Source organism: Lactuca sativa, chromosome 1 (assembly GCF_002870075.4).
Source record: "Lactuca sativa cultivar Salinas chromosome 1, Lsat_Salinas_v11, whole genome shotgun sequence".
In the NCBI taxonomy this organism is placed as follows: domain Eukaryota; kingdom Viridiplantae; phylum Streptophyta; class Magnoliopsida; order Asterales; family Asteraceae; genus Lactuca; species Lactuca sativa.
This window is the reverse complement of record NC_056623.2, coordinates 73575801-73647889: the sequence shown is the minus strand read 5'-3', so window position 1 is coordinate 73647889 and position 72089 is coordinate 73575801. Positions and strand designations below refer to the sequence as shown.

The window sequence follows — 72089 nt, the reverse complement described above, 5'->3', positions numbered from 1 at the left end:
ATATTGGCATAACAATTGAAAAGATAATACAAAAAAGTCATTGGCCCCAATGCTTGTAACCTAACTTATAGTAACATAATAAAATGCATACCTTCGGTACTCAGAGTAAGATAACACATAGTCACATTCAAAATAAAAAACATTCATTAAAAATATAAAACATTAAACAAAATTAACATTAATAATTTCATATATTGATAATTGATATTAACATTAAAATAAAGCCAAATATTCATACACGTCCAATGCGATTAAATCAAAAACTATAAAATAAAATAGGCAAACATTCATATTATGTGTTATCTGGATAAAGAAAATCCAATCACTCATATACATTCATTGTGATTAAGTCAAAAGCAGTAAATAAAAAAATCTGAAATTTTTTTAAAAAAATACATTCTTAATATTTCACAAAGTCAAGAAGAACCAAAAACTTAACGTATCTAGAAGTCTTGATTATAAAGTCAAAAAATCCTCCGAACAGGACTATAAAGTCAAAATAATCTTCGCTTAGGATCAACGATTTGAGAAGCCTCCGATTAGGATTATGAGTGTGAAGATTAAACTAATTGTAAATAATGTTTACAAATTGTAGAATTAATCAATTAGAAATTACAACATTAATCAATAATATAACTGAATGCATGATTGGAAGATTGTGTTTGTTTGCGTGATCAGCCTTTGATGGTTTAATTGCTCGTTCGTCTCCTGATAAGTGAGGATTAATAAATTAGATTTTAAAATTTCAATGGCTCTTAAATAAGTTTGACTATATTATTTTATATATAATCTATAATTTTTATATATTAAAATATAAAGTTAGCGATTCGGTTAATAATGGTTCGGTTAACCTATAAAACCATAACCGAATTGTTAGTTGTCGGTTAACAAAAATTAGAAACCGAACCAACGGTTTTTAAAATGGTTCGGTTATATCAGTTAATTTGGTTTTGGTTCGGTTTTTCGGTTAGTATGCCCACCCCTAGGGAATACGTATAATATATACCAATACATACACGAATGGGCCTAACCTAAATGAATCTCATGGGCTAGCTATGGGCTACCACTACATACATACAATATATACCAATACAATATCTTCCTTGAGTTATCAATTGGAGAATGCATACAATATATAATAATACAAACACGAATGGGCCTAACCTAAATGAATATCATGGGCTACAACTACATACATACACACTAGAGTACATGTACACCACTAACACTGATCATCTTCAACCTCCACAAGATAAGTCTCCTGCTCCTTCGGAAGAATGGACCTGTTTGGATTCCATTATTAAATCTTGGATTTATAGCACACACACTCTCTCTCTCTCTCTCTCTCTCTCTTTCTCTCTCAATCTCTCCTTCACATGATCTTGAAGAAGAAAACTACTGCTTTCGGGGTCCGACAAAGCCTTAAACCATTATTTAGAGACAAACATGGATTCGAAAGGCATATAACTTGATAATGAAATCCATAGCATCTCAATCGGTTACTCCTCTATTATCGATTAATGCACTCGCATCAAGTCTCTTGTGGGTTTACTCGACAACATTGAAAATTCGGTCCCGAAAAAGAATCCCGTTGCTTACACCTTCAACGGTATATCTCTGAAGTTTCATTATATTGCTACAACCATTTATCATCGTCTGCATCTGATTATAATCACTCCTCTTCATCGACGATACTTGCTAACGATGGTTCAACGCAACATCCCACCACCTACGATTTTTTTTAATATATCAGTCGTGGTGGAGGTCGGAATGGTCATTGTGGCCGAGGAGGCAAAACTTGTGGCTGCTTTGGTGGTGGACAACGCTGACACCTTATGGGTGGGTGTTCGATTGGTTCCTCTACCTAGTGTGCAACAACAGCGGTCGGGCCTACTCAAGAGCCCGACTACAAACAACAGGCCAACAATATTTAGCAGCCCATCAACATTGTAGACCTTTTCCAACAGGCCTGCAACAAAATCATTTTTTGGCCCGTCTACCACCTCCAACCCACAACAACAAGCCTATATAAGCACACCTCAAGCCCAATAGACACCATTGATCAATCCATCAGCGCATAATGTGGCCCAACAGCCCACTACTATTCCGCAAGTGTTTCACACAAATGGAATCGTCGTCGTTGACGTCTCTGGTAATGGAGGAGTAGCTAACGCTAACGTTGAAACTGAGCGGCAAGGAATACACCATCAGAATGTGCGCCGACGACTCCGTTGGTGAACTAAAACAACGCAAATGCCAACTGACCAACGTACTCCCCAAACGTTAAAAACTTCTTTAACTTAAAATTTTATCTGAACTCGCAGATGATTCAACCCTTCTCTCCGGTCTACCTATCAAATCTTCTCCCAAAATGACAATGATCGGTACTGTTAAAGATCATATAATCGTGGATCAAGCTGATGCTCCAAAGATTGTTGCTGATTTTGAAATCGGAGACATTAAAGACAAAGAGGTCAACAAGCAGAAACTAACACCCCGCTCCCAAGTTCAACTTAAGGAGAGAAAAGAAAGGAAATGGGTGGAAATGAGAGTAAAGGAAGAGAGATTGATGCTCCTGAGTTTCATTATTAAAGGAAGGAAGTGGAAGGAAATGGAAGGATCACTTTCCCTCCTAACTTTCCTTCTGATTTGGGAGGATTTGAAAAGAAAGAATAAAATGTTTAACTTTGCTTCCATTTCTCTCCAACTCGGGAGCACAAAAGACAAATTTGTTTTCCTTTCTTTTCTCTTCTTTTCTCTCCTTACCTTCTTTTCTCTTCTCTTCTTTATTTGCTTCTAACTTAGAGCGGGGTGTAAGGCGACGTGTTGATCAATATAAGATTGAATTCCAAAATCCAAACCCGCTTGAGCTCATGAGCCCTTGTCTTCTTGAGTTCTTATCATTCGTTTATGCAGAGTATGACAGCATCATATAGTCTTCAACAAGCATGAAATGGGTTGAATTGAAAATGGGACGGCTGGGAGTACCGTTTTGATGAAATCGTATAATTTTCCCCTGGGCTATACCTTTCATTAATACATAGATAATAACACGTTAACATTCAAGAGGTTCCTAAAAATTCCGGAATTTAGGAAAGTTGTAGAGGCCAAAGAGGAAACACACACACACACACAAAAAGTCAAATCATAGAGGATAAAAGTAATGAGTGTTATTTTGTAGAATAGGTGGTGGAGAATCATGCAAGTGACATGAGAAAGTGGAGGATTTGAGTAAAGGTTAGGAAAATGGAAAGGCTGAAGAAGGTTATTGTTTTTGGATGAGAAACATACATACAAGCCATTCGATGAAATGCCTGAGGCAATTAAGGTATTCTCATTCCATCTTACTTTACCTGAATTATGAGTTGATTATATGGAATACTTGAACATCTAATCTATTTTCTTTAGGCTTGCTTAACAGGATCACCATTTTGAACTTATGAGACACAAGCTGACTTTGCTTTACCACTCAGTTATTGGCAAATGAATGTGGTATCCAACTATCCATCGTAACCATAAAAACTTCCAACTAAATTTGCCCTTATTTTGAAGTATAGCATTCAATGTGACCCCTTTAATAAAGTTTATTTCTTGGAATGTTTTGAATCATGTTTATGCAAAAATTGCAGATTTTAGAGGCATTGCTTCCAAAGGGTATAATAGTCCCTTCATCTTTTGAGACTTTGGGCCATATCAATTATCATCCACTTAAACTTGAGGGATCAACATCTTCCATAGAAGAATCTTACAACAAAAATTGTTTTGGACAAAAACAAGCCAAAAATACAAACAGTTGTCAACATGATTGATTCTATCTATAATGACTTTAGAACCATGCCACTAGAATTTTTGGCTGGAAATCATTCTCTTGGGACAAGATTAGTATAAATTGGACTTCATTTTCATGTTCATTTGAAAACACTATAAGTTTTCTTTCTGAAAACTGATCAATAAACAATTGAATCGTTAAATTTAACCACTCAACTTTAAAAATTTTAAATGACTATTTTACCTTTGGAATGAAACTTGGAAAAGCAATATACCATAGAGATCAATTTTACAAATTTATCTTATCTTTTAATCAAAGGTTATAACTTTAGTGTAAATATACAAGATGATCCCTGTTCTTTTTTATTTTTACTCAAAGGTTATAACTTAATGAACTAACAGATAATTAAAATCATAGTTGAATTACATACATTGTCAAACTGGAGGAGTTTGATTGATTGAGAATTGAGATCAGGTGATGGGGTTTTAAATATTTCATGAATTTTTTATTATTATTAATTGTTAACCAAGTAATGTACCCAAGTTTATAACCTAGTCCCTATTCTAATAATTGAATAGGTTTAATTTCCTATTGACAAGTATCATACTATTAGAATTCCTCATTAATATCATATGTACCTATCATGCCACTTATCAACTTATTAATATCAATTTTAAATTTCTCACTCTAATTACATTAAATTAATAATTGATTCTCAATTTTTGAATTTAAAATTTAAAATTTTCACTTTAACTATATTAAATTAATAACATTAGATTAAAAAAATAAAATAAAATTAATACAGATTATAAGGTGATATACCTTCATTCATTTATTTAAATCAATGATTATAGTTTTATATAACTAAAAAAATATCTCTTCAGTAATAACTTATTTACAATAATTGATTAATAATTTTGAGTTTTTAATATAAAAATTTAAATAATTTTATAACCATAGTTCTCACGGGTTATAAACTACTATATAATATACATGACTTTCATACTATATATCACAACCCCAAATCTAAGGTTGTTACTAGTTACCAATAGCTTACATCATAAGAGTCTATGATCATGCCTTCATAAATGGAAAACCTTAACAAACGAACTGTTACTAAGTAATAAATCAAAAATATTACACTGAAAGTCTACTCAAACAGAATCTTATACGTACTATACACATACTACATGGTAAAACATACAGAAATCCCATTAAGGTCTCCAACAAGTTCTCCATATCCTTTGAATTTTAAGCCATGATACCTCCTGAGACACATGTTAAGTTAAGTTCATTGCTAGGAAGTTCACAGTTTTCTATCTATAGAAAATATTTCATCAAACAATAGTAATATGAGCATCTCAAAAACCGTGGTTATATTATTGATTACATACAACCTACTTTAAGCATGTAGTATCTCAAATAACATTTTTCTCGTAGATAATATTAATGAACTTGTTATAAACAATAACCATGCTTAAACATAGACTGGTATCACATAATTAACTACTGGACTCGACACATAACTTATCCTGGATACAATTGAAAGATGTATTCATTAATATTTTTAAATTGACTATGTTAATAAGACTTTATTTGCTAAAATGCATATTTGACTTAACATATACCTTAACTGAAGTTGATGAATGACAAAAAAAAACAGCAAGTAATTGTTGATAATACAAAGTTGAGATGTATGCCAGTTAGTCTCACAAATATATTGTTACGATTACTTTAATTTAATTAAGAAATATATAGAAGCATTGTATTGTTTTGGATGACATGCCGAAAACATTTTCTATTTGGTTGATACCACATGCACATAACAAACTATTATCTTGAAAAATAGCTTCAAGTAATTTAACGAATTATTATACCTTGGTTTCTCCTAGTGTTACGAAGAGGCCTTACCCATGTGTCCTTCCTCTTTGTGATCTGATGACTATACCTTGTATGAAGATTGTTCCCGATAGCAATCCCAACAACCAACCCACTTCCAACTCCACAAAATACGATGATCCAATCAATTGTTTCGGTTGGGAAGAGAGATTCAGACACACTGCTTGTTGGTGGAAGTCTTGACACATTTGGATGATCCTGACATTCCTTGGATAAAGGTCGTCCACACAATCGGGGATTCCCGATGTAGGAGTTGTTATCAAATGTATCAAACTGTTTTCCTTGTGGTATGCGCCCCTGTAGACGGTTGAATGACACATTGAAGATGGAAAGGAAACCGAGTTGCACCAACTGTTGAGGAATTTCCCCAGATAGGTGGTTTCGAGAGAGATCCAAAGCTTCAAGATTCTTTAGGTGCCCCAAAGATGGCAGGACACGTCCAGTAAAATGATTGTTGGAAAGATTGAGTGATTGAAGGCCTCGAAGATGTTGGAGTGATTGTGGGATTTCTCCTTCAAAATGGTTACAAGAGAGATCAATGGACATATCTATGGTTAAAATTAGATCGTAGTCTATTCTGACACCTTTGTGTGTTAATGTCATTGAGTATGCCCAATCTAATTTGACATGTTTGGAGGATATATTTGTTTCCATAACAGATGATATGCCAAGATTTCCAGAGCTCATGGCATGCAATGTTTGAAAGTAATTTTGGTCCAACTGACCACTGAAACGGTTGTTAGAGAGGTCTATGATCCGCAACATAGGGAACCGTGAGGAAGCAGCAGTGGAACCGTCAATTGGACCATGTAGTTTGTTGGACCGCAAAACCAGAACTTGCAGTCTGGGAAGAGTTCCCAACCAAGAAGGAAAGACATCATGAAAAGAGTTATCTTCAAGAGAGAGAAACTCTAAGTGTGTACAATTCATCAGTGATCTTGGCAGTTGACCGATGAATCTATTTTCGCTCAAATCAAGGTGGTTCAACAGGCTTCCGGACATAAAAGCATTCATCATTTTTCCATGGAAGTTGTTTCGTTTCAGATACAAAGCAATCAACGAATTGCTTAAGATACCTAAACATGAAGGAAGTGTTCCACTCATGTTGTTAAATGACAAATCTAACAGTTGAAGATATTTCAATTCACATATCGATGCTAGTATTTCTCCTGTGAGGTTATTATGTAAGACAGAATACATAACTGTGGTTTTTGGTGGAATTGGTAGTTGTCCTCGTAACTGATTATCATTGATAAAAATTACTTCTAAATTTGTCCATGGGAGAAAATGAGGATGCTGATCAAAGCCAGTGATGGAGTTGTGTGCAAGTTCAAGAAACTCTAATGTTTCCCGGCTATTGTTCCAGATCTACACCGGTACCAGCCCATCAATTTTGTTGCGCTCAAGAAGTAAGGTATCCATTTTATTTTGGAAGCGTAAAAAGGCAGGAAATTCCTTCAAGTTTCATGATGATAGTCCTAACTTATGGAATTCTGGTAAAGTGGTATTGGTGTAGTTGTTGGTGACTACTAATGATATCATGTTATAACCTAAGGCTAATGCTTGAAGTTTGTTGAGTCCTAGGAACATGTCGAGTTCTACCCTACCACTGAAATTGTTTCCACCTAGGTTAAGATACTCAAGATTTTTGAAGTTGGAAAATGTGTTTGGAATTGGTCCTTGCAATTGATTCATCTGAAGATTTAAATATGTTAGTTGGGTGAGGTTGAACAACCAGGTTGGTATACCACCAGCAAGAGAATTTCTTGGCATTCCTACCTCACTAAGTTTGGTTAGGTTGGATAGAAAGAGTGGGATTTCTCCGTTTATGTTCATATCAGACAGATAGAGTTCACTAAGTTTAGTCAGCTTTCCTAGCCAATTGGGAAAGCGTCCTTTCTGAAATCTGTTACCATTAAGTTCTAAAAGATCGAGCTTCAAAAGACTTGCCAATGAAGGAACTGAGCCTGTGAAGTGATTTTCACCAAGACCCAAGTAAGTGAGTTGCGTCATGTTAGAGAGTGAACGAGGTATACGCCCCGAGAAAGAGCATCCGGTAAGGGACAAGACAGTCAGATGGTTAAGGTGGCTTAGGGATTCTGGTACAATCCCAATGAAACCTGTGAAATCTAGTATCACTTCTTCAAGTAAGCTGATGTTATGAAATATAGGAAAGGAACCTGTGAGGTCGGTATTGTCTGCCAAATTAACAACTTGCAACTTTGGCAGCTGAAGTATGGCTGCAGGGAATTCATTCCTAACCGAACAATCTCTTAGTACGCCTTGCCACAGTCTCCTGAAGAACCTGAAAAACATTAAACCACAACTATAAGCCCGAAAGCTTAGTGAGATACCCTCAAAATACCAACCACGTATACGCCCTTCCAGGCTGCGACCTTCCGGTCCAAAACATATAAAACATACATAACATAACAGAACATAGAACAGCCATGCATATCGGGTCTACTGTGTGACTGGTCCGCCGTATCGAGCCTTCAGTCCATCGGATCCATCCTCCAGGTCTAGTCGTGTCCTTTGAGTCTACAGTGGGGTTCGTCCGCCCGCATCGGGCCTTCAACCCACCTGGTCCACTCTCTGAGTCTACAGTGTGACTGGTCCGCCCGCATCGGGCCTTCAGTCGGCCTGGTCCACTCTCCGAGCCTCGGCACGTCTGGTCCGCCCTCGTGGGGCCTACAGCCTATCCGGACCGCTCGCTGGGCCTTCGGAACAACCGGTCCGCCCTGGGTAACTTGGCCTACAGCACAAAGCAGGACCCGCCTCAACCCATCTCCAGTCCAAACAACCATGTGCACAAAACATAAAATCATATAACAGTCATATCCAACAAACCGAACAAACAGATCACATAGCATATCATTACCCTACCCAGGTTACCGACCTAACCGGTCACTAGCATAGCATCACTTTATATATATATATATATATATATATATATATATATATATATATATATATATATATATATATATATATATATATATCGGGGAACTGACGTTAACAAGGTCTCCTAGCATGTACCATCCTAGCTACCAGGATGCAGACACATCAAACAATAGCATAATAACCATATCTGAATCTCAATCCAATAAAGGGCCGGCCTTGGTGCCTTAGACCTTGTTGATATAGTGAGGATAACTCACCTCGAAACTGTCGGCTGAAAAGATAAGATCCCGCTGCTCCGAACTCTGACACGAACTCCTCCACTGAACATCAAAACATACAACTCAATAAATACCCTTAATTACCAAAATACCCCTGGAAGACAACTGGTCAACCATGGACAAGTCAAAGTGAACCCCTGACTGACCCTACTCGCCGAGTCAACCCGATGACTCGCCGAGTCCATATGCTCAGAACTTCCTTCAATCAGCGACCCAACTCGCCGAGTCACCCCAAGACTCGTCGAGTCCAACAACTCTGAGTCCACTCACACCAAACTCACCGAGTCATCCCTTGACTCACCGATTCATCGACTCAACCAGAAATATTGGGACTTCCTCGACAAGACTCGTCGAGTCCAAATGGACTCGTCGAGTCCAAGGCCATCTTCAACCTACTCGCCGAGTTGTTCTTCCAACCCGTCGAGTTCTAGGCCATCTTCAAGCAACTCGTCGAGTCCACCCATGTGACTCGTCGAGTACCACCGGTCTGAATCCATACATAAGCATCTCAGGCCATGCAATTGATCCAAAACATAGATCCAACCTCCTACAATCCATCCATCACGTAAAGTGGCAAACTTTACGTGAATCTAACGAGATCTAAGCCATATTCACCTTAAAACCAAGGTTTGGGACATGGTAGCTTCATTAACAACACAAGAATAGGGGCTTTAATGCTCTTAAGGTCTTCTCCACTCCAGATCTGAGGTAGCAACCTCAGATCCATCCTCCAACATCAAAATGCCACACAACCAAGCACCCCACACAACCCCAAAATGAGAAACTAGGAAGATACAGCCCAAGAACGAAAGTATTGCCTCCAAAAGATGCCTCAATAGCAACCAAACTCGAATCCAAGCAAAGCCCTTTGATCCAAGCCACTTCTCCTTCAAGATTTCTTCAATCAACACCTCTCCAAGCTCTAATTTGCTCCACAATTGGACTCTCCACGAATTTAGGGTTTCTAGAACTCAAGGGGGAATAAGGGAGGCTGTGGAGGGGTATAATGCTCTTTATATAGGGCTCAACCCCGAAAATTAGGGTTTTCTCCATACAGCACCTACTCGCCGAGTCCATCCTTGGGACTCGCCGAGTAGGCCACTTGACACGCGACCATGACCGCGACCTGACTCGCCGAGTCTATCCATGGACTCGCCGAGTCATCCTCTAAAACTTACACTTTTAGCCCTTCAACTCTACTCTTGCGATTCCGGGATGTTACAATTCTCCCCCACTTAGATTAGGCTTCGTCCTCGAAGCCTACGGCATCTCATCTTCAAATTACTTCCCACGACGCGCCACCTGACCTTGACCGAACCAAGTCCCTCAAGGTACAATCATAGAAACCAGAAGCTCACTTTCTCCTTCAATACGGTGTCCCCACCACCTACTCAAACCGGGCACCAACTGTACCCTCCGATAACCACACTCAACAACCGAGAATTACCCATGATGCCTTACTGCTCCAATTCTCATCTTTCACTTGACTCATATGGCTATAAAGCCACGGACCATCGGATCCCCGATCCGAATTCCACTCTACCCATCCCATGACAACCGAAAGACCCATTCTTCCATTCCGGAGCAACTCCCCCGAGTTCTCCTCTCGCAGTCACACACACATGTTGATCTCGTTCTAGCACCCTCAGGTTTGGATAACCTGATACACTGATGATATCCTCAAACATCCTTCCAGGATGAACCGCTGATACATACCCAAGATCCTGATCAGAATCTCACTGAGAGTCCAAGACTCTTTCTCTTTATCCCTTCCAAACCCCTCTCCCTGGCTCTACGCCGCGGTATTCCTCCGCGCCCAAAGCAACATATCAAGTCGAATGAGCTTTTATTCAACCGCCACAACACACTACTCAAAGACCATCGACGGACCACTCCAACCATAACTCTACACTGCCGCTTTCACTTCCGTGAATTCGCACTCCCTTTTTGGAATTTCATTCCTCCCTCTTTCCTTACCAAGGAAACCACTTGTCCGCCCAGTCACCATGACAGGCACTATGGTGCTCATCCCACGCTACACTACCTCTTTAAAGCGTACCCGCCATCCATGCATCACCACTACGCTGACTCTAATCGCAGGGACTTTCAAGCCCATGCACTACCTTCACTGCTCAAAATTGCTACCCGGGGCCAGACCTCCCAATGTAATCCCACTGCAACATACGCAACCCATAACCTCGAACCGATCCAACAATACTCGCAGAGTCTTCAGCATGACTGGACCGCCTCCCCAGGCCTTCAGCCAATCTGGACCACTCTCAGGACCTTCAGCCAATCTGACTGGACCGTCCTCCGAGCCTTCGGCCTGACTGGTACACCTACCGGCCTTCAGTCTATCCGGACCGCTCAACTAACATTCATCATTCCGAACTATCCCTTCGGGAAATCCTCCCGTGCATACCGTTCTAGCCCTCTAGGGGTTCCAAACTCTATCTCCATCATACATCCTCGATCCCGGCCCGCTCCCATGCCTTCCACAATCAACTGCTCTAGGTCTGTATTCCGCCCCGTATGCCTGATACTCACCCATACGAGCCTGCTCCCGACTGATAGAATTATCGCTGAATTTCCCCAAGCAGCTAGACAACCTCTCAGACCCAACGATCATCCGGAGAATCTCCAATTCTCCCCCACTTAAGATACTGACAATAAATCACCGGTCGTCATCACCGATCTCCCAAAGTAACCTTGCAGAAAATCCACACTTACACGCAAAATGTTTCTCACCAACGCCAACAACTTTCATAAAAATGATGTTCCCACACTGAACAACCCACTCGAAAGGAATCCAATCTTCAAATATCCATTCCTCAGACTGTAGAATCTACCCGGCCTTCAAACCAACGCCATATCCGCCACTAATCCTCACAAGGATAATCAATGATAGCTCGAAGTACAAATCCATAACCAACCAACGAAACTAGTAGATAACAATACTCTACAACAATCATAAATAATCAAAACAACAGAGAGAAACATACCCGCAGCAGCAAGCTGAAAAACACGACCCTAATCCCTCGGGGGCTCCGCTCCACCCTGACCTCCACCTGTGATCCTCAACGTAGCCGGTGCTGGAGCCTGCACCGGTCCTGCAACAAGCCGTGGACAGTTGACCTTCACATGTCCAACCTGATGACAATGATAACATATCCTCAAATCCCGAACCGGCACTGACTGCCTACAATCCCTCGCATAGTGTCCCTCCTTTCCGCACTTGCGGCATGCTCCACCGGACCGACAAACCCCGGCATGACCCCTTCCATACTTTCCACAGACGTGGCTACCCTGATCTCCCATCCTGGAATCAACGGTCTTAGACCGTTTCGTCGCCGGCTGCGACTGAACCGGAGCTTGCCTCAGCTCACGCATTTGTAACTCAATCTCTAACTCACGCCGCCTGGCGGCCTCCTGCAACTCCAGCAAAGTCTCGCACCTCTGCGCAGACACAAACTGTTTGATATCTCTCTTTAGCATACTCAGATATCGGGACATCTGAGCCTGCTCCGAAGCGAACTCAGGGCAAAACATCGCCCTCTCAGTAAACATCCTGGTGATTTCCGTCACCGACTCCGAATCCTGTTTCAGCTCCAAGAACTCCTGAGCCAGCCTCTCCCTCTCGACCTGCGGAACATAACGAGTGCTGAACATCTCTCTGAACCGATCCCATGAAATCGCGGCTCTCTGCGCATCCGAGTACGACCCCGTGGTCAATCTCCACCAATCCTTTGCCCCGAGCCTTAACAGGTTCAGAGCACACCTCACCCTCTGATCAGCAGGGCATGAACACGTGAAGAAACATCCCTCCACATCTGATAACCATCTCATAGCAACGATCGGATCCTGAACTCCATCAAAAGTGGGAGGCTTCGTATTATCGAAGTCCCGATACTGAAAACCTCTACTAGCTCCTCCCCCTGCCGCTGCTACAGCTGTTGTAGCCGCCGCGGCAGCCGTCTCCGTGAGAGCCGCATAGCGCTCATCAAAATACTCCACCATGGCGGTCTTGATCGACCCAAACAACTCTGCCAGCTCAGCCCGAAACAATGCAGCAACCTCATCATGCAGGATCTCACGAATCCTCGCATCCAACTCGTGCGTACTCATCTGACTGACAACCTCTGGCTGTACAGACCCACCCGGAACTCCCTCTCCTGCTCCTGATCCTGACCCGGATCCACTCCCAGCGTGCCCTGAAATCTCCATACTGAAAATAAAACACCAAATCTCAGACATATCCCACTATCCCGGGAACCAGCTCTCACCCCAACCCTAGAGGTCATGGTTTCCCTGATACGCGTATGAGTCCGTGCTTTTAGTAGTACAGGCCCATACTACCTTCCACACCTACCCATATTTGTATGAAGTACTTCCACAACACCCTAGCGACATACATAACAACGCTCTATCCTCACAACCAGAGGAACACTAGAAATCTCTCACAAGGAACCCTAGGCTAGCAGGCATCATACATCAGGCAACTCATCAAGAAACCCTGAAAATCTCTAGCCTAACTCTAGCATGCTGTTCTATCAATTATCAATAAAACAATTGTCATGTATGGTATTTTGGGGCTACTTACTGGCTCCGGCTGATCGTACCTCCGCGTCCTCCTTTACCTATTTTGAAAACCATTTTTAAATTCTCTTTTGAAAACCCTCCTCGATTTGAGACTGGAGTCACACAAGTGTTCGTCCAATTCACTCAAACCAAGGCTCTGATACCAACTTGTAACATCCGAAAAATACAACCAATTTAAATTTTTCAAAACAACCCGATTTTCATTAAAATGTTTACAAAAAGGTTTTAATTACAAGTCATTAGAGTATTCCCAGAATCACATTGCTACAAAATCATGAGGAGCGGTACGATCGCGCCTTCGCCTTGCCACAGTCTCCTGAAGAACCTGAAAACCATTAAACCACAATTGTAAGCCCGAAAGCTTAGTGAGATACCCCCAAAATACCAACCACGTATACGCCCTTCCAGGCTGCGACCTTCCGGTCCAAAACATATAAAACATACATAGCATAACAGAACATAGAACAACCATGCATATCGGGTCTACTGTGTGACTGGTCCGCCGTATCGGGCCTTTAGTCCATCGGATCCATCCTCCAGGTCTAGTCGTGTCCTTCGAGTCTACAGTGGGGTTGGTCCGCCTGCATCGGGCCTTCAACCCACCTGGTCCACTCTCTGAGTCTACAGTGTGACGGGTCCGCCCGCATCGGGCCTTCAGTCGTCCTGGTCCACTCTCCGAGCCTCGGCACGTCTGGTCCGCCCTCGTGGGGCCTACAGCCTATCCGGACCGCTCGCTGGGCCTTCGGAACAACCGGTCCGCCCTGGGTATCTTGGCCTACAACACAAAGCAGGACCCGCCTCAACCCATCTCCAGTCCAAACAACCATGTGCACAAAACATACAATCATATAACAGTCATATCCAACAAACCGAACAAACAGATCACATAGCATATCATTACCCTACCCAGGTTACCGACCTAACCGATCACTAGCATAGGATCACTTATATATATATATATATATATATATATATATATATATATATATATATATATATATATATATATATATATATATATATATATATATATATATATATCTGGGAACTGACCTTAACAAGGTCTCCTAGCATGTACCATCCTAGCTACCAGGATGCAGACACATCAAACAATAGCATAATAACCATATCCGAATCTCAATCCAATAAAGGGCCGGCCTTGGTGCCTTAGACCCTGTTGATATAGCGAGGATAACTCACCTCGAAACTGTCGGCTGAAAAGATAAGATCCCGCTGCTCCGAACTCTGACACGAACTCCTCCACTGAACATCAAAACATACAACTCAATAAATACCCTTAATTACCAAAATACCCCTGGAAGACAACTGGTCAACCATGGACAAGTCAAAGTGAACCCCTGATTGACCCTACTCGCCGAGTCAACCCGATGACTCGCCGAGTCCATATGCTCAGAACTTCCTTCAATCAGCGACCCAACTCGCCGAGTCACCCCAAGACTCGTCGAGTCCAACAACTCTGAGTCCACTCACACCCAACTCACCGAGTCATCCCTTGACTCACCGATTCATCGACTCAACCAGAAATATTGGGACTTCCTCGACAAGACTCGTCGAGTCCAAATGGACTCGTCGAGTCCAAGGCCATCTTCAACCTACTCGCCGAGTTGTTCTTCCAACCCGTCGAGTTCTAGGCCATCTTCAAGCAACTCGTCGAGTCCACCCATGTGACTCGTCGAGTACCACCGGTCTGAATCCATACAGAAGCATCTCAGGCCATGCAATTGATCCAAAACATAGATCCAACCTCCTACAATCCATCCATCACGTAAAGTGGCAAACTTTACGTGAATCTAACGAGATCTAAGCCATATTCACCTTAAAACCAAGGTTTGGGACATGGTAGCTTCATTAACAACACAAGAATAGGGGCTTTAATGCTCTTAAGGTCTTCTCCACTCCAGATCTGAGGTAGCAACCTCAGATCCATCCTCCAACATCAAAATGCCACACAACCAAGCACCCCACACAACCCCAAAATGAGAAACTAGGAAGATACAGCCCAAGAACGAAAGTATTGCCTCCAAAAGATGCCTCAATAGCAACCAAACTCGAATCCAAGCAAAGCCCTTTGATCCAAGCCACTTCTCCTTCAAGATTTCTTCAATCAACACCTCTCCAAGCTCTAATTTGCTCCACAATTGGACTCTCCACGAATTTAGGGTTTCTAGAACTCAAGGGGGAATAAGGGAGGCTGTGGAGGGGTATAATGCTCTTTATATAGGGCTCAACCCCGAAAATTAGGGTTTTCTCCATACAGCACCTACTCGCCGAGTCCATCCTTGGGACTCGCCGAGTAGGCCACTTGACACGCGACCATGACCGCGACCTGACTCGCCGAGTCTATCCATGGACTCGCCGAGTCATCCTCTAAAACTTACACTTTTAGCCCTTCAACTCTACTCTTGCGATTCCGGGATGTTACAATTCTCCCCCACTTAGATTAGGCTTCGTCCTCGAAGCCTACGGCATCTCATCTTCAAATTACTTCCCACGACGCGCCACCTGACCTTGACCGAACCAAGTCCCTCAAGGTACAATCATAGAAACCAGAAGCTCACTTTCTCCTTCAATACGGTGTCCCCACCACCTACTCAAACCGGGCACCAACTGTACCCTCCGATAACCACACTCAACAACCGAGAATTACCCATGATGCCTTACTGCTCGAATTCTCATCTTTCACTTGACTCATATGGCTATAAAGCCACGGACCATCGGATCCCCGATCCGAATTCCACTCTACCCATCCCATGACAACCGAAAGACCCATTCTTCCATTCCGGAGCAACTCCCCCGAGTTCTCCTCTCGCAGTCACACACACATGTTGATCTCGTTCTAGCACCCTTAGGTTTGGATAACCTGATACACTGATGATATCCTCAAACATCCTTCCAGGATGAACCGCTGATACATACCCAAGATCCTGATCAGAATCTCACTGAGAGTCCAAGACTCTTTCTCTTTATCCCTTCCAAACCCCTCTCCCTGGCTCTACGCCGCGGTATTCCTCCGCGCCCAAAGCAACATATCAAGTCGAATGAGCTTTTATTCAACCGCCACAACACACTACTCAAAGACCATCGACGGACCACTCCAACCATAACTCTACACTGCCGCTTTCACTTCCGTGAATTCGCACTCCCTTTTTGGAATTTCATTCCTCCCTCTTTCCTTACCAAGGAAACCACTTGTCCGCCCAGTCACCATGACAGGCACTATGGTGCTCATCCCACGCTACACTACCTCTTTAAAGCGTACCCGCCATCCATGCATCACCACTACGCTGACTCTAATCGCAGGGACTTTCAAGCCCATGCACTACCTTCACTGCTCAAAATTGCTACCCGGGGCCAGACCTCCCAATGTAATCCCACTGCAACATACGCAACCCATAACCTCGAACCGATCCAACAATACTCGCAGAGTCTTCAGCATGACTGGACCGCCTCCCCAGGCCTTCAGCCAATCTGGACCACTCTCAGGACCTTCAGCCAATCTGACTGGACCGTCCTCCGAGCCTTCGGCCTGACTGGTACACCTACCGGCCTTCAGTCTATCCGGACCGCTCAACTAACATTCATCATTCCGAACTATCCCTTCGGGAAATCCTCCCGTGCATACCGTTCTAGCCCTCTAGGGGTTCCAAACTCTATCTCCATCATACATCCTCGATCCCGGCCCGCTCCCATGCCTTCCACAATCAACTGCTCTAGGTCTGTATTCCGCCCCGTATGCCTGATACTCACCCATACGAGCCTGCTCCCGACTGATAGAATTATCGCTGAATTTCCCCAAGCAGCTAGACAACCTCTCAGACCCAACGATCATCCGGAGAATCTCCAATTCTCCCCCACTTAAGATACTGACAATAAATCACCGGTCGTCATCACCGATCTCCCAAAGTAACCTTGCAGAAAATCCACACTTACACGCAAAATGTTTCTCACCAACGCCAACAACTTTCATAAAAATGATGTTCCCACACTGAACAACCCACTCGAAAGGAATCCAATCTTCAAATATCCATTCCTCAGACTGTAGAATCTACCCGGCCTTCAAACCAACGCCATATCCGCCACTAATCCTCACAAGGATAATCAATGATAGCTCGAAGTACAAATCCATAACCAACCAACGAAACTAGTAGATAACAATACTCTACAACAATCATAAATAATCAAAACAACAGAGAGAAACATACCCGCAGCAGCAAGCTGAAAAACACGACCCTAATCCCTCGGGGGCTCCGCTCCACCCTGACCTCCACCTGTGATCCTCAACGTAGCCGGTGCTGGAGCCTGCACCGGTCCTGCAACAAGCCGTGGACAGTTGACCTTCACATGTCCAACCTGATGACAATGATAACATATCCTCAAATCCCGAACCGGCACTGACTGCCTACAATCCCTCGCATAGTGTCCCTCCTTTCCGCACTTGCGGCATGCTCCACCGGACCGACAAACCCCGGCATGACCCCTTCCATACTTTCCACAGACGTGGCTACCCTGATCTCCCATCCTGGAATCAACGGTCTTAGACCGTTTCGTCGCCGGCTGCGACTGAACCGGAGCTTGCCTCAGCTCACGCATTTGTAACTCAATCTCTAACTCACGCCGCCTGGCGGCCTCCTGCAACTCCAGCAAAGTCTCGCACCTCTGCGCAGACACAAACTGTTTGATATCTCTCTTTAGCATACTCAGATATCGGGACATCTGAGCCTGCTCCGAAGCGAACTCAGGGCAAAACATCGCCCTCTCAGTAAACATCCTGGTGATTTCCGTCACCGACTCCGAATCCTGTTTCAGCTCCAAGAACTCCTGAGCCAGCCTCTCCCTCTCGACCTGCGGAACATAACGAGTGCTGAACATCTCTCTGAACCGATCCCATGAAATCGCGGCTCTCTGCGCATCCGAGTACGACCCCGTGGTCAATCTCCACCAATCCTTTGCCCCGAGCCTTAACAGGTTCAGAGCACACCTCACCCTCTGATCAGCAGGGCATGAACACGTGAAGAAACATCCCTCCACATCTGATAACCATCTCATAGCAACGATCGGATCCTGAACTCCATCAAAAGTGGGAGGCTTCGTATTATCGAAGTCCCGATACTGAAAACCTCTACTAGCTCCTCCCCCTGCCGCTGCTACAGCTGTTGTAGCCGCCGCGGCAGCCGTCTCCGTGAGAGCCGCATAGCGCTCATCAAAATACTCCACCATGGCGGTCTTGATCGAACCAAACAACTCTGCCAGCTCAGCCCGAAACAATGCAGCAACCTCATCATGCAGGATCTCACGAATCCTCGCATCCAACTCGTGCGTACTCATCTGACTGACAACCTCTGGATGTACAGACCCACCCGGAACTCCCTCTCCTGCTCCTGATCCTGACCCGGATCCACTCCCAGCGTGCCCTGAAATCTCCATACTGAAAATAAAACACCAAATCTCAGACATATCCCACTATCCCGGGAACCAGCTCTCACCCCAACCCTAGAGGTCATGGTTTCCCTGATACGCGTATGAGTCCGTGCTTTTAGTAGTACAGGCCCATACTACCTTCCACACCTACCCATATTTGTATGAAGTACTTCCACAACACCCTAGCGACATACATAACAACGCTCTATCCTCACAACCAGAGGAACACTAGAAATCTCTCACAAGGAACCCTAGGCTAGCAGGCATCATACATCAGGCAACTCATCAAGAAACCCTGAAAATCCCTAGCCTAACTCTAGCATGCTGTTCTATCAATTATCAATAAAACAATTGTCATGTATGGTATTTTGGGGCTACTTACTGGCTCCGGCTGATCGTACCTCCGCGTCCTCCTTTACCTATTTTGAAAACCATTTTTAAATTCTCTTTTGAAAACCCTCCTCGATTTGAGACTGGAGTCACACAAGTGTTCGTCCAATTCACTCAAACCAAGGCTCTGATACCAACTTGTAACATCCGAAAAATACAACCAATTTAAATTTTTCAAAACAACCCGATTTTCATTAAAATGTTTACAAAAAGGTTTTAATTACAAGTCATTAGAGTATTCCCAGAATCACATTGCTACAAAATCATGAGGAGCGGTACGATCGCGCCTTCGCCTTGCCACAGTCTCCTGAAGAACCTGAAAACCATTAAACCACAATTGTAAGCCCGAAAGCTTAGTGAGATACCCCCAAAATACCAACCACGTATACGCCCTTCCAGGCTGCGACCTTCCGGTCCAAAACATATAAAACATACATAGCATAACAGAACATAGAACAACCATGCATATCGGGTCTACTGTGTGACTGGTCCGCCGTATCGGGCCTTTAGTCCATCGGATCCATCCTCCAGGTCTAGTCGTGTCCTTCGAGTCTACAGTGGGGTTGGTCCGCCTGCATCGGGCCTTCAACCCACCTGGTCCACTCTCTGAGTCTACAGTGTGACGGGTCCGCCCGCATCGGGCCTTCAGTCGTCCTGGTCCACTCTCCGAGCCTCGGCACGTCTGGTCCGCCCTCGTGGGGCCTACAGCCTATCCGGACCGCTCGCTGGGCCTTCGGAACAACCGGTCCGCCCTGGGTATCTTGGCCTACAACACAAAGCAGGACCCGCCTCAACCCATCTCCAGTCCAAACAACCATGTGCACAAAACATACAATCATATAACAGTCATATCCAACAAACCGAACAAACAGATCACATAGCATATCATTACCCTACCCAGGTTACCGACCTAACCGATCACTAGCATAGGATCACTTTATATATATATATATATATATATATATATATATATATATATATCTGGGAACTGACCTTAACAAGGTCTCCTAGCATGTACCATCCTAGCTACCAGGATGCAGACACATCAAACAATAGCATAATAACCATATCCGAATCTCAATCCAATAAAGGGCCGGCCTTGGTGCCTTAGACCCTGTTGATATAGCGAGGATAACTCACCTCGAAACTGTCGGCTGAAAAGATAAGATCCCGCTGCTCCGAACTCTGACACGAACTCCTCCACTGAACATCAAAACATACAACTCAATAAATACCCTTAATTACCAAAATACCCCTGGAAGACAACTGGTCAACCATGGACAAGTCAAAGTGAACCCCTGATTGACCCTACTCGCCGAGTCAACCCGATGACTCGCCGAGTCCATATGCTCAGAACTTCCTTCAATCAGCGACCCAACTCGCCGAGTCACCCCAAGACTCGTCGAGTCCAACAACTCTGAGTCCACTCACACCCAACTCACCGAGTCATCCCTTGACTCACCGATTCATCGACTCAACCAGAAATATTGGGACTTCCTCGACAAGACTCGTCGAGTCCAAATGGACTCGTCGAGTCCAAGGCCATCTTCAACCTACTCGCCGAGTTGTTCTTCCAACCCGTCGAGTTCTAGGCCATCTTCAAGCAACTCGTCGAGTCCACCCATGTGACTCGTCGAGTACCACCGGTCTGAATCCATACAGAAGCATCTCAGGCCATGCAATTGATCCAAAACATAGATCCAACCTCCTACAATCCATCCATCACGTAAAGTGGCAAACTTTACGTGAATCTAACGAGATCTAAGCCATATTCACCTTAAAACCAAGGTTTGGGACATGGTAGCTTCATTAACAACACAAGAATAGGGGCTTTAATGCTCTTAAGGTCTTCTCCACTCCAGATCTGAGGTAGCAACCTCAGATCCATCCTCCAACATCAAAATGCCACACAACCAAGCACCCCACACAACCCCAAAATGAGAAACTAGGAAGATACAGCCCAAGAACGAAAGTATTGCCTCCAAAAGATGCCTCAATAGCAACCAAACTCGAATCCAAGCAAAGCCCTTTGATCCAAGCCACTTCTCCTTCAAGATTTCTTCAATCAACACCTCTCCAAGCTCTAATTTGCTCCACAATTGGACTCTCCACGAATTTAGGGTTTCTAGAACTCAAGGGGGAATAAGGGAGGCTGTGGAGGGGTATAATGCTCTTTATATAGGGCTCAACCCCGAAAATTAGGGTTTTCTCCATACAGCACCTACTCGCCGAGTCCATCCTTGGGACTCGCCGAGTAGGCCACTTGACACGCGACCATGACCGCGACCTGACTCGCCGAGTCTATCCATGGACTCGCCGAGTCATCCTCTAAAACTTACACTTTTAGCCCTTCAACTCTACTCTTGCGATTCCGGGATGTTACAATTCTCCCCCACTTAGATTAGGCTTCGTCCTCGAAGCCTACGGCATCTCATCTTCAAATTACTTCCCACGACGCGCCACCTGACCTTGACCGAACCAAGTCCCTCAAGGTACAATCATAGAAACCAGAAGCTCACTTTCTCCTTCAATACGGTGTCCCCACCACCTACTCAAACCGGGCACCAACTGTACCCTCCGATAACCACACTCAACAACCGAGAATTACCCATGATGCCTTACTGCTCGAATTCTCATCTTTCACTTGACTCATATGGCTATAAAGCCACGGACCATCGGATCCCCGATCCGAATTCCACTCTACCCATCCCATGACAACCGAAAGACCCATTCTTCCATTCCGGAGCAACTCCCCCGAGTTCTCCTCTCGCAGTCACACACACATGTTGATCTCGTTCTAGCACCCTTAGGTTTGGATAACCTGATACACTGATGATATCCTCAAACATCCTTCCAGGATGAACCGCTGATACATACCCAAGATCCTGATCAGAATCTCACTGAGAGTCCAAGACTCTTTCTCTTTATCCCTTCCAAACCCCTCTCCCTGGCTCTACGCCGCGGTATTCCTCCGCGCCCAAAGCAACATATCAAGTCGAATGAGCTTTTATTCAACCGCCACAACACACTACTCAAAGACCATCGACGGACCACTCCAACCATAACTCTACACTGCCGCTTTCACTTCCGTGAATTCGCACTCCCTTTTTGGAATTTCATTCCTCCCTCTTTCCTTACCAAGGAAACCACTTGTCCGCCCAGTCACCATGACAGGCACTATGGTGCTCATCCCACGCTACACTACCTCTTTAAAGCGTACCCGCCATCCATGCATCACCACTACGCTGACTCTAATCGCAGGGACTTTCAAGCCCATGCACTACCTTCACTGCTCAAAATTGCTACCCGGGGCCAGACCTCCCAATGTAATCCCACTGCAACATACGCAACCCATAACCTCGAACCGATCCAACAATACTCGCAGAGTCTTCAGCATGACTGGACCGCCTCCCCAGGCCTTCAGCCAATCTGGACCACTCTCAGGACCTTCAGCCAATCTGACTGGACCGTCCTCCGAGCCTTCGGCCTGACTGGTACACCTACCGGCCTTCAGTCTATCCGGACCGCTCAACTAACATTCATCATTCCGAACTATCCCTTCGGGAAATCCTCCCGTGCATACCGTTCTAGCCCTCTAGGGGTTCCAAACTCTATCTCCATCATACATCCTCGATCCCGGCCCGCTCCCATGCCTTCCACAATCAACTGCTCTAGGTCTGTATTCCGCCCCGTATGCCTGATACTCACCCATACGAGCCTGCTCCCGACTGATAGAATTATCGCTGAATTTCCCCAAGCAGCTAGACAACCTCTCAGACCCAACGATCATCCGGAGAATCTCCAATTCTCCCCCACTTAAGATACTGACAATAAATCACCGGTCGTCATCACCGATCTCCCAAAGTAACCTTGCAGAAAATCCACACTTACACGCAAAATGTTTCTCACCAACGCCAACAACTTTCATAAAAATGATGTTCCCACACTGAACAACCCACTCGAAAGGAATCCAATCTTCAAATATCCATTCCTCAGACTGTAGAATCTACCCGGCCTTCAAACCAACGCCATATCCGCCACTAATCCTCACAAGGATAATCAATGATAGCTCGAAGTACAAATCCATAACCAACCAACGAAACTAGTAGATAACAATACTCTACAACAATCATAAATAATCAAAACAACAGAGAGAAACATACCCGCAGCAGCAAGCTGAAAAACACGACCCTAATCCCTCGGGGGCTCCGCTCCACCCTGACCTCCACCTGTGATCCTCAACGTAGCCGGTGCTGGAGCCTGCACCGGTCCTGCAACAAGCCGTGGACAGTTGACCTTCACATGTCCAACCTGATGACAATGATAACATATCCTCAAATCCCGAACCGGCACTGACTGCCTACAATCCCTCGCATAGTGTCCCTCCTTTCCGCACTTGCGGCATGCTCCACCGGACCGACAAACCCCGGCATGACCCCTTCCATACTTTCCACAGACGTGGCTACCCTGATCTCCCATCCTGGAATCAACGGTCTTAGACCGTTTCGTCGCCGGCTGCGACTGAACCGGAGCTTGCCTCAGCTCACGCATTTGTAACTCAATCTCTAACTCACGCCGCCTGGCGGCCTCCTGCAACTCCAGCAAAGTCTCGCACCTCTGCGCAGACACAAACTGTTTAATATCTCTCTTTAGCATACTCAGATATCGGGACATCTGAGCCTGCTCCGAAGCGAACTCAGGGCAAAACATCGCCCTCTCAGTAAACATCCTGGTGATTTCCGTCACCGACTCCGAATCCTGTTTCAGCTCCAAGAACTCCTGAGCCAGCCTCTCCCTCTCGACCTGCGGAACATAACGAGTGCTGAACATCTCTCTGAACCGATCCCATGAAATCGCGGCTCTCTGCGCATCCGAGTACGACCCCGTGGTCAATCTCCACCAATCCTTTGCCCCGAGCCTTAACAGGTTCAGAGCACACCTCACCCTCTGATCAGCAGGGCATGAACACGTGAAGAAACATCCCTCCACATCTGATAACCATCTCATAGCAACGATCGGATCCTGAACTCCATCAAAAGTGGGAGGCTTCGTATTATCGAAGTCCCGATACTGAAAACCTCTACTAGCTCCTCCCCCTGCCGCTGCTACAGCTGTTGTAGCCGCCGCGGCAGCCGTCTCCGTGAGAGCCGCATAGCGCTCATCAAAATACTCCACCATGGCGGTCTTGATCGAACCAAACAACTCTGCCAGCTCAGCCCGAAACAATGCAGCAACCTCATCATGCAGGATCTCACGAATCCTCGCATCCAACTCGTGCGTACTCATCTGACTGACAACCTCTGGATGTACAGACCCACCCGGAACTCCCTCTCCTGCTCCTGATCCTGACCCGGATCCACTCCCAGCGTGCCCTGAAATCTCCATACTGAAAATAAAACACCAAATCTCAGACATATCCCACTATCCCGGGAACCAGCTCTCACCCCAACCCTAGAGGTCATGGTTTCCCTGATACGCGTATGAGTCCGTGCTTTTAGTAGTACAGGCCCATACTACCTTCCACACCTACCCATATTTGTATGAAGTACTTCCACAACACCCTAGCGACATACATAACAACGCTCTATCCTCACAACCAGAGGAACACTAGAAATCTCTCACAAGGAACCCTAGGCTAGCAGGCATCATACATCAGGCAACTCATCAAGAAACCCTGAAAATCCCTAGCCTAACTCTAGCATGCTGTTCTATCAATTATCAATAAAACAATTGTCATGTATGGTATTTTGGGGCTACTTACTGGCTCCGGCTGATCGTACCTCCGCGTCCTCCTTTACCTATTTTGAAAACCATTTTTAAATTCTCTTTTGAAAACCCTCCTCGATTTGAGACTGGAGTCACACAAGTGTTCGTCCAATTCACTCAAACCAAGGCTCTGATACCAACTTGTAACATCCGAAAAATACAACCAATTTAAATTTTTCAAAACAACCCGATTTTCATTAAAATGTTTACAAAAAGGTTTTAATTACAAGTCATTAGAGTATTCCCAGAATCACATTGCTACAAAATCATGAGGAGCGGTACGATCGCGCCTTCGCCTTGCCACAGTCTCCTGAAGAACCTGAAAACCATTAAACCACAATTGTAAGCCCGAAAGCTTAGTGAGATACCCCCAAAATACCAACCACGTATACGCCCTTCCAGGCTGCGACCTTCCGGTCCAAAACATATAAAACATACATAGCATAACAGAACATAGAACAACCATGCATATCGGGTCTACTGTGTGACTGGTCCGCCGTATCGGGCCTTTAGTCCATCGGATCCATCCTCCAGGTCTAGTCGTGTCCTTCGAGTCTACAGTGGGGTTGGTCCGCCTGCATCGGGCCTTCAACCCACCTGGTCCACTCTCTGAGTCTACAGTGTGACGGGTCCGCCCGCATCGGGCCTTCAGTCGTCCTGGTCCACTCTCCGAGCCTCGGCACGTCTGGTCCGCCCTCGTGGGGCCTACAGCCTATCCGGACCGCTCGCTGGGCCTTCGGAACAACCGGTCCGCCCTGGGTATCTTGGCCTACAACACAAAGCAGGACCCGCCTCAACCCATCTCCAGTCCAAACAACCATGTGCACAAAACATACAATCATATAACAGTCATATCCAACAAACCGAACAAACAGATCACATAGCATATCATTACCCTACCCAGGTTACCGACCTAACCGATCACTAGCATAGGATCACTTTATATATATATATATATATATATATATATATATATATATATATCGGGGAACTGACCTTAACAAGGTCTCCTAGCATGTACCATCCTAGCTACCAGGATGCAGACACATCAAACAATAGCATAATAACCATATCCGAATCTCAATCCAATAAAGGGCCGGCCTTGGTGCCTTAGACCCTGTTGATATAGTGAGGATAACTCACCTCGAAACTGTCGGCTGAAAAGATAAGATCCCGCTGCTCCGAACTCTGACACGAACTCCTCCACTGAACATCAAAACATACAACTCAATAAATACCCTTAATTACCAAAATACCCCTGGAAGACAACTGGTCAACCATGGACAAGTCAAAGTGAACCCCTGACTGACCCTACTCGCCGAGTCAACCCGATGACTCGCCGAGTCCATATGCTCAGAACTTCCTTCAATCAACGACCCAACTCGCCGAGTCACCCCAAGACTCGTCGAGTCCAACAACTCTGAGTCAACTCGCACCCAACTCACCGAGTCATCCCTTGACTCACCGATTCATCGACTCAACCAGAAATATTGGGACTTCCTCAACAAGACTCGCCGAGTCCAAATGGACTCGTCGAGTCCAAGGCCATCTTCAACCTACTCGCCGAGTTGTTCTTCCAACCCGTCGAGTTCTAGGCCATCTTCAAGCAACTCGTCGAGTCCACCCATGTGACTCGTCGAGTACCACCGGTCTGAATCCATACAGAAGCATCTCAGGCCATGCAATTGATCCAAAACATAGATCCAACCTCCTACAATCCATCCATCACATAAAGTGGCAAACTTTACGTGAATCTAACGAGATCTAAGCCATATTCACCTTAAAACCAAGGTTTGGGACATGGTAGCTTCATTAACAACACAAGAACAGGGGCTTTAATGCTCTTAAGGTCTTCTCCACTCCAGATCTGAGGTAGCAACCTCAGATCCATCCTCCAACATCAAAATGCCACACAACCAAGCACCCCACACAACCCCAAAATGAGAAACTAGGAAGATACAGCCAAAGAACGAAAGTATTGCCTCCAAAAGATGCCTCAATAGCAACCAAACTCGAATCCAAGCAAAGCCCTTTGATCCAAGCCACTTCTCCTTCAAGATTTCTTCAATCAACACCTCTCCAAGCTCTAATTTGCTCCATAATTGCACTCCCCACGAATTTAGGGTTTCTAGAACTCAAGGGGGAATAAGGGAGGCTGTGGAGGGGTATAATGCTCTTTATATAGGGCTCAACCCCGAAAATTAGGGTTTTCTCCATACAGCACCTACTCGCCGAGTCCATCCTTGGGACTCGCCGAGTAGGCCACTTGACACGCGACCATGACCGCGACCTGACTCGCCGAGTCTATCCATGGACTCGCCGAGTCATCCTCTAAAACTTACACTTTTAGCCCTTCAACTCTACTCTTGCGATTCCGGGATGTTACAATTCTCCCCCACTTAGATTAGGCTTCGTCCTCGAAGCCTACGGCATCTCATCTTCAAATTACTTCCCACGACGCGCCACCTGACCTTGACCGAACCAAGTCCCTCAAGGTACAATCATAGAAACCAGAAGCTCACTTTCTCCTTCAATACGGTGTCCCCACCACCTACTCAAACCGGGCACCAACTGTACCCTCCGATAACCACACTCAACAACCGAGAATTACCCATGATGCCTTACTGCTCCAATTCTCATCTTTCACTTGACTCATATGGCTATAAAGCCACGGACCATCGGATCCCCGATCCGAATTCCACTCTACCCATCCCATGACAACCGAAAGACCCATTCTTCCATTCCGGAGCAACTCCCCCGAGTTCTCCTCTCGCAGTCACACACACATGTTGATCTCGTTCTAGCACCCTCAGGTTTGGATAACCTGATACACTGATGATATCCTCAAACATCCTTCCAGGATGAACCGCTGATACATACCCAAGATCCTGATCAGAATCTCACTGAGAGTCCAAGACTCTTTCTCTTTATCCCTTCCAAACCCCTCTCCCTGGCTCTACGCCGCGGTATTCCTCCGCGCCCAAAGCAACATATCAAGTCGAATGAGCTTTTATTCAACCGCCACAACACACTACTCAAAGACCATCGACGGACCACTCCAACCATAACTCTACACTGCCGCTTTCACTTCCGTGAATTCGCACTCCCTTTTTGGAATTTCATTCCTCCCTCTTTCCTTACCAAGGAAACCACTTGTCCGCCCAGTCACCATGACAGGCACTATGGTGCTCATCCCACGCTACACTACCTCTTTAAAGCGTACCCGCCATCCATGCATCACCACTACGCTGACTCTAATCGCAGGGACTTTCAAGCCCATGCACTACCTTCACTGCTCAAAATTGCTACCCGGGGCCAGACCTCCCAATGTAATCCCACTGCAACATACGCAACCCATAACCTCGAACCGATCCAACAATACTCGCAGAGTCTTCAGCATGACTGGACCGCCTCCCCAGGCCTTCAGCCAATCTGGACCACTCTCAGGACCTTCAGCCAATCTGACTGGACCGTCCTCCGAGCCTTCGGCCTGACTGGTACACCTACCGGCCTTCAGTCTATCCGGACCGCTCAACTAACATTCATCATTCCGAACTATCCCTTCGGGAAATCCTCCCGTGCATACCGTTCTAGCCCTCTAGGGGTTCCAAACTCTATCTCCATCATACATCCTCGATCCCGGCCCGCTCCCATGCCTTCCACAATCAACTGCTCTAGGTCTGTATTCCGCCCCGTATGCCTGATACTCACCCATACGAGCCTGCTCCCGACTGATAGAATTATCGCTGAATTTCCCCAAGCAGCTAGACAACCTCTCAGACCCAACGATCATCCGGAGAATCTCCAATTCTCCCCCACTTAAGATACTGACAATAAATCACCGGTCGTCATCACCGATCTCCCAAAGTAACCTTGCAGAAAATCCACACTTACACGCAAAATGTTTCTCACCAACGCCAACAACTTTCATAAAAATGATGTTCCCACACTGAACAACCCACTCGAAAGGAATCCAATCTTCAAATATCCATTCCTCAGACTGCAGAATCTACCCGACCTTCAAACCAACGCCATATCCGCCACCAATCCTCACAAGGATAATCAATGATAGCTCGAAGTACAAATCCATAACCAACCAACGAAACTAGCAGATAACAATACTCTACAACAATCATAAATAATCAAAACAACAGAGAGAAACATACCCGCAGCAGCAAGCTGAAAAACACGACCCTAATCCCTCGGGGGCTCCGCTCCACCCTGACCTCCACCTGTGATCCTCAACGTAGCCGGTGCTGGAGCCTGCACCGGTCCTGCAGCAAGCCGTGGACAGTTGACCTTCACATGTCCAACCTGATGACAATGATAGCATATCCTCAAATCCCAAACCGGCACTGACTGCCTACAATCCCTCGCATAGTGTCCCTCCTTTCCGCACTTGCGGCATGCTCCACCGGACCGACAAACCCCGGCATGACCCCTTCCACACTTTCCACAGACGTGGCTACCCTGATCTCCCATCCTGGAATCAACGGTCTTAGACCGTTTCGTCGCCGGCTGCGACTGAACCGGAGCTTGCCTCAGCTCACGCATTTGTAACTCAATCTCTAACTCACGCCGCCTGGCGGCCTCCTGCAACTCCAGCAAAGTCTCGCACCTCTGCGCAGACACAAACTGTCTGATATCTCTCTTTAGCATACTCAGATATCGGGACATCTGAGCCTGCTCCGAAGCGAACTCAGGGCAAAACATCGCCCTCTCAGTAAACATCCTGGTGATTTCCGTCACCGACTCCGAGTCCTGTTTCAGCTCCAAGAACTCCTGAGCCAGCCTCTCCCTCTCGACCTGCGGAACATAACGAGTGCTGAACATCTCTCTGAACCGATCCCATGAAATCGCGGCTCTCTGCGCATCCGAGTACGACCCCATGGTCAATCTCCACCAATCCTTTGCCCCGAGCCTTAACAGGTTCAGAGCACACCTCACCTCTGATCAGCAGGGCATGAACACGTGAAGAAACATCCCTCCACATCTGATAACCATCTCATAGCAACGATCGGATCCTGAACTCCATCAAAAGTGGGAGGCTTCGTATTATCGAAGTCCCGATACTGAAAACCTCTACTAGCTCCTCCCCCTGCCGCTGCTACAGCTGTTGTAGCCGCCGCGGCAGCCGTCTCCGTGAGAGCCGCATAACGCTCATCAAAATACTCCACCATGGCGGTCTTGATCGACCCAAACAACTCTGGCAGCTCAGCCCGAAACAATGCAGCAACCTCATCATGCAGGATCTCACGAATCCTCGCATCCAACTCGTGCGTACTCATCTGACTGACAACCTCTGGCTGTACAGACCCACCCGGAACTCCCTCTCCTGCTCCTGATCCTGACCCGGATCCACTCCCAGCGTGCCCTGAAATCTCCATACTGAAAATAAAACACCAAATCTTAGACATATCCCACTATCCCGGGAACCAGCTCTCACCCCAACCCTAGAGGTCATGGTTTCCCTGATACGCGTATGAGTGCGTGCTTTTAGTAGTACAGGCCCATACTACCTTCCACACCTACCCATATTTGTATGAAGTACTTCCACAACACCCTAGCGACATACATAACAACGCTCTATCCTCACAACCAGAGGAACACTAGAAATCTCTCACAAGGAACCCTAGGCTAGCAGGCATCATACATCAGGCAACTCATCAAGAAACCCTGAAAATCCCTAGCCTAACTCTAGCATGCTGTTCTATCAATTATCAATAAAACAATTGTCATGTATGGTATTTTGGGGCTACTTACTGGCTCCGGCTGATCGTACCTCCGCGTCCTCCTTTACCTATTTTGAAAACCATTTTTAAATTCTCTTTTGAAAACCCTCCTCGATTTGAGACTGGAGTCACACAAGTGTTCCTCCAATTCACTCAAACCAAGGCTCTGATACCAACTTGTAACATCCGAAAAATACAACCAATTTAAATTTTTCAAAACAACCCGATTTTCATTAAAATGTTTACAAAAAGGTTTTCAATACAAGTCATTAGAGTATTCCCAGAATCACATTGCTACAAAATCATGAGGAGCGGTACGATCGCGCCTTCGCCTTGCCACAGTCTCCTGAAGAACCTGAAAAACATTAAACCACAACTGTAAGCCCGAAAGCTTAGTGAGATACCCCCAAAATACCAACCACGTATACGCCCTTCCAGGCTGCGACCTTCCGGTCCAAAACATATAAAACATACAGAACATAACAGAACATCGAACAACCATGCATATCGGGTCTACTATGTGACTGGTCCGCCGTATCGGGCCTTCAGTCCATCGGATCCATCCTCCAAGTCTAGTCATGTCCTTCGAGTCTACAGCGGGGTTGGTCCGCCTGCATCGGGCCTTCAACCCACCTGGTCCACTCTCTGAGTCTACAGTGTGACTGGTCCGCCCGCATCGGGCCTTCAGTCGGCTTGGTCTACTCTCCGAGCCTCGGCACGTCTGGTCCGCCCTCGTGGGGCCTACAGCCTATCCGGACCGCTCGCTGGGCCTTCGGAACAACCGGCCCGCCCTGGGTATCTTGGCCTACAGCACAAAGCAGGACCCGCCTCAACCCATCTCCAGTCCAAACAACCATGTGCACAAAACATACAATCATATAACAGTCATATCCAACAAACCGAACAAACAGATCACATAGCATATCATTACCCTACCCAGGTTACCGACCTAACCGGTCACTAGCATAGCATCACTTTATATATATATATATATATATATATATATATATATATATATATATATATATATATATATATATATATATATATATATATATATATATATATATATATATCGGGGAACTGACCTTAACAAGGTCTCCTAGCATGTACCATCCTAGCTACCAGGATGCAGACACATCAAACAATAGCATAATAACCATATCCGAATCTCAATCCAATAAAGGGTCGGCCTTGGTGCCTTAGACCCTGTTGATATAGTGAGGATAACTCACCTCAAAACTGTCGGCTGAAAAGATAAGATCCCGCTGCTCCGAACTCTGACACGAACTCCATCACTGAACATCAAAACATACAACTCAATAAATACCCTTAATTACCAAAATACCTCTGGAAGACAACTGGTCAACCATGGACAAGTCAAAGTCAACCCCTGACTGACCCTACTCGCCGAGTCAACCCGATGACTCGCCGAGTCCATATGCTCAGAACTTCCTTCAATCAGCGACCCAACTCGCCGAGTCACCCCAAGACTCGTCGAGTCCAACAACTCTGAGTCCACTCACACCCAACTCACCGAGTCATCCCTTGACTCACCGATTCATCGACTCAACCAGAAATATTGGGACTTCCTCGACAAGACTCGTCGAGTCCAAATGGACTCGTCGAGTCCAAGGCCATCTTCAACCTACTCGCCGAGTTGTTCTTCCAACCCGTCGAGTTCTAGGCCATCTTCAAGCAACTCGTCGAGTCCACCCATGTGACTCGTCGAGTACCACCGGTCTGAATCCATACAGAAGCATCTCAGGCCATGCAATTGATCCAAAACATAGATCCAACCTCCTACAATCCATCCATCACGTAAAGTGGCAAACTTTACGTGAATCTAACGAGATCTAAGCCATATTCACCTTAAAACCAAGGTTTGGGACATGGTAGCTTCATTAACAACACAAGAACAGGGGCTTTAATGCTCTTAAGGTCTTCTCCACTCCAGATCTGAGGTAGCAACCTCAGATCCATCCTCCAACATCAAAATGCCACACAACCAAGCACCCCACACAACCCCAAAATGAGAAACTAGGAAGATACAACCCAAGAACGAAAGTATTGCCTCCAAAAGATGCCTCAATAGCAACCAAACTCGAATCCAAGCAAAGCCCTTTGATCCAAGCCACTTCTCCTTCAAGATTTCTTCAATCAACACCTCTCCAAGCTCTAATTTGCTCCACAATTGGACTCTCCACGAATTTAGGGTTTCTAGAACTCAAGGGGGGAATAAGGGAGGCTGTGGAGGGGTATAATGCTCTTTATATAGGGCTCAACCCCGAAAATTAGGGTTTTCTCCATACAGCACCTACTCGCCGAGTCCATCCTTGGGACTCGCCGAGTAGGCCACTTGACACGCGACCATGACCGCGACCTGACTCGCCGAGTCTATCCATGGACTCGCTGAGTCATCCTCTAAAACTTACACTTTTAGCCCTTCAACTCTACTCTTGCGATTCTGGGATGTTACAAAGTATCAACACTACTAGAAAAACAGCCTTTTACGACGCTCATTGCGCGTCGTAAAAGGCTCAGACGACGCGCAAATGCGCGTCAAGGAAGGCCCTGTCATAAAGAGAGACGACGCGCTTTTGCGCGTCGTCTATAGACGACGCGCATTCACGACGCGCGTTTACGACACGCAATGCGTATCAAGGAAGGCCCTGTCATAAAGGAAGACGGCACGTATTCGCGTGTCGTAACCTTACGACGCGCGTGTTAATGACACGCAATGCGTATCAAGAAAGCCCCTGTCAAGAAAGTCCATGTCATAAATGAAGATGACACACATTCTTGCGTATCGTAAATTTAAATATTTAAAAAAATATATATTTATATATTTATTAATTTTTAAATTAAATTTGCATTTAATGTGTCATAATAGAAATAAAATACCATATACAAAAAAAAAATACAATCCATTGAATAAACTTTAATGTCATACAATTCTATTTCTTACAATATATAAATTTGCATTCATCTAATCTACTCTATGTTTCATACTAACAATTGAAATGAAGAATACAACACTTGCATTTTCAGCATCTTATCTCTTTCGGCTTGAGCTTTCTTTTCCACTTCTAACTCGAGAGCTATTCGCTTTCATCAACCCTGTAAACACAACACAAATACAAAAGGATAATTACATCAAATGCTATCCAACTTCTTCATTCTTTAAAAACAAGTGTTGCACAATATAACTTACCCTTGTTTTATCACGAATAACAAACATCAAAGTTGTTTTATGTGGACTAAATAGTCACAACAAAATTATAAAACTTACAAAAATTACCAAAATGCCCCCGAGAGATTTATAGTAAACAAAATTATAAAACTTACCAACGCTATATCCGACATCATTTTTCGCATCGAGTATGCCAGCCTGCAATTATGAGCAACATGATTTATATTTTATTAATCAAAAACTCATTTAAAAGAAATGGATTAATAATTATAAGAAAAAGTTCAACTTACGTCAATGTGACAGCTAATGGAAGTCCTAGAACCGCAACAACAACAATTGTGACCTAAAGATTCATCAAATTAGAAGAAGGGCAAAAAACGAAACTTAATAAAAATACATGAAGTAAACACTAATTGCTAAATACACACTGCAATAGTGAAAATATTGATTGCTCCATCTGCCACCTTACACCCTGACATTGAAATCTCCACTTACTGAAACCAGAATCCATGAATCTACTTAATATTATTATAAACATGGAACATGTGATGCAACTAATTCATCCATCCAGTAAGGCATTACCAACCACATAGTCCTCTCATCAATTTACTATAATAATATGATATCTTATGTGAAATACCTTTTATAAACCTGACCTGGTTAGCCTCAATAACATATTAATTAATAGTAAGTCAACATTCAACTATTATTTTGATTACTGAAGTGAAAGAGCTCACTGACATGCTAGGATTCAGAAGCCCAACACCCCAGCACCAATTTGTCATTCAAAGGATTAAGGATAAAGCCCAAACATTCAGGTCCCCACCGTATTGTTGAGAAAATTCATCAGCCCAGCTCTGCACGGGGCCCCATGACTTGCGACTCCCCCAATACTGATCCAGCTCTGCGTATCTACCATGCATGTGCTCCCTAGCCAACCCCCCATGATTATCAATCTCTAAAGAAAATAACAGACCATTCACCTGAACAAGTATTTGTTAACTTAATTTTCATGGTTTATATAACAAGTGCTCGAGGTTCATTTCTAATTTCGTCTTTAATAGCCCTGCCAAATATTTTAATCTGAATACTTAATTACCAAGCAACCTTTCACATTACAGAAAATGTGAAAGATATATACAGAGAGAGAAAGAGAGAGAGAGATAAACATGTACCAAGGGTGAAGGGGTAGTTTAGACATTTACCAGATGGGACCATACGCGTCGATTGAGTCAATATAATTCATCACAGAACAAAAATGAGTTGACTCGGTTTGCTGAAGAGCTGCAGTTGTGTGTTCCAACATTCCCTTTTAAAATGATGCATCAACAGAAGCCTCCATAAATGACTTATTTGATCAAACAACCTGAAGATATTTTAAGAAATAAAATGTTATAAAGGAAGAGATGGATGTAAGATACAACAATATCAAATAAAGAAACTAAATCTACTTCCTCCATAGCTGCAATATCTTCAACAAGAATTGGTGAAGCAACAAAATCCTTTTCATTTATTTCATCAAGTTGTTCTTCATCAAGATTTATCTAAATCAAAGAATCAGAAAGCACCATGGAAAATGTATGAGGAAAAATGATTTACTTACATTAAGTATCAGACAACTTATCTCTTAATATTATTTACAAAAGTAAAGAACTTCAATTAAAAATTTAGAAAGAACAATAATGTTTTATAAAGATACTTGATACTACTATTATTTTCAAATTCGTTTACAAATAGTATTATAAGATCTAATAAAATTATAAGTAACACTTCAAGAATTTGTCTTGATTACAGTTGTTTAAGTAAAAATCAACATAAACAACCAAAAACTTTATACAAAAAATAAAGAAGCAAAAAATGCATATCGTTTTCCATTAAAAAAACATTCCTCCTGAAAGTTTCCACAAGTGTTATAATATCTTATAATGTAAAAAACTACAAATGAAAATAAAATTTTGTTATTTTGGTGGAATAAAAATCGTTATGATAATACAATTACATACCCAAATTTGAAAATGTGAATGGATGCATATTAACATACTTTGGAATGTTCAGAATCTGCATCAAGAGCTTCTAATTGCTTAGTTGAAGAAGATCCATCAATCACTTTCTCTGTTGCACTAACTACAAAAGATTGGGATTCAGATCTTCCAGCTATAAATTTCCCTATAAAGAAAGATCAAATTACACAAGGAAAACATATATGAGGATAGATTTGTAAAAAGTTAGGACTTAATAAGTCTTTCTTTTTGTATTAAGTAATAAAAACACTCTATATATAGTTTACAGGATTGAGTTTTATCCCCATTGATCCAATCAAAACCTTAAAGAAAAAAAAAAGGACAGATTATTTCATATAGTGAATTGTTCATAAGTTTAAAAGAGTAGCATAATAGTTGAATAAGATACAATTGTATATGTGGAGATTGTTTGGATGCGAATTTAAACTGATTATCATGATTCGACTTCACAGTTAGCAGCTTATGATTTTGAATTTTTTATTATTTGATGACAAATGATCCAGATATGGAGATGTGCAGATATGAATTTGCTTTAAGAGAATTAATTATTGAGATAAATGTGGAATTACCTAACTAGCCCTAGTGGGATACACCTAATTATCTGATTATGATTCTTTGAAATCGCAATAATCACTTTGAAAACGCCCCTATGATTGTGTATTTGTTCGCATAAAAACTTGCGAACATTCAATTAAAATCGCTAACAAAATGCAATGTCAGATAGGAAAAATTAGGATTTGAAGAAAGGTAGCTCTGTATGCGAATACTATTCCACCATTAATGTCAACATAATTTATGTTTAGACTCGCGCATTCATAACATAAGCAGAATAAAACAAATCGACAAATCGAGACCTTCACTTTACAAATATAGCAAAAACGAGAAACCGCACCGGTGAAAATTCAAACATTCAATGCCCAGTTGAGCATAAGAAAAAAGAAATGAAAACCCATTTTTCAAGCACACAATTAAGCATAAACAAGTGGAGACAGGAATCCCAAAATCATCAACATAGATTTCATTGATTGCATGGTTGAAATGAAACACTTACGAGTTAATGGTTCTGTCATTGTTCTTGAGGCTGCCGCCTTCGCCTCCTTCAATGTCCGGATCTCGTGACGCTATGAGAAAGATGATAGTTAGTGACTATAAGAACGATGTTTTAGATGAGATCGCCGAAGAGGGAAGAACGATGGTAAACTAGGGTTTTTGAGAGAGACAGATCAGCAAAATAAGAGGTGCCGCAATTTTTATAGGAATTAATAGATAGAAATATTGTGAACGTGAGAGAAATCGAACCCCGGGATTTGGATTCCGGTGAAGTATCGGAATTGGCAACACAAACACGAACGCGTTTCTTGTTCCTGTAAGCCGAACAAGAGAGTGAAAACCGGTGATAAAAATGAAAGAAAGTCATCGGAGGTTAAACGGAAGGTGGTTCCAAAAACTGTACCCCTTTGATCAATTTCATGGCCTGGTGACCAAAAAACCTTCGATTTCACTAAGAACCGGAACCCTAGTTCCAACAATAGTCGATTTTTGGTATTTGATTGAGAGAGAGAGAGAGAAGAACGATTGAAAGAAGGTAGAGGAGAGCATGGCGGGGTTTTTAATTTTTTCAGAATTTCATTTCCCCCTTTATGGAACGCGCGTTCCATTAAAAAATATAAAGCGACATCCTTAGACGACGCGCATTTTATTATAGGTGCCCTCCGTGTTTTTTTTAGACACTAATTTAAGGGCGCGCAATAATGCGTGTCTTCTATCCTAAATTTTTTTGAAGAGATGACATTTTTCTAATGTCACTCTCCTTTGCGTAACATAGATCAATGAGCGTCGTATTTTGTGCGTCGTAAAAGGCCTTTTTTCTAGTAGTGCAACCAAGCAAAAAATGAAATCACATAAACCTATCACGTAGAGTCATTGATAGTTGTACCAAATCGGCTTGTTTTGACAAACTATACGAGGACCAAAGGTGTAATTTTGTCTAAAATATATTAATTTAAATACAAACTACCGCTAGTGGAAGACTTCAACATCTTTCTTTATCTATTAAATATTTAAATGTAGCAAAATTGACAATCACAAACGTGTCACACGAACTTCTTTGATTGTATGTATGTTTACTCGTTAGATACTTATAAAATCACAATTCACGAACCAAGGTATTGAATGGTTATGTTTGTTTCGTTCACATATATATTTTAAAATCACAAATCAAGATTTTTACTGCCTCATCAACTTTCTTTTTAAATGCAATTCCGATCATAAATCGTTTTATTGGTTAAGCATAAATGCATAATTGGTGCAATCGTAATTGTTTTATATGAGAATAAGTTAATTTGAATACTAATTCATTGATAATGAAGATAAAAAGCCACAAACATTTATTTGGGAGAATGAAAACATAAACGTCCTTTTCGGGGTCGAATCCATACTTTTCATAAAGCAGAGTGAAGCAAACCGTAAAATAACCTAAATTATATTAAGGAGTTGTTTGGTTGGTTGGAATACCTATGAAATTTTAGGAAATTTGAATCTAATTCCACCGGTTTCGTAGGTTTGGTTGTATGGGTGAGTATTTGGACCCAATCGATACCGAAAACAGTTTGGGAGGAATGTAAAGACTCTAGACCAAACAACATTCATTACGTGTGGTGCAATTCGATGAAGTGTATGGTACATTCATTGCATTGGGCCAGTACAACATTCATTATATGTGGTACAATTCGAGAACAAACTAGTCGAATACTTGGAACTGTACAACATTCATTATATGTGGTACAATTCGAGAACAAACTAGTCGAATACTTGGAACTGTTTAAAAAAACGGAATCGGAAAATTGACAATCCAAGAATTGATAATCGGCCTGACTACATAAAACAGGTATCGATCCAGGTTTAAGGACAAGTTCAGGTCCAGTCTGGATGCTCATCCCTATATGGTTTAAGATAAACTTTCTATTCGGGGCTATTCTATCAAGAGTATAAAGAAATTAATTAAGATACGTTTTATTATAAACCAACACTATATTTGGAGCAAGTTTTAAGAGCTTTTTGATTATCTTCAGGAGGTCGGGAGTTGGACGGTCTTCCTTTTTATTTGACAACCATCTAGAATTAGTCGGATCCAACCAATCTGCCCTACATAACCCGACCCAAATCCATCCCAACTTGTGCTTATTTATAGCTTTTGACCAAATTTTATTTTTTATTACAATTCGGTCCTTTTATTTAGTTTGCCAAAAACATTTTCTTATTATAATGCCCAAGTTTTAATTTTTGTTATAATTTGTTTTTTTTTTTTCAAAATTTGCCCAAATTATTTACAAACTTTATATTCATATGTTCTTTTATTTTTTACAACTTCGTTTTCATATTTTTGAATCTTTTTACACCTTCTTTTACATCTTATTTTTACAGCCTTTGTTTTTTTACAAAAATATTTTTCACAGAATTTTTACAAAGCTTTCACATATTTTTAGTTATAAACATTTAGTAAACCATGGTAAACGACTGGCTGGTCTAACGGCTTGAGTGATTTTTATTTGGTTTTACTTGAGGAGTTCTGGGTGGTGTGGGTCGACTCCTCCTTACTTTTATGACATTTTCAGTTTCCTTGATTTATCTTTATCCACCTCCACCTCCACTTCCTGCTACTTCCCCTTAAATGCCTTTAAATCAACTTATGGACACCTCCACATCTCTTTACCCTTTTTGACTTCTCACCATCTTCTTTATCCCACACAGCCACACTTTGCTTACAAATCGAGCGTCAATGCAACACTGGCTACCACCAGCTCTCCTCTCATGAAGAAATCTGTATGGAGTCAGAAGAAGTGACGACAGAAGAATAGGACAAGTATAATAATGTGGATGTAGAGACGGTGTAACCTAAATCCAAGTTATTGTACCAGGAGGATTTGGTGATAAGACTAAGATGTTCACCGTTATGCAGGATGAAGTTCTGGTCACCGCCCACCATGTATTCGATGAAATGCCTAGGTCGCTTCTTATGTAATGTTTTCATTGTTCTACCTGTACTTTATGTATGATTCCACAACAAAATTTCGCATTGCTGCTCTATATATTTGTTATCTCAAATCAATAATTGTTCCTTCTTTTAGTTTATATAGAATTGGTTATGTTAATAGTGATTGAAAACATGATAAGTTACAGAAAATATCTGCACTTGAACCCACTACTTCAGGTCATTGGATGAAGTCGCATCAGGTAATTCTTAATGTTACCTTATTATATATATAAAAACTGGCGATATGTTTTATAACAAAAACAAGTAGCACCATTCATTGAATATGAAGATTTGGAGACTGGAGTGCATAATTCACTATTCATAGACTGCATGGTTATTCTCATGGGTGGAACCTCTTTACGGCTTCGGTGTATTTAGTACTAATATCCTTCTCTTCATTCCCTTTCTTTTCCTTAATTTTAAAACTCGAGAACAGGATTTTTAGCTGTTAAGTCAACTGAAAGGGTTTGAAATCATGAAAGAAAATGGATGAAAACATATTCGTGTTGCTGAATTTCTGGATTGAAGTTTAAAAGGTATTTGTGTAATTCAACTGAAATCAATTGAAATAGTCCGAGTAATAACATTGATTTATTGTTAAAAGAATTATTACATTTTATACCAACAATGAATTTCACTTGTTTAATTCAAAAACATATAATATACATAAATTTTATTTGAAAATATATAATATACATGAATTTCATACTATCACAACCCCAAATCTAAGGTTGAGGTTGAGGTTGTAAATACTTAACAATAGCTTACATAAGAGACTATGATCATGCCATCATGCATAAACGATAAACTTAAACAATGGAACTGTATGATACATCATAATCTTATAGTGAAAGTCTACTCCAAGAAATGTAATTCAGACAACCACAAACTTAAACGTAATATACACTTACTATACATGGTAAAACAAACTGAAATCCCTTGAAGGTCTTCAACAACTTCTCCATACCCTTCGAACTTTAAGCTATGACGCCTCCTGACTAACTATAGAAAATGCTTCATCAACAGTAAAATGGCGTCTTAGAAACTATATCATAACATCTCAAAAAGTAACATTCTTGTCATAGATATTATGATGAACTTATTATAAATAAATACCATGTTTAAAACATAGACCGACATCACATAACTAATGGACTCGACACGTAACTTATCCAAGCTAAAATAAAAAGATTTATTCTTTATTATTTTTAAGTTAAATATGTTAATAAGACTTTCTTTGCTAAAATGCATAATCGACTTGACATATAAGTTAATTGAATCTTTTGACAAATGAGACAGATTACAAAAAAGTCAAGTAATTGTTGATAATACAATAAAGTTAAAATGTATGATAGTTAATCTCTAAAAGATATTGTTAGGATTACTTTAATTTAAAAATATAAGTCTAAAAACATATATAGAAGCATTATACTTTTCTGGATGACATACAAAAACATTTTCCATTTGGTTGAGACTACATACACATAAACAAATTATTATCTTGAAAAATTGCTGCGAGAATCAATATTGTACCTTAGTTTCTCCTCGTGTTACGAAGTGGCCTTACCCATCTGTCCTTCCTCTTTGTGAACCGATAACTATACCTTTCATATAGAAAGTTTCCAATAACAACCCCAACAATCAGCCCGCTTCCAACTCCACAGAATACAAAGATCCAATCAATTCTTTCACTCGGGAAGAGAGACTCAGACACATTGCTTGTTGGTTGAACTCCTGGAACCTTTAAATCTTGACCTTCCTTGGATAAAGGTTGCCCACACAATCGGGGATTCCCGATGTAGGAGCTGTTATCAAATGTATCAAATTGTTTTCCTTGTGGGATACGCCCCTGAAGATGGTTGAATGACACATTGAAGATGGAAAGGAATCTGAGTTGCACCAACTGTTGAGGAATTTCCCCAGATAGGTCATTTCGAGAGAGATCCAAAGCTTCAAGATTTGTTATGTTCCCTAAAGATGGCAAGATACGTCCAGTAAAATGATTGTTGGAAAGATTGAGCGATTGAAGGCCTTGAAGATGTTGGAGTGATTGTGGGATTTCTCCTTCAAAATGGTTACAAGAGAGATCAATGGACATATCTATGGTTAAAATATGTGGGTACTCTGTTCTGACACCTTTGTGTGTTAATGTCACGGTGTAAGGCCAATTTATATGGACGTGTTTGGAGGATATATTTGATTCCATAACAGATGAAACACCAAGATGGTTGGGGCTCATGGCGTGCCATGTTTGGAAATGGTTTTGGTGCAACTGACCACTGAAATTGTTGTTAGAGAGGTCTATGATCCGTAACATAGGGAACTGTGAGGAACCTTGAATTGAACCATCAAGTTTGTTGGACCGCAAAACCAGAACTTGCAGCTTGGAAAGAGTTCCCAGCCAAGAAGGAAAGACGTCATGAAAAGCGTTATCTCCAAGAGAAAGAAACTCTAAATTGATACAATTCATCAATGATCTTGGCAGCTGACCCGTAAATCTATTTTCACTCAAATCAAGGTTTTCCAGCAAGCTTCCAGGCATAAAAGCATTCATCATTTTGCCTTGGAAATTATTTCGTCTCAGATTTAAAGATACTAACGAATTGCTTAAGATACCCAAACATGAAGGGAGTGTTCCACTCATGTTGTTAAAAGACAAATCTAAGTGTTGAAGAGATTTCAATTCACATATCGATGGTGGTATTTCTCCTGTCAGATTATTATGTGAGACTAGATAAACAACTGTGGATTGTGGTGGAATTGGTTGTTGTCCTCGTAGCTGATTGTTGTCAATAAAAAATACTTCTAAAATTCTCCATGGGAGAAAATGAGGATGCTGATCAAAGCCAGTGATGGAGTTGCCTGAAAGGTTAATCAACTCTAATGTTTCCCGGCTGTTGTTCCAGTACCACACAGGTACCAGGCCATCAATGTTGTTGCTGTCAAGATGTAAGGCAGTCAATTTATTTTGGAAGCGCAAAAAGGCAGGAAATTCCTTCAAGTTGCATGATGACAGTTCTAACCACTCAAATTCTGGTAGAGTGGTATTGGTGTAGTTGTTGGTGGTTACTAATGATATCCTGTTATAACCTAAAAAGAGTACTTGGAGTTTGTTGAGTCCTAGGAACATGTCGAGTTCTACCCTACCACTGAAATTGTTTCCACCTAGGTGAAGATACTTAAGACTTTTGAAGTTGGAAAATGTGTTTGGAATTGGTCCTTGCAATTGATTCATCTGAAGATTTAAATATGTTAGTTGGGTGAGGTTGAACAACCAGGATGGTATACCACCGGTAAGAGAATTTCTGTCCATTCCTACCTCACTAAGTTTGGTTAGATTGGATAGAAAGAGTGGGATTTCGCCGTTTATGTTCATATCAGACAGATAGAGTTTACTAAGTTTACTCAGCTTTCCAAGCCAATTGGGAAAGCGTCCTTTCTCAAATTTGTTGCCATCAAGTACCAAACCATGGAGATTCAAAAGACTTACCAAGGAAGGAACTGAACCTGTGAAGTGATTTTCACCAAGATCCAAGATAGTGAGTTGCGTCAAGTTAGAGAGTGAACGTGGAATGCGCCCCGAGAAAGAGCAATAACTAAGGGACAAGACTGTCAAATGCTTGAGGTGGCTTATGGATTCTGGTACAATCCCAAAGAAACCTGTGCCACCTAGTATCACCTCTTTTAGTATGCTTTTGCCATGAAATTCTGGAAAGGAACCAGCGAGGTTTGTATTGTCTGCCAAGTTAAGAACTTGCAACTTTGGCAGCTCAAGTATGGCTGCAGGGAATTCATTCCCAAGAGAACAATCTCTTAGCTTGAGTGACTTCAAAGAAGAAAAGTTGGCCAAGAAATGAGGTACAGAAGAACTTATGTCAACACCAGAGAGATGGAGTTCTTCGAGCTCTGTAAAGTTTTCCACTAGATCCTTGAGGCTAGGATTTTGAAGCTTTAGTGAATTCCATGACAGATCTAAAGAAGACAACTGAAACAGCTGCAAGATTTCAGTCGGGATTTGGCCACTAAACCCAGAATAAGAGAGATCGAGGCTTCTTAATTGCTTTAGACGAGCAATCTTAGAAGGGATTTCAGATTCACCAAAGTCGTTCCCAGAAAGGTTGAGTCTCTGAAGATGAACAAGGTTGAAGAGGGTGCTGTTGGAGTTGATACGCCCACAAAGAGACCTCTCGCTCAAGTCAAGACCCATCACTTGACCATAGTACTGATCATGGTCATGGCTGCAGGTCACCCCCTCCCATGAACAACAATCAAAACTATTGTTCCAAGAATGAAACACTTGAGATCCATGAGCACCACAAGCAATATCATCTTGATGAATTATGCTCTGCTTAAACTGAAACAAGCCTGAGCATTCTTCATCATGGTTTTGTGATGAGCCGGTGCATATCACTGTTACCGACACATACAGAAAGGAGATGGTTTCCAAGAACTTTAAGTATTTCATGTATGAAGCCATGAATGAAAAGGGGGGTTTATTTTATAATTGTTTATGGACATGCAATGTTCATTATATATATATATATATATATATATATATATATATATATATATATATATATATATATATATATATATATATATATATATATATATATATATATATATATATATATATATATAGAGAGAGAGAGAGAGAGAGAGAGAGAGAGAGAGACCATGAGTAAGTAATTTCAACGTACAAACATAACCAGATAATCACCATGGCTGTGGCCTGTGGGTAATGGTGAAGGGGAACCAATAAAATGTATAGCTGAAAATTCAACAAATAGAGCCAAATAAAAAAGAATTTTGGGATTTAAAAAAAAAAAAAAAAAAAAAACAAACTAAATACAAGAAAGAAAGAAAAAAAAAAAACAAACTAAATACAAGAAAGAAAGAAAAAAAAAAACAAACTAATTACAAGAAAGAAAGAAAAAAAAAAAAAAACAAACTAATTACAAGAAAGAAAGAAAAAAAAAAAAAAAAAAAAAAAGATCAGTATTTTGGTCTTTTCCTTTCTTTGTCACAAATTTGATGGCAAATACTGAAAACTTTATAAGTTGATATGTGAAAAGTGGAAAAATAGGGGATGAGCCCCTTTTAAATAACCAGAAGATCAATGTCATGGCAGTATTGAAGCGGTTAAAAAGGTGGCCTTGATTTATTGAATTGATTAAGTTCAAATCCTCTCTTTGACTAAGATTGAAGATTTTTGGTTGTATAAGTTAGTCGATTGAAAAATATATATATCTTTTTTTTAATTAAATTTGGAAGTATTCTATAAAAATATTGTCTTTCAATCGCGTATGTGATAGTATGTCACTGTCCATCTTTCCTGATTAGTTTAAGATAGATGTAATGGTTCTCTCTTTGTAAATTGTCCATAGTTAGTACTTATAATAATATACCAACACTACTAGAAACTAGGGCAATAGCTACGGTACAATCCATAGGTATTCGGTAGGTATAAGACAATACCTACGGATTTGCTATGGAAAATGACCTGCAGCATAAATGTCTGTGGGAAATTTATACTTATAGATTTGCTACGGACTAGCTATAGGTCTATTCTGTAGGTATAATACCTACAGATTAGCTACGGACACGAATTGCTACGGAATGCCTACGGATTACTGAAGGAAGTCAAGTTTGATTAAAGTTGACTAGTTTCCTACGGAATTGCTACGAAAATACATAGCTATGGATTTGCTACAAATTACTGACGGAGCCCACTTTGACTAACATTGAGTTTATTACCTATAGATTTCCTACGACTCATATTACCTACGGATTTTCGTAGGTAATCCGTAGGTAATTACTTTTTATTTAAATAAAAAAAACAGCAAAAAATTATAAAAACATCCCGTTTTTTCTATCCAAAAATACTAAAAAAAATCTCGTTACATTTTATAATAATATTGAAACCCAACCACAAAACAAACAACCTTACAATAAAACTAATAAACCTAAAAAAATATCAAATACAAATACATATTAATAACATTGTCTAATACATTATAAGTTGGTGAAAATATAGATAATCATGTATAGTAGAGGTCTGAAAAAAAACGGAACGAAAAAAAAACAAGTTTGGTGCCCGAAAAATAAAAAATAATAAACATCTGTAGCTATTTAGCTACGGATTAGCTACAAAATTTTCTTATTTTTTATTTTTCGGGCACCAAACTTTGTTTTTTTCGCTCCGTTTTTTTCAGACCTCTATTATATATGATTATCTGTATTTTCACCAACTTATAGCTATTAATATCATTTATAAAGTTGTGCGAACATACGGGATCCATTACTTGTTTAATGGTTTAACACTATAATGTTTTTGATAACGTTCACATACATCTCACAAACACGTATACATACACATATACACGTACACTTATACCACAACTCATTCATGTATATAAATATACATATACAAACATAATCCATCATAAGTTGGTGAAAAGTATATGCATTACCATGTTAAACTGTGAAACGAGTACTTGATCCGAATGGGCACACGACTTTATGAACGATATGAATAGCTATAAGTTGATGAAAATATATTTAATCATGTATGGTAGAGGTGTGAAAAAAACAAAACGAAAACAACGATGTTTGGTGCCCGAAAAATCAAAAATAAGAAAAATACGTAGCTAATTAGCTACGGAATTCAAACGGAAAGCATATTCTGTTGCTAATCCATAATTAGTATCCGTAGGTATTCCGTAGTCATTCCGTAGCTAATTAGCTACGGATTAGCATTTGTAGCTATTTCGTAGCTAATTCGCTACGGAATAGCTACGGAGTAGCATCCGTACCTATTTGCGTAGCTATTTCGTAGATATTTCGTTCCTAGATTAGGGCATCCCATTCTGTAGCCGATCCGTAGCGATTCCGTAGCTAATTAGCTACGGTAGTTTTTCGGTACTATTTTCCGTACGAACATGTTTTCTAGTAGTGCAATAATATATTAACAAACACTTTAATATGTAAATAAAGTAGCAATTTTACAAACCTTAACTCTCTTGTGTACACCTTTTTTGTTTGAGAGCGACAAAAAAGAAATAAAAAAATAAAGACAAAACTTCAGAAATGGTCCCTATGGTTTCATAAAATCTGAAGTTTGGTCCCTAATTTTAAACCTTATGGATGGTTTCTGTGGTTTCAAAACTTTTAATGTTTAGTCCTTCCGCCTAACTCCGTCAACTTTCTACCGTTAAGTGAGGAGCATTTTCGTCATTTCAATACATATGGACCATTTATGAAAGTTTTCTATTATTTTAAATAAAAAGGAAAAAAAAATAAAATTTAATATGTAATGGATCCTATCTCTCTCTCTCTCTCTCTAACCAATACTCAATTTCCATGATTCCATCGTCGCCTCACTCAATCGTGTTTGCAAAAAAGTTTCTGAAATCCTTAAAAAAATCGATTTTACAGATCAGATCTTTGAAACTCAATTAAAAACAAACACAAACCTACACTAGATTACTGTCATGGATCTAATCTCCTTGATTCCATTACACCCTAATATCCACCTACAAAATTCGACCTCACCCATTACCACAATGTCCTCTGAGCTCAAAACACCAATACATCATTAGGTTGGGTTTAGTTCAGAATTAGGTTTCTTGAGACCCATAAAAAGGATTCCAGTTTATTACCAGAATACCCATCCTAATTTCTCGATAATGGCCAATCCACATCATAAGAACGAACCTTAATTAAATTCCTGCACTAATTCTCTAACTACAAGTTCTCTAATTCATAGTAATAATAATAATAACAACAACAACAACAACAACAATAATAATAATAATAATAATAATAATAATAATAATAATAATAATAATACCATGCGATCAAGATTTTTATCATCAAGGTTCCCTTCCACAACTTTAACAAACTTATCGGTAACAGCCCTTCGGATCCAAGCATGGTAACACCTCATCCTGTTGATTCTGGCACAGACAACAACTTTAACAAAAAATCCTCCTTGACTTGATCATGCCCAAAAGATTGTTGGTTGATGAATTGAAAGGGATTCAAAGGGTTTTGTAACGTCTGTGTTTCTGGGCCTGTCATTAATGTTGATATAATAGTCTAGGTTAACCTTTGTAACCTGTTTTGAAATAATAGAAGTGTATTATTTGAGTATTATGTCTTTTGTGCTTAATTGCTTAATTATGTGGTTTGATTAATTAAGAATAAAAATAAGCGTCAAAATTTAAGTGTAAAATAAACTCGTTATCTTTGGATAATGTTGTAATAGTTTAAATGAGGTTTCCGAATATATATAGAACGCCCAAATCTGACTTCGTATGAGGAAGTTATGATTTATTGAAGTTTCGACTTAGCGGTATGCAGCCCGAAATACTCGATTTGAGATCGAACGGTTTTTAGCCGAAACAATCTAAACGAGAATCGAAGATCTCGTTGTTGGTATCAAAGCGATGAAAAGTTAGGCGAGAACGGACGCCAAACGAAGAAGTTATGAATTTATAACGAAATTTTTTTGTCCCGGCCTACTAAAAATAATTAATAAAAATAAATTCAAAATTAGCACACCGAGTCTAAACGAAAGTTGTAGAGCGTAGTCTCACCTACGCGTGGATATAAAGAACGTCAAAAACAGAGTTCGTATGAAGAAGATATGAATTTTCAAAGTTTATTAAATAATTAATATTTAAATTTAATTATGAAATTCGGCATTATCCGAAGGGGAGTCACCGAGCATATCCGAAGTACGCCCAGCGTATAGCGAAGCATGACGACCTTCGCACTCGAGTTCTTCAGATGACGCATGCCATGACGATTCGGACGTGTACGCCCAGCGTACGTGCGAGGCTCAGCCTCTATAAATAGGATGCGATGGCAGCCGGCTCATTTGCTCTTTTTCTCTCTTCTCTCTCCTGTTTTACCTCGATTTGCGTGCCAGAAGTACCCCGAAGCCCCGGCAATATTCCCGAGCCCCGAAGCAAGTTTTGAAGCCCCGAAGATCCCGAGAAGTGCGATTCCCAAGCCGAAGCTCTATCCGCGAGAAGTTCGATTTTTGTGGAGATCTTCCAGATCTGCTGAGGATTACTACTTCTACAAGACGTAGTGCTGTCCGATCATCTTGTGATCAAGTGAGTGTGTGGTTACTTTCTTCTAACGCATAATTATGAAGTATTTTATACGAAATACGTGTTATGTGTATAATTTTGTTGTTATATGTGTGAATGTATATTCATTCTCTTCTATCTCATATATCTGATTTATTTTCTATGAAATACGTGTTATGTGGGTGTGCCTCATCTGTTATGTGGAATATATATTGAATGAAAATGCTATACAGGTTTTAAACTATGTATAAAAATGTATATTTTTATCTACTAATATGTTGGGTGGAACATGGGTAGACAGTTGGTGTGTAATAAACAGATGAGAGACCTCGATGTTGTTGTTGTTGACCTAGTTACTCAGCGGAGTATGGATAACGACCACAGACTCCTTCTAGACAGTCTTGTGGAACACTAGCAGTTTCATAACCTGTAGGTGTTGTGAACGATGTGTTCACCGGTGTACTCTATCCCCCTCATGGTTGCCTTTAGGATATCTATTGTTGAGGAAACCCCTTAGCAGTAATGTGCGTCCCGATGAAAATCCTAGATTAGGTCCCTTGAGATAGATGTTGTTTTAGGGACGTAAAGTGAGGATAACGGGAATAGGTAATCGGGATAGTGATTGGTTGGTGAAATTAAATATAATATATTTATTGTGGGTTGAAAACCCTATATGCTCACCAGGCTCTCAAGCCTGACCCACTCAGTTTTATTTGTATTACAGGAAGTGGCGCAAGGGCGTAAGATGGATGAATCATCGAGTTGTTTTGTTTACAAGTTTGTATATGTATATATTTGTTGAATGACTTATAATGTTATCGTTTATGCTTTATGGTCTGTATCGGAACATGACATCCCGAGTTTTGATTATATAATGAAAATGCATCTCTTGATGAAGTGCTTTGATAAATATTATTTTATCATGTTTTGTTTTGGGAACAAATTCCGCAACACTTTTAAATCAAAAGGATTTACTCTGAAATTATTTTAAAAAGCATAAATGAAATCGGTCTTTTCTGGCCGTGATTTTGGGGATGTCACAGGTTTATTCTGACATCTCGATTTGATGATGCCCAAAAGATTACTGGCTGTAGATTTTCACTTTTACAGACGTCAAGAAGATTAATGAAACCAACGATGTTGCTATGGACATAAAACGTCATCTCCACAGCGTCTCAAGGCGACGCTGAGATGGGTTCCGACGAATCTGGCTGCTCCGGTGACTAAAATGGAGAACCTGTTTCTTGATTTTGTGAACGATTTCATTGGGGTAATGGGGTTGCTAATCGATTTCATGTATGTTACTCAGTCTCAATTTTGTGGTTAACTTTCAGGTAGAGAGAGAGACCATTTTTATGATGCTCATGATTTGACATGTTGACGAAAGGCGGAAGTAAATTACATAAGACTAAAGATCCACCTTAAGGCTACGATGAGGGAGGAAGAGAAGGTCGGGATGAGGATCAGAGTGTTTACCAAAGGAACAGGTGGTAGAATTTGGTGGTGACTAACAGTGAGGAATGATGTGATGGTGAGAGAGAGAGAGAGAGAGAGAGAATTTCTTTTCTTTTTTCTTTTCTTTTTTTAATAAAAAAATTAAGATAATAAGAGAAAACCTCATAAATGATCCCTGGTATTGAAATGACAAAAGTACCCCTCACTTAACGGTAGAATGCTGACAGAGTTAGACGGAAGGATTAAATATTAAAAGTTTTAAAACCACAGGGACCATCTGTGAGGTTTTTAAAGATTAGGGACTAAACTTCAGATTTTCAGAAACCACATGGACCATTTCTGAAGTTTTGTCAAAAATAAAAAATTATTTTCATTCCGAAATTCATAATTTTCAACAAAATAGAGAGATGAAAAATATAACTTAACCTAAAATACAATAATTCGAATACAAGCAATAGTCTAGTAGACTTATGGAAGAGTTTAAAGTCTTTCTATTGCCGTGTTAATTGTAGCAATACACAACCAAGAATGTCGAAGTAAACATCACGCCAACGACTTTGATGGTTCATATGTTTTCTTCTTAAATGTGTTTTTTTTTTTTTTTTTTTTTTTTTCTAAATCACAAATTAATGTGTCTAAAGGTTCATCAGTTTACCGTTTTAGATATTTTTTAATTACAAATCATTGAATTTGTTAGATATTATAAGAAGTAATTTCAAGATTTTGATATGAAAATGAGTTAATTTGGGTTAGTGCAATACACATTTGTTCGATACGGTACGGTCTTATACATATTTATATATATTGGAGTCTCTATTTTCTCCATAAGAACTCTTTTATAGAGTAATTTAAGGAATTCATATACATCATACAAAAATATCATCCATCCATGGTTTAAGAGAATGTGTAACTTTGTTTTGGAAAAGATTTATTTTAAATTAATTTATTTACTCGTTAACAATTGTTATGAATGTTGGTGTCATCTATTATGCACCTCAATTGAGTAATTTCTTCCAAAAAAACTAGATTTTATTTCTTTCAAGACATATCATAGTTATTGAAATTATATTGGGTCACTCGTGACTAAGTTTCTTTGTTATTATATACTTGTTTTTATTTGTGTAACTGCACGGCCATGTTCTTAATTAATGCAGCTGATATATATGATTTATTCAGTTGTACTATCAGTTTTTAAGTTAGTGACTAATAATACTCTCCCTTCGACATGATATTCATATTGTCATGTGGATCTATGTCACATTGAGTGAACCATGTTAAATATTATGTGTGACTTTGTTCTTGTTTTTATTCATAACAAAACAATTTAAAAGTTATTTTGTAAAAGGTTATAGTTTTTCCAAAATATCGGCCACTTGTAGTACATAAAGTATTGCAAAACTTTATTTTAGGGTCTAAAAACATAAAACTTCTTTTTGGTGCCGAAATCTGTTAGTTTAAAAGAAGATTAGGGATGGAAATTGTAAAATAACCTAAAACACACACACACACATATATATATATATATATATATATATATATATATATATATATATATATATATATATATATATATATATATATATATATATATATATATATATATATATATATATATATATACATATATATATATATATATATTAATTCAAATACAAACAATAACTACATAAGACGTTAAAAGTCACTCTTTTGTCATTCAGTGCAGCAATAGAGAACCACAAACAAGGATATAAACATCAACCAAACGTCTTTAATGGTTCATTTGTTTCCTTCCTATATATCTTTTAGAAGAATAAATGAACGTCTTTAAGGGTTCATCACTTCGCTTTTAATTAGATGTAATTTAAAATGTTAAATCATTGTAATGGTTGAATATTATAAGCAATAATTTCAGTTTTCTTTAAATTAAAATAAGTCAATTTGGAATATAACTTATAACGGATCAAATATGTGCAATAATAATCAACTATGAAGTAAAAAGATCACAAATAGTTAAAAAGTTTTTTGAAGTGAATCTATATGCAAATAATATCATAAATTGTTTAATTTGAAAAACATAGATTATTATAGCATTAACAAATAAATTTTGTTCATCATATGTAATATATTAATGACTCAAAAAATTTAAAATAGACATAAAATGATGGCATTTCAATACGACCCTTTCGAAAGACATAGTGGTGTATATTATAAATAAGAATAATAGAGTATCAAAAACGGTCCGTGTATGTACATCATCATAAAATATTGATTGTATGATTATTATCACTGTAGCCCAGTCAATTTAGCAGCTTTGTTTTAAAAGATCATTTATTTATTTATTTATTTATTTATTGCATTCTAAGGGCATACAATTCTTATTAACATGTTTACTTAGGGACTGTTTGGCAGTATCTGGATTTTTAAGATCTAAATTTTTAAGAGATCTGAATTTCTAAGAGGGTCTGAAATTTTAAGAGCTGAATGTTTAACATGCTGTTTGGTTGAGACCTTTGAAATGTTGTGCTGAATTATTAAAATGACCATTTTACCAGTCTGTTTTATTTTTTTTATTGAATTCAAGTGTTTGTTTAGAAAATAACCTAATAAATTTCTTAAATAGGTATCAAAAAAATATAAACAATATATAAAATCCAAATTTAACATAAATTTAAAATTAAACACAAATCCAAATCAAACATAAATAGTTTTAAATCCACCCAATCATACTAAAATCCAAATAAGATGCTATAAATTTAAATTTAGCCCAATTGATTCGCAATCTGATCATGCAAACTATCCATGTATTCATTGCCTTGTGAACCCCATTCCATATCGTTTATATTTTGGCCATCATTCTCTCCCCCTTGTGTGTGATTATTGTTCTCCTCGAACGCCATAAATAACTCATCATGAATATCGCATTTCTTTATGAAATTATGGACTGCAAAACAAGCGACGACTATATCTCTTTGCACTGAAAATGGAAAAGGAGTCATTCGCTTTAGGATTGGGAATCTCGCCTTCAAAACACCGTATCCACGTTTAATAACATTTCTGAGTTGCGCATGTACATGATTGAATTTTTCTTCCTTAGTTAACGGACGTCGCCTTCGATAATCGGATAACCAATATCTCGTGTTGCTGTAAGGAGCCATAAATCCACGAGTGTTGGTGTATGCAGCATCGCAAAGGTAATATTTATCTATAAACATGAGTGAATGAAGTATTATGTATAGAAATTTAAAATCCTATTTTATAATAAATTTGAAAAGAATTGAACAAACCTGGAGGAGGGAATGGAAAGCCTGGAGTCGGGTTAAATGCAATTTCTTTCAAAACTCGCGAATCATGTGTTATGCCCTCCCACCCGGCCCATACGAATGTGAATATCATATCAAAATCACAAATTCCTAACACATTTTGAAAGCATTCACCTTTTTCCTCTTCCCCTGTAGCGAGTTTGTTGATCAGCAGACACGACTGCATGTACAAGAGTTCCATCTAACGCACCTATTGCTCCAGAAAATATTTCTTTTAGCCTACGATGTCTCTCTGATGAATTGACAGTTGCATTTGAATTCGTTGGCACTATAACTTCTTTTGCAAAAATCATCATTGCATTTAGCACCTCATGAAAGCATCTATGAACAGTTTTTGTAGAGTGTTTAAATCTTCGTTTGATAATCCTGAATCGTTTATTATGTGCTATAGTTGTCAAGAACATATCAATCTTTTCTTCAACGCTTATATGTTTACTACTTTGCAACCAATTGTTTCGTCTAAAATGATTGCATAAAAGTACATACGCTTCACGAGAAAGACGCATCAAGACATGACATTGTGTAGAAGTTCCATGTAACAATTCTTGTGTATGTTGATGACCGCTCATTTCCGAATCGTTATCAATTGCCCTTCCAATTCTATTGGATGCTAGATTCAACCAATAGCAACATAGTAAAATGAAAAATGCAATTTCTTCATCCGAATCCATAAGCAATCTGTTATTTTGAAAATACATAACAATTATGTTAACATATAACATAAAAATTCATCCAAAAACATCAAGTCATTCATGTCATATAAAAATCTAGTTCAAACCAAAGATCAAGTAATACAAAACATCAAGTCAAAACATCTAGTTATCCAAAAAAAACCATCAAACCATTCAAAACATGTAGTCATTCAAAACATCTACTTATAAAAAAACAAAAAACCATCGACTCAATCAAAACTTAACGAAACATTCCATAATGTGCTTCAACAGTCTTGACCCAATTCTCACAAATAGTTGGATCAATCGTTAACCACACATGCCTCTTATCCGCACCTTCACCAAAAAGGGCAACAACAGTAGTGTATCTTGGGTCAAATATTCCCCATCCTAACTTCTCCAACTTTTCCATACACGCTCCCAAATTTGAAGAAGTTTGTTTTTCCACAAATATTATAGCAACTGTTGCAATATCTTCCCCGATTTCAAGCAATCTTGAATTCGTTGTATCTTTACCTTATATTTACTTTTATTTTGACCCTTTGCCGAATCTGTAGTCTTTTGTTTTTTTTATGGAGCGGAGGACTATTCACTGAGAGCTATAGTTTCTTGTTGAGTGCAGTCAATGTCGTCAAAGTCATGCAAACTATACTGACTTGAATCTTGAGTAGGACGGGGAATGGTAGAAGTTGGCCCCCAACTATGAATGACTGTCGCAGTCGCGCCTTCAAACAACTGTGTGCAAAGTTCGGGGTACGGTAGAAGCGTGCGTCTCAAAGTTGTGTATAAAAAATCAACCAAAACATCAAAAATTCAAAATCAACATTTTATCATATCCATTGAACACATTCAAATGCAATCTTATATCATCAAAATCGAGCCTATACCATCAAAAACTCAACATCAACATTTTTTCATATCCATTAAACACATTCGAATTCGATCGTATATTATCAAAATCGAGCATATAACATCAAAATCGATCCTATAAGATCAAAAATTCAACTTCAACATTTTATCTTATGCATTGAACACATCAAAAATCAAGCATATAAAATCATAAAAATATTGATTACAATTGAACAAAACAGGGACTGATTACTATAACATAAAAACTTGATTTCCATTATGTATTTTCGCATTAGGGTTGAAAGAAGGAAGAACCATAAGAAGATCAATCGAAATCATATAGATTACAATTGAATAAATTTAAAAAAAAAACAACAACTGTTTTACGTTACAGCAGGAAGAAAACGAGATGGGTGGTCGGCGTCGGTGGTCGGCGTCGTCTCCGGCGGCGTCTGTGGCGAAGGGTTACAGGCGAACAGATGTAGGCGCCACAGAGGAAGAAGCGGCTGGAAGAAAACGTGAAGAAAGACGGTAGGAAGAAGATGGTTCGATCGTGTAGTTTAGGGAAAAACAAAACACGCGTTCCTTTTATTTTATTTTTTTCAGACTTTGTTCCTTATCTGATAAATTAAGAGGTCTTTTTTATTTTAAGAGGTAAAAAGTAAGACGTAAACAAACGATCTGAATCTAAAATTTTCAGATATTGCCTCTTAATTTTCTAATTAAGAGGTAAACAAACAGGGCCTTAGTCACATTGACCCATCGTAGACGGTTTTTGTTCTAGGCTAGCAAAGAAAGTCATTTTGATTAAATGACATAGTTGCCACATGAGGATTAGGGTACTATATTATCATCTTGGGAATGCAAACAATGAGTTTAGGCTTACATCTTCCAGTATCGATCATGAAGGTAGGATGCCAAGAAATAAACAATTGAAGGTCAATGTATACGAACCATTTGATGAAATGCCTGAGGTAATTAAGGCGTGTTTATATTACCTGATTTATGAGTTGATTATATGTACTTTGAACATCTATTTTTTAAAAGCATGCTTAACAGAGTCACCATTTAGACTTGTGATATGCAAGATCATTTTGTTTATACCTAGTAAGTGAACCCGTGGCGAACCAAAGATGGTTTTATTATTTATTTATTTATTTATTATTATTATTTGGGGGGGGGGGGGGGGGGGGGGGGGGGGGGGGTGTTCTATTTTGACGTGCTTACACACACGATCCATTGCAATTGCATATCTTCCTATTGTGCATGACAATTAACAAAGATACCCCTTAATTAAAATATATAGACTTAAGTAAAATAAGTAAGCTAATTGGTTAAAAAAGCAAATAAATAGAAAATGACCTAGAGGCCCCTCCTATAACTTTATGCCAGCTTGTTTTCTTTTCATTCCTACGAATATTTCATCACGTCTTGTAAATGGTGGGTTATGTTGAAAATAATACATAACACTTGTTATTAATCACTTATACTAAGACTTTAATATTTATTCGTTCAAGATATTTTATATAATTTAATTACATGTGAAACCTCTACCAATGCTCTGCTTTTACCTTCTATTGATTATCATTCTTTAAAAATACAAATCCAATACCAACAATTGCTCCAAAATTTAGCAATGCAGAAGATGCAATAACATCAGGTATCATGGGTACCTTCATATTCTTGCTATTCATTTTTTTTGCCATTAAAGTCCTAGATACAACACATCAATTCATAATTGTCGAAGTATAAAAGGTAAATCATACATAGACCTTCTTTGAGAACTCTATGTTGTAAGAAATTAAATTTCTCCGTCTAACAAAGACCATGTAAAGTCCTGCACCAAAAAAGTATAAAGTACGTTACAAAAGCAGTGACATATAGATTGAATAAGTTTAAAATTTATCAATGTTCTACTTATAGGACCGTTCAAAAAGTTAATAGTCACTGCAACATGAAAAAGTTAATGCTTTTCATTACCCTTCTTCTATATTACCACTATAAGACATTGCAATCACATAACAATCGACTTTTAGCTTGCACTGCTGGCAAGACAGCTAAAAAAATTACACCCTAATTAAAATACAAATACCAGAATCAATACAATCTATCCCCACACATGAAATTGTATTTGAAAAAAATAAAGGAAACGAAATCAACGTAAAAACCTGCGAGAACTACCTGATCATTAATAACCTAGTCTAATCCATAATCGAAATTCTCATACTTCGTAAAATGCTGGAGTTTATCGAATGACCAAAAGGAAAAAAAAAAAAAAAAAAAGCGTTGAAAAGAGCATACATCTTCAAAATTGATAGCATCTTCGTCCTTTTAAAATTCAGAATACATACTTATCCTTGATTTCTCATATTGTCCACTGAGTAAATAATGAGAATATTGAACTTATAAGTAAACATCACCCACTAAACTAATTTCAGAAATAAAATTTTCATGATGCCAGCCAATGGCCTTTCCTGTAGTTATTGTAGTTATGATACAGAAAATTGATTAAGAATCAGTGTTCTTTTTGGTTAAAATTACACTAATTTATCAATTATAAAATGTACGAGATCCAAAGAAAACAATTGTAGTGTATTATTAAACAAAAAAATATTACCATTAATATTTTAATAACTAAAATACATCTCCATTTGTAAAGATTTACCTACTGAAACTATGAGGGGTTGAATGTCATGTTAAACTTGGCAGCCAAAATGTTTGCTACAACACAATTACAATCATGAGAAAGTGCATCCTCCATCACAGTCCTCTTCCTTCCTTAACTAAGCAGAATCCAAAATCATAACCATCAAAAAGTCCAGTATAAGGATTTTGTTTACCAGTCCAAAGTTCACCAAGCATGTGGTCATTTGTAGCATCCAGGAAGGGTTGATAAACAATGGAGATTTGCATTTTCAAACCTAAGAAATCAAACAACACATTTATAAATGTAATTTTGAATGAGAAGATAACAATATAAGATATTGTAAGTGGAAGGAAACAGACTTTGTTCATTAATTATGGGTCTCAACTCCTACCTCTAAAAATTGCGGACTTTTTTTTTTTTTTTTTTTTTTTTTTTGCAGTTTGTAACCAAAACCATGGTATGTTAGTAAAATTTGAGAGGGTATGAAATACAAAATCAGTGGATTTGAATCATTGCATTTTGCTTACATTCACCATAATAAAGTACTATTAAGAGCAGAAACATGGTATAGGAGACATACCAGAGTAAGCAGATTGACAACAGCACAAGTGCACTATGTAACCTGCAGAGCACAAAAAACATCATCAAAACAAACAAAAACATAAAACACACCAATAGGCATAAAAGAAATAAAACAACAGATACGTAAGGAAGCAATTCTACAAACAACAGACCTCTGAAATTCACCCTTCTTCTATACCTTAACTTCTACATCTTACCTTAGGATTTAAAGTGCTAATCTGAAATTGAAGGATCATCACCTTGATAGAAGGAATAGGTGTATCAAGATTACTATCCTAATTAGATGAACAATTGATCCAATTTGTAATACTTATACTACATATCTGAGACCAAAATTAGAAAAATTCACAAATAGTGAAAGTAAACCCAATCCAAACCCAAAGTGATTGACGATGGAGCCCGAGAGTGAAATTTGAAAGAAAAAAAACAACTAACCATAAATTGAAACAGATAATTGCTTCCAAGCATCAAAAAACAGGTATGAACACGTACAGAACATAGATGACATACCTAATTCCCAAATCAAAATAGATACTTTCTTGAAACCGATGGTTGGGTGCGACGAAACAGCCGTTGGCGTCATGCGAAACCTCAAAAATTACTGCACCGAAAAACCACAAAAATTCTTAGAAGCAAAGAAAAGACGAAGAAGAAATCATAAATTAAGGGAAAGACGAAGGGCAAAGGGGAATGATAATCAGTTTAATGGTGACGTGTGTCTCGCATTCAAGTGACAGAAAACATTACAGTGATGAAATTGAGAAAAAACAAAAATAATGTGGTCAAAATGAGAATAAAAAAAAAAAAGCAATGTTCCTAAGTGCGGGGATTTAATATATGTGTATAATGTGACCCCCAAAAAAAGATTATATCTTGGAAAGTTTTGAATCATGTTTATGCAAAAATTGCAGATTTTAGAGGCTTTACCGATAAACCCCAATACATTATGTGTACAGCAAAAGCTCCAAACAGTCCATCAAGAGCCTAACTAAGGCGTTGTTTGATATTGATTAAGGTTCTAAATGGCGTGAGGCGTGACATGGCGGCAAGGCCAAGCCTCAAACTTAACTAGCCATGATGTTTTTCAAGGCGTGATGTAAGGCGGCGATTTTGTATTAATTTAAAATTATATTACCACATAAATATAAATTTATATTAAATATAACTACTTTTTAGAGGTGTTAGATCAATAACTAATAACAAAAAGCTGACAAAAACCACAATACTTGTATCTCCGATTAGAAAAGACATAACAAAGAGCAAAAAATTGTGTCTCAAACGAAAAAACATGCGCCATAACACGCCATAACGAGCCATGGCACACCATATCAAGCTTTGTCACGTGTCACGCCTAATAGCAACATTATGAGGCTTTTCGTAACGGCGAAGTCACGCCTCACATCATGGCACGCGTGGTGCCTTTTAGAACACTGATACTGATGCTAACCCAGTCAAAAGGAGGGACTCGGTCCTCAGAAGTTGTTATCTTTGATTTGGCTTGTCATCGTCAGACTTGGTCCAAAGAAATCTAATGAAGTTGTTATCTTTGATTTGGCTTGTCATCATCAGACTCGGTCCAAAGAAATCTAATGATTCTGTCCTCATCTCAAAACCTCCTATCCGCATTTTGGCCTTCAGTCAGCCCCAAACGACACACTTTTCCCCCTTGTTCTTGACTCAATTCTTTGTCTCCTTCAATCGATCACATAACTTCTCCTCTTTAAATCAGTTGTCTCTCATGATAATACACACCGAAAATCCCAAATTTCAAATCTTCATCAGAAATAAAACCTAAAAGCCTCATCAACATCCTTTCAACAGTTTGATAGCAAGTTTAAGACTTAGAGCGACAAGAGACAAGAAGAGGAAGAAGCAAAACAATACAACTTCAAATACCATAAGCTTCTTGGTTACGAAAAGAGGAAGAAGCTCGTTATTGATGTTGATCGTGAAGATGATGAGATCCTCGTACCAGTTACTTGACATAGTGATATAAATAGAGGAAGATGGAGATAAACAAAGGTTACTTTGCCATGGATGAAAGCTTGAAAGCTCTGCTTCATTGATGGAGGGGTTGTTTTTGGGGTTTTGTGGGTAGAAGAAGGTATACTGGAGTGCAACTATGCAAGTTTAGGCAACTAAAGACAATTATTGACCTTCATATATTAAATTTATTATTATTAAATAAATGATAAGTAAATAAAAAAAAAGTCACAATTATTGGGGCTAGTTTGATTAAGTTTATTTTTAATTAAATAAATCATAAGTAAATTAAAAAATTGACAAGAGTGACAATTATAAAAATTAATTGGTAAAAGATAAATGAGAAATAAAAAAGAGTAGAGCTATGAGTAAATGAGCTCCAAAGGCCTTGATATGCCCCTTTTCAGTGTATATTGTGATATAGAGTCATAAAATCCCATCTTAGACGTTAAGAGTGAGCCATGCATGAGATGTGAGCTTCTTAAGGAAAAGGGTTGTGTGTTTTGAGTGTTGGTGACCTTTTCATCCATGCAAAGGCTTAAAGTCACTGTCTTTATAGATTAAGGGACATTAGAGTGACCAGATCTAAAATATGAGCCCATGTCTTAAATGATTAAGACCAAAAGCATGAGGAGTGTGAAAATGGGGCGTACATTGGGCGTAACCCCAAGTACGCGCAACGTAGGGGTCGAGCACCCCCGATTCTGTGTAGCAGCCGAGTATGCCCAGCGTAGGGAGGTGGTACGCGCAACGTACTCCCTGTTGTTGACTTTCGTTGACTTTTAGGGTTTGGTCAAGATTAAGGACTATTAAGCCTATGGAGGGGTAAAATGGTCTTTTACCCTTTGGTGAGTTGTAGAAGGGTTAGTCTAGCTTCTTGAGGGCTAATATTAATGAGGGATAATTATTATGTGTTAGGCGGAGGCTACACCGGTGGGTAGAGTTCGAGATCCCGAGTACAAGATTTTCATTCACTAGCTTACGAGGTGAGTCTTCTCACTATATACTTACCTTGAGTGGTAACTTATGTCTGACTAGTGGGTCTTATGTGCATGTGCTTAGCATTGAGATATCTAGCTATTTGTATTGTGATATGTTTAATGTGTACTATATTGAGTTGTTGAATTGAGGGACCAGAGTGTCCACCTAAGTTGTAGGACCGGAGGGCCCCACTGAGACACATTGACCAGAGGGTCGTACAGAGTTATAGCCTCGAGTGGCTAATGTGTGATATGTGGTATTTTGGGGAACTCACTAAGCTTTATGCTTACCGTGTTATGTGTTATGTGTTTCAGGTAGTTTCAATGATCACGATAAGGCACCAACATGATTGTACACACTGGCGAGAGATTGTCTTTATGATTCTGGGATTTGTGTTATAATTGTTGACATTTGAGACATATGTGATTTGAGAACTATGAAATGAGTTATATTCTATTTTTAAAATGAGAAAATTTGTTTGAAAATTTACGACGTTACAAGTTGGTATCAAAGCCTTGGTTTGAGGGATTCGGATGCACCCTCGGGTGTGTTTAGACTTAAACTGAGGATTTGAGAAAGATTTTCAAAAGAGATAAAAAAAATTCTAAAATGAGATAGAGTCTAAGAGAAAATGAGTCGGAGCAGTTTGTACAATCAGCTAGAGTCGAGCGGTGAATTCCCAAAATACCCTCATTTTGTGTTACAAGATATCTTATGGAATATAATGAATGCTATAGAATAGGCTAGGTATTCATATATTAGGACTAGGGTGGCCTGATTTGCGATGCCTTAGCCTAGGGATTTCTGCTATCAGTGATTTTCTTTTAGTATGAGTATTTAGCAGGAGCGAGCCAGTGAGAAGGTTTTCTGTGAGAGTAGCTTATGAGACATAGATTACTTGTGATTTGGATCCGAGGAGGAGGACTTGGGGTGAACATTGATAGGGTGTGGAAGGTAGTATTGGGCCCATACTGTTGGAAGCACCGGATCAGTGAGCAGTCCATGTAGGAATCCTTAGGATGTTAAGGAACAAGTAAGGATAAGTGATTGAGTGCGAGTATGGTCGGGAGAGTCTCTGATAATATTGTGTTGTATTTCAGAGACATCATAGTGGGAACTTGCCACAATCCTGGGAGCAGTGGGAGTACCGATGAGGAGATACAGAGGATGATCCACGAGGAGGTGGCTGCAGCTATCCGAGCAGAGATTCCAGAGATGTTTGGGTCTATCAAGACCACCTTGATACAGACGTTTGATGAGCGATATGCTATTATCACTGAGGCTGCTACTGTCGCAGCCACTACAGTTGTCGCCACCATTAAGCCTCAGGGAGGTGATTCTTTGTTGTTCCGGGAGTTTAGCAACATGTAGGATGCGATCGTTGCAATGAGGTGGATCTCTGGTATCATGGGATGTTTTTACACGTGCTCATATCCTAACCATTTGAGAGTTCGGTTTGCGCTGAACCAGCTTCGCTTGGGAGCGAAGGACTGGTGGAAGTTTGCGACAACTGGTTTTACCACTGCAGATCATGCTGCATTGACATGGGAGAGGTTTGTTCAGATGTTCCGGGATGAGTATGTTCCCCCAGTAGAGAGGGAACGTTTGGCACATGAGTTTCTGTCTCTCAGGCAGAAGACAGAGTTAGTGACTGAGATCTCGAGGATGTTCCATGAGAGCGTGATGTCTTACCCTGAACACGTGTCCACTGAATAGGCATGTGTGAGCCGATATATGAGCATACTAAGGAGGGATATATGAAATTTCATGGCGAACTCATCGTACCAGACATTATCCGAGCTTCAGGCCAATGCTAGGAGGAGGGAGATTGAGCTTGAGTTGTAGACCAGGGAGGATGAGGAGGAGTCCTGGGGGAGGGACCGGAGACCAGTGCAGTCGCAGCTGGTAACGAAGCGGGCCAAGCCCGCTGATACCAGAGTTGGCGGCCAGAAGGGCCGCACTTGTAGCAAGTGCAGCAAGAGCCACGAGGGTTCTTGCCAATCGGGGATTTTCTATAAATTTGGCAAGGAGGGGCACATGGCGAATGATTGCCCCAAGGGATTCTCGGCTTGCTTTCATTACAACCAGACCGGCCACCAAAAGGCCAAGTGCCCCCGGCTCGTGCAGGGATCAGCCCAGGGATCTGCACCTACTTCTTTGCATGCTACTGAGAACCGGCCAGTGAAGGCCGCGACATCGAGGATTCGCGGGAGAGCGTTTCCGCTGACAACGGAAGAGGTCCGCGCAGCACCTGACGTTGTGGCCGGTATGTATTCTTATTTTATTCTTTTGAGATTTTTGGTACTTATATTGTGATTGTGTATAGGTACTTTTCTTGTGAGTTTTGTGCCTGCCTTGGTGTTGTTTAACTCAGGTGCGAGTCAGTCTTTCGTATCTCTAGCTTTTAGTCGTCACCTCAGTATCCGTTGAGAGGCGTTGAATCGACCTCTAAGAGTTTCCATATAGCCGATGAGCATGCAGTGTTTGCGACTGATGTGATCCAAGGATTTGTGCTTGAGATTTTTAGGGTTGAGTTTCTGATAGATCTAGTACCGATCGCGATGAGGGATGCCTGTGTCATCGTGTGCATGGATTGGTTAAGTCGATTTGGAGTTATGATCGACTACGAGCATCATCTAGTGACTATACACGACCCTAGTAGGGGAGTACTTGTTGGATTAGGTGTCTAACTTCATAATTATTTCTGGGATGTACATGACCCAATTAGCATGGTCCATTTGGGTTGCATGGCATCATGCATTTGGATAGACCAAAATGAGAGAAATAACACTTAAGGTTTATTAATATATTATAAGTTCTAATATATTAATAATATTATTTAATTAGTATTGATCAAGAATTAATTTGGAATTAATTAAGTGGTCAAAATAAGAATAATTAAACATATGGGTTGATTGTGTCAATCACCAATACTTGTATAGTAGGCTAATGCTCCATGGATTATCAAGTTGGGCTAAAACCCATAGGATGCTCCATGGAGGCTCCATGGTGTTTTTGTACCCATGGATCCAAGAAATGAAGAGTCATGTCAATTAGGGTTTACTTGGTGTAACCCTAATTATGACACAATATATAAGCAACATGTTGTAGACCAAAATCGGCACTAGTGTGAGAACAAGAGGGCATAAACGATTTTAGAAGTGTTACATTTCTCTCAAGGTTATTCGAAGTGTATTTGGTGTTGTGTGAGACATTTGAGGCATCAAACTTGAGGTGCTAGGCTCACAAGGTTCTCAAGGAATCCAAGCAACTAAAGGTATGTATTTCTTACTATATTTTATGATTAAAAGTTCCCCATGTATGCTAGATAGGTTAAGAACCTTGGAAAATCAATTTTGCATGTATCATAGATAAAACATAGATCCAAGGTTTCTAGGGTTGCATGTACACCATAGGAGTGTTAGAATGTTCAAAACCCAACAGTACTTACGGTATACGACGAGGGTACTAGATCTGGATCAACATTCTGCTCTGTTGCCAGGGCGAGGCAGAGTTTGCAACAGGGATATATGGGGTTTATGGCGTATGTGATAGATGCATAGGCTATTGCAGAGAGATCGAGTTTCATCTCCAAGGTTCCGATAGTGTGCGAGCTTCCATATGTTTTTCCCGAGGAGTTGTCGGGTGTGCCTCCCGAGAGGCAGGTGGAGTTCCGGATTGATTTGGTGCCGGGTGTGGCTCCTATTGCCAAGACACCCTATAGCCTTGCGCCACCAGATATGAAGGAGTTATCCTCACAGCTCCAGGAGCTGTTGGGGAAAAGGTTTATCAGACTGAGTAGCTCATCGTGAGAGCTCCGATTCTTTTTGTTAAGAAAAAGGGTGGTTTACACCGGATATGCATTGATTACCGTGAGTTGAACAAGCTGAAAATCAAGAACCGTTATCCACTTCCGAGGATTAACTATCTGTTCGATCAGTTGTAGGGTGCATCTTGGTTTTCCAAGATCGATTTGAGGTCTGGTTATCATCCGATGAGGGTTCGCGAGGAGGATGTCCCAAAGACGGCCTTCAGGACACGTTATGGGCACTATGAGTTCGTGGTGATGCCCTTCGGGCTCACCAACGCACCGGCGGCGTTCATGGATCTAATGAATCAGGTGTGTAGGCCCATGCTGAATCATTTGGTAATTTTGTTCATCGACGACATCTTGGTGTATTCGAGGTCTAGAGAGCAGCATGAGGACCATCTGAGAGAGATTATGGGGGTACTGAGATCGGAGAGGCTCTATGCCAAGTTCTCCAAGTGTGACTTATAGTTACAAGAGGTCTAGTTCCTGGGACACCTCGTTAATCAGAATGGTATTTTGGTCGATCCGGCCAAGATTGAGGCAGTCATGAGATGGGAGGTGCCGAGATCCCCCTATAAAATTAGGAGTTTTCTAGGGCTGGTCGGGAACTATCGGAGATTTATCATGGATATATCCAAGATTACCACCCCTCTCACCAGTTTGACCCGAAAGGGCGTCGTGTTTACTTGGGGTCCCGAGCAGCAGACCTCAGTTGAGACCCTTCGCTAGAGATTGTGCAAGGCTCCCGTATTATCCCTTCCGGAGGGAATGGAGGATTTTGTAGTTCATTGTGATGCATCTATTTCTGGCATTGGTGCGGTACTGATGTAGAGAGGGCACGTGATTACGTAAGCATCGAAGCAGTTGAAGCCTCAAGAGACTAGATATCCCACCCACAATTTGGAGTTGGGGGCAATAGTGTTTGCCCTCAAGATCTGGCATCACTATCTGTACGGGGTTCAGTGTACCATATACACGGACCACAAGAGTTTGAAGTATCTTATGGATCAGCCCAACCTTAACATGAGACAGAGGAGATGGTTGGATGTGGTGAAAGATTATGACTGCGAGATCATGTATCATCCAGGAAAGGCTAATGCGGTAGCCGACGCCCTGAGTCGTAGAGCAGAGAGTACCCCGATTCGAAACGTGTGCATGAGGATGACAGTGATGACTCTAGTCTTGGATTTCATTTGAGAGGCCCATGCAGAGGCTGTGAGACCAGAGAACCACAAGAGGGAGCAGGTGATTGGGCAAGTGTCCGAGCTTACGATGGACATTCGGGGGCTTATGACCTTTCAAGGGAGGATTTGGGTGCCCTTTTCGGGCAAAGCACAACATGTACTGATGGAGGAGTCGCACAGATCGAGATTCTCGATCCACCCTGGGGCCACTAAGATGTATTTGGACCTGAAAAGAGACTATTGGTGGCCCTGTATGAAGAGGGATGTCGCTTGGGTGGTCGAGAGGTGCTTGACCAGTCATCAGGTTAAGGTGAGCACCAGCATTTGCATGGCAAGTTGCAGCCACTAGAGGTTCCCCAGTGGAAATGGGAACAAATTTACATGGATTTTATCACCAAGTTGTCGAGGACCGCACGGAGTGTCGACACGATTTAGGTGATTGTGGATCGGTTGATGAAGAGCGTTCACTTTCTTGATATCAGTGAGAGCTCTTCTGCTGAGAGGCTGGAAGAGATACATGTGAGAGAGGTGGTAGCACGGCATGGAGTTCCGACATCTATAGTATCCGATCAAGATGTGCGATTTACTTCCAAATTTTGGAAGAAGTTCCATGAGGAGTTGGGAACACGATTGCATTTTAGTACAACCTACCACCCTCAGACAGACGGACAAAGTGAGCGGACGAATCAGACATATGTTTCGAGTATGTGTTTTGGATTTCGGTGGAAGTTGGGACACATACCTACCCTTGGCTGAGTTTTCTTACAACAACAACCACCTTTCCAGTATCGTTATGCCTCCTTTTGAGCTTCTTTATGGGATGAGGTGTCGTACCCCCATCTGTTGGGGAGATGTGGGGCAGAGAGTGATGGGTAGCACTGAGATAGGGCTAAAGATGACTGAGCAAATTCAGTAGGTCAGACAGAGGTTACTGACGGCTCACAGTCGCCAGAAGAGTTATGCAGACAGACGACGATCCGAGCTCAAGTTTCATGTTGGAGATTTCGTTATCCTGAGGTTATCCTCGTGGAAAGGGGTGATACGGTTCAGGAAGAGGGGCAAGTTGGGGCCCCGATACATCGTCCCTTTTAGGTTGACCGCTAGAGTGGGTAAGGTAGCGTATCATTTAGAGCTACCTGCGGAGTTGAGCCAGATCCATAGCACCTTCCACGTGTCCCGGTTGAGGAATTGTGTAGCCGATAAGAGGGCAGTGGTACCACTAGAGGATATTTAGGTCGATGCGAGCCTGAATTACATCGAGAGGTCGATCACGATTTTGGATCACAAAAATAAGATTATGAGGAATAAGGATGTGCTTCTGGTTCAGGTCCAGTGGCACCATCAGAGATGGTCCGAACTGACTTGGTATCCAGAGTCGGATATGCGAGAGCAGCATCCAGATTTATTCGCGGAGCACGACTTCGAGGGCGAAGTCTGATTCTAGTGGGGGAAAATTGTAACATCCCAAGTCCAAGTATATTCTATAAAACCCTGACCTTGAGCTTTTGTTCATTTTGACCCTTAAATGGGAAAAGGGTGGTGAGCGAGTACGTGGGGGGTACTCAAGAGTACGCTTAGCGTACTCGTTTGTGTGTTTGTAACGCAGATAATCACCTAGTACGTTGGACGTACCAGTGGGTACGCTGGGCATACTAGGCGCATAATGAAACCCTAATTGTGAGCAAGCTCCATATTTAAAGGACATGATGGCCTCATTTCTGGCCACCATTCCCAGCCACCAAAACCTCTAAACCCTAATTCTTCATCCTTGTATTTGGAGAGTGCATTTAGGAGCTTGTGAGTACATCTTTGTGATCTTGAGGTGGAGAAAGAGCTTGGAAGAGAAGGAGTGAGAGCCTAGGAGTTTAGATCTGAGCTTAGCTACGTGAAAGGCTTCCTAAAAAGGTATAAAGCTTCAAGCTTTCTTATCCTTTGCTTTGGTTCATTTATTTGGTGTAATTAGGGTTTTAGTCCAAAAGGTGGAGACTTTATGAGTAAATGAGCTCCAAAGGCCTTGATCTACCCCTTTTCAGTGTATATTGTGATATAAAGTCATAAAAATCCCATCTTGGACGTTAAGAGTGAGCCATGCATGAGATAAGAGATTCTTAAGGAAAGGGGTTGTGTGTTTTGAGTGTTGGTGACATTTTAGGCCATGAAAAGGCTTAAAGTCACTGAGTTTATGGATTAAGGGACATTAAAGTGACCATATCTGAAATATGAGTCCATGTCTTAACTGGTTAACACCAAAACATGAGGCGTGTGAAACTAGGGCGTACGTTGGGCGTAACCCCAAGTACGCGTAGCGTAGGGGTTGAGCACCCCTGATTCTGTGTAGCAGCCGAGTACGCCCAATGTAGGTAGGTGGTACGCACAGCGTACTCCCTGCTGTTGACTTTCATTGACTTTTAGGGTTTGGTCAAGATTAAGGACTATTAAGCCTATGGAGGTGTAAAATGGTCTTTTACCCTTCTGTGAGTTGTAGAAGGGTTAGTCTAGCTTCTTGAGGGTCAATATAAATTACGGATAATTATTATGTATTAGGCAGAGGCTAGACCGGTGTGTGCAGTTCAAGATCCCGAGTACGAGATTTTCATTCACTAGCTTACGAGGTGAGTCTTCTCACTATACTTACCTTGAGTGGTAACTTATGTTTGACTAGTAGGTCTTATGTGCATGTGCTTAGTATTGAGATATCCTACTATTTGTATTGTGATATGTTTACTGTGTATTATATTGAGTTGATGAATTGAGGGACCAAAGGGTCCACCTGAGTTGTGGGACCGGAGGGCCCCACTGAGACACATTGACTGGAGGGTCCTATAGAGTTATAGCCTCTAGTGGCTAATATGTGATATGTGGTATTTTGGGGAACTCACTAAGCTTTATGCTTACCGTGTTATGTCTTATGTGTTATGTGTTTCAGGTAGTTCCGAGGATCGCGGCAAGGCACCGACATGATTGTACACACTGGTGAGAGATTGTCTTTATGATTCTTGGATTTGTGTTTTAATTGTTGACATTTGAGACATATGTGATTTGAGAACTATGAAATGAGTTATATTCTGTTTTTAAAATGAGAAAAATTGTTTGAAAATTTACGTCGTTACAACAAGGTAGCTAAGAATTTTGTAAAAGGGAATTTTCCTAGGAGAGACCCTTTCCTCTCGAATGATTGGGAGTGTCATCAATATATGAGCTATTCTTCTTCATTCATAACTATGAGTTGTTAATCTTCTAAAAATAAGTAAGAGGTTATCAATTGGTATCAGAGCTCATGGGAGGAGAAGCAAAAGATGCAACTAAAGATGTTGGCGTTGTAAAAAAGGTGGAGGAACAAGTGATTGCTCTGCAGATTCAACTCCAATCCCATAGAGGAGATATTTAAGAGATGAAGCTGAGAATGGATGTTATTTAACATAGGATGAGACAGAACCATGAAGAAATGACATTCACATTGACCAAGCCGCTACAGAAACCAAACGTGAATGCAGGAATTAGAAGAGGAAACCCAAGAACGCCTCCTTTTGGAATGGCCACTCCGTTTGGGAACCCTGGAAACAAGAACAAGGCCATGGGAGAATCTGGGAGTGGTAGTTCCGACCATTATAGTTTCACCCAAGGGGGATCTGGGCAAGATGGATCTTGAATCATCTTTAGGAGTGTCGACCCAAATAACAGTAGAAGAGGTTCGAGTATTGCACAAGGAAAATCGACATGCCTTCCTTCGATGGAACTGACCCCGATGGCTGGATTCTTCGGGCGGAAAGATACTTTGGCATTTATCAATTAAAAAATGATGAGAAAATAGAAGCAGTGATGTTGTGTTTGAGTGGAGTGCCCTATCATGGTATCGATGGTCGAACAAACAAAGGATGGTAACGACATGGGAAGATATGAAGCAGTTTTTCATGAGGAAATTTCGCTCTATCCAAGGTGGAGATCACTATGAATAGTGGTCGTCGCTGGAACAAACGGGGAGTACGTCAGAGTATTTCACCGATTCATTGAACTCGCAGCTCCGTTAGAGGATGTTCACAGTCGGATTGTTATACGAACGTTCCTTAGTGGGCTAAAGCCTACGATTAAAAAAGAGTTACGCATGTGGGCTCCTTCTGATTTGGGTCGAGCAATGGATATTGTAACACCCATAAAACTCGAGTCAATTTAAAACATTTTAATTCACTCAAAAACCATAAAGTTCATACATTTGTTTTCAAATTAGTTTAAACATCAGAGTATTCCTCAGAACAATATCACATAAATCATAAAACATGAGGAGTGGTACGATCACGCCTTCGCTTTGTCACGATCTCCTGAAGTACCTAAAACAATACACTGAACTGTAAGCCCGAAAGCTTAGTGAGTTACCACCCAAAATACCAACCACACATAAACATACTCATAACATCACAAATAGAACAGTCATGCATATCGAGTCTACAGTGTGGTTGGTCCGCCTGCACCAGGCCTTTAGTCCACCCGGTCCACTCTCTCTCTGAGTCTACAGTGTGACTGGTCCACCCGCATCGGGCCTTCAGTCCACCTGGTCCACTCTCCCTCCGAGTCTACAGTGTGACTGGTCCGCCCACACCGGGCCTTTAGTCCACCTGGTCCACTCTCCGAGTCTACAGTATGACTGGTCCGCCCGCACCGGGCCTTCAGTCTATCTGGTGCACTCTCCGAGCCTCGGCACGTCTGGTTCGCCCTCTTGGGGCCTTCAGCCTATCCGGACCGCTTGTTGGGCCTTCGTTCTAACTGGTACGCCCTGGGTATGTTGGTCTACAACACAAAGCAGGACCCACCTCAACCCAACCCCAGTCCAAACAACCATGTGCACATAAACATATAATCATATAACAATTCACATCTAATCAAACCGATTTAACAGATCACATATCATAACAACATCCTAACCAGGATACCGACCTAACCGGTCACTAACATAGCATCATCCTATATACCAGGATACCGACCTTAACCAGGTCTCTAACATACACCATCCTGATAACTAGGATACAGACATAGCAAGAAATAACATATCAAACAGATAACCGGATTTCAATCTGATAAAGGGCTGGTCTTGGTGCCTTAGACCCTATTGATATAGTGAGGATAACTCACCAGCAACTGCCGACTAAAGAATAAGATCACGCTGCTCCAACCACCGACACGAACTCCACCACTGTACATTACCAAATAACCAAATCCAATAAATACCAATAATTACAAAAATACCCCTGGAAGTCAACTGGTCAACCCTTGGTCGAAGTCAAAGTCCTCAGCCAAAGACAACCTTCCTGGTTGACCCTACTCGCCGAGTCAACGCATTGACTCGTCGAGTCCTTATACTCAGAAACTCCCAATCACGACTCAACTCACCGAGTCACCCCAAGACTCGTCGAGTCCAACAATCTTCGAGTCCCATCCTGCTCAACTCACCAAGACACGGCTTAACCAGAAAAGGCTAGGGTTCCATGACCAGACTCTCCGAGTCCAA

At 40.8% G+C, this 72089-nt stretch overlaps 4 protein-coding genes across 6 annotated transcripts; all 4 read right to left on the bottom strand.

Moving 5' to 3' along the window:
* Positions 1-5629: 5629 nt before the first annotated feature.
* Positions 5630-6772, bottom strand: LOC111916587 (receptor-like protein 38). Its single transcript, XM_023912219.3, has one exon. It carries the CDS (start codon positions 6770-6772, stop codon positions 5630-5632), a length of 1143 nt encoding a protein of 380 aa, XP_023767987.3.
* A 28537-nt stretch (positions 6773-35309) lies between these two features.
* On the bottom strand, positions 35310-37407 carry LOC111916586 (uncharacterized). Its single transcript, XM_052765977.1, has 4 exons — positions 37290-37407; positions 36257-36292; positions 36011-36135; positions 35310-35513 (listed from the first exon to the last, which is right to left on the bottom strand). Exons 1-4 carry the CDS (start codon positions 37405-37407, stop codon positions 35319-35321), a joined length of 474 nt encoding a protein of 157 aa, XP_052621937.1. The 3' UTR covers positions 35310-35318.
* A 3272-nt stretch (positions 37408-40679) lies between these two features.
* On the bottom strand, positions 40680-44515 carry LOC111916681 (receptor-like protein 6). 3 transcript variants are annotated; one of them, XM_023912355.3, is made up of 2 exons: positions 41557-44515; positions 40680-41037 (listed from the first exon to the last, which is right to left on the bottom strand). In XM_023912355.3, exon 1 carries the CDS (start codon positions 44498-44500, stop codon positions 41558-41560), a length of 2943 nt encoding a protein of 980 aa, XP_023768123.1. In that variant the 5' UTR covers positions 44501-44515; the 3' UTR covers positions 40680-41037; position 41557. The 3 variants fall into 3 exon arrangements, with proteins under 3 accessions (XP_023768123.1, XP_023768124.1, XP_023768125.1); XM_023912356.3 differs by having other exon boundaries at positions 40680-41025; XM_023912357.3 differs by having other exon boundaries at positions 40680-41017.
* Positions 44516-53320: 8805 nt separating this feature from the next.
* On the bottom strand, positions 53321-54964 carry LOC111916555 (uncharacterized). The gene is made up of 4 exons (XM_023912218.1): positions 54876-54964; positions 54072-54559; positions 53846-53971; positions 53321-53763 (listed from the first exon to the last, which is right to left on the bottom strand). The coding sequence occupies exons 1-4, from the start codon at positions 54962-54964 to the stop codon at positions 53321-53323; spliced, it is 1146 nt and encodes a 381-aa protein (XP_023767986.1).
* Between the last annotated feature and the right edge of the window lie 17125 nt (positions 54965-72089).

Coding starts and splice junctions, on each gene's coding strand:
- LOC111916587 (XM_023912219.3), bottom strand. CDS start 6,772: ATGAGTGGAACACTTCCTTCATGTTTAGGTATCTTAAGCAATTCGTTG.
- LOC111916586 (XM_052765977.1), bottom strand. CDS start 37,407: ATGACTTTCTTTCATTTTTATCACCGGTTTTCACTCTCTTGTTCGGCT. Junction 36,293..37,289: donor ACCGGAATCCAAATCCCGGG/GTTCGATTTCTC, acceptor TTTTTCTTTAAG/GTTTTGATTGGATCAATGGG. Junction 35,514..36,010: donor CAGATTCTGAACATTCCAAA/GTATGTTAATAT, acceptor TCTTTGATTTAG/ATAAATCTTGATGAAGAACA.
- LOC111916681 (XM_023912355.3), bottom strand. CDS start 44,500: ATGGCTTCATACATGAAATACTTAAAGTTCTTGGAAACCATCTCCTTT.
- LOC111916555 (XM_023912218.1), bottom strand. CDS start 54,964: ATGGAAAAGTTGGAGAAGTTAGGATGGGGAATATTTGACCCAAGATAC. Junction 54,560..54,875: donor GGTGAAGGTGCGGATAAGAG/GCATGTGTGGTT, acceptor TCAAAATAACAG/ATTGCTTATGGATTCGGATG. Junction 53,972..54,071: donor AATATTTTCTGGAGCAATAG/GTGCGTTAGATG, acceptor AAAATGTGTTAG/GAATTTGTGATTTTGATATG.